The sequence below is a fragment of the Adiantum capillus-veneris genome, chromosome 11, assembly GCF_014529385.1.
Source record: "Adiantum capillus-veneris isolate H3 chromosome 11, ASM1452938v2, whole genome shotgun sequence".
NCBI lineage: Eukaryota > Viridiplantae > Streptophyta > Polypodiopsida > Polypodiales > Pteridaceae > Adiantum > Adiantum capillus-veneris.
Window position 1 is genome coordinate 40,397,390 of NC_140941.1, and position 68,819 is coordinate 40,466,208.

Genomic DNA, 68,819 nt, shown 5'->3' on the forward strand with positions numbered 1-68,819 from the left:
TAGGGTGGTCGAAAACTATTGGTTAAAGCCTTCACCTATAACAACTTGGAACAACTGGTTTCAAAGGGTGACGACATCATTCCAAAAGGTATGATCTACCCAAGGAAGGGGGGAGTGTTTGTTGACATCCATCATTCACTTGCTTCCCTCTCAACCTTCCTCCCCGACCTCTCAATATCCAATCTTAGGGAATGTATATATAAAGCCTTATATTCACAAAAACAAGATAAAAAAGTAAAAGAGCAAGAGCCATAACACAAAATTATAAAAACACATTATGCACAAGAACACGACCCTTGTAATATTTGCACTCTAACCATCATCTATTTGCGTGTACAGATATGGCTAGTATGCTAGAGTCATCCACTCCTGCCTTGGGTGAGAGGTACCCTCGTTACTTTTCACAAATGTTTTACATGGTCTTTCCGGTGCTTGCATGTAAATGGGATTTGGTAGGTACGCTAGCATGTGAGAGGAATTTCGAGGAGTTAGAATGGCTGATACGTCTCTTGACCAGGACTGATCCATACTTAGTAGAGAGCGTTTCTCCCATTGCACAAGCCTACCCTTTTGACCAAGATGACTATAGGCGTCTAGTGACCTTCTTAGTAAACATGGGTACCTATGATGAAGAAGAAGATTTACATGACTACATGGATGGCACATATGGTCTCATGGATGATGACTTTGTTTATCTCGACAATGAGGATAGAGGTTTAGCCTTAGGGTTTCCCCCCAATCTCTACAATATCCTATTCCCTTGACTCTCTAAGGGGAGTGCAAATAATTAGGTTAGGGTTCCTTATGTTTTTTAATTGTGTTCAATAAGTGTTGGTACCTTTTCCCACTGATGTGCCTCCTAGAGGTATTCTTTGTGTTTCCTAGTGTGTACAGGAATGTGTTGCTTTTGTTAGGATTTGGACCTTCATGGAATCTTTCTCTCGTTCACACTTCAAATCAAGCGCAACCATCAACACAAACAGGTGTTTCTTGTCCATTAGCATTGCCCCTTATCTTTTTGCATCCATGTTTGTCTGCTTTAATTGTGATTGGTAGCATAATATTCAACACATTTGCTTAGTATCAAACCTTAAATTCAATGTAATTTTTTTGTCATAATCACTTGTTTAGGTTTAAAAATCAAGCAGTCCGAGTAAGCTAGTTTGACCAAGCTAGGTGTTACAGATCTTCTCTTAATACCATGGGGAATGCCTTCCTAATAATCAATGGTTACTTAGGTTCTTAATCCGATTTAAGCCGCATTGTGTGAAATGTACTAGGGCTTTCTAGTGGGCTTAGTCCCTATTGACCTTTAGCTTAAGTATTATAAAGGGAGTTTACTAGTGTGACGAGCCTGAGGAGGTGTAACAGTGTTATATGACCCCCCAAAAGTTACAAAATTAAAATGTTGAAAATGAACAAACAAAAACAAATCAAAGTGCCATAATGTAAAATCTTAAACTGAGAGAAATCTCAGCTTAATTTGGTACTTCACTCACATGTATCACCTATGGTACTAGAGACCTAGAGGTTCCCAGTGTGGGCGCTTTTCCTTGAAAAGCAAAAAACCCAAGGCATACAAAATAAGCACACACATCAAAATTGAATCACTATGAAAAGACTTTGGGGGGTCAAAGAAAAGGTAATCAGTCAGGCGATGATTTCATGAGAAATTCTTTTTATCGTAGCTTAACTACAAGGTCTTCTAGGTATAGCCTCTAGTCAGCCCTCGAACATGAATACTTGGCTCTCGCGATTAAACAACTTAATTGACCAGAGAAAATTAAGAAGCTTACCCATGGTATTAATAGTCGATCTTTAGTGCCTTTCTACCGTTAAATTAGCGACCCGGGACTTGTTTAATTTTTTATCTTTACAATTGTTTATGCATTTGATTATATTGTAATTTAATGTTTATTGCTGACAAATGGTTTAAAATTTTGTTACCAATCAAATTGTCTGCCTACAACTGCATATGCTTTTTAATTGCTTATGAGAATGCAATTACTGTGCCAATGTTGTTTGATTTTGCAGTGACTGAAGAAGGCTAAGGACATTCATCTCAAATGCTCTTCCACCTCGACGAACGAGCTTCAACTCAATAGCTTCCGAGGACGGAATCTACATATGGAAGGGGGGCATGTTAACCCTCACGGCTCACGGACACCCTATCACCTATGACAGACGTTGTATTATTTACTTGGTAGAGTCAAGTACCGGGCTTGTCAGTCCAATAGGAAAAGGGTAAGAGTGATTGCCGATGAGAGGCGCACTCTAACTGGAACATTCAAGGGATTAGTTGGCTAAGCATGGGCGCCCAAGTGTGAATGGGGCGAGCTCATATAAAAGTCAACTAAACCTAAAATTCACTCATTCTCTCATTTGTGCAATTGAAGAGTTCTCTTGCTCCATCTCCATCTTCTTCTTCTTCATCTCCTTGTGTGTATGTGTGTGTGTATGCGTGAGAGAGAGAGAGAGTGTGCGATCGAGCATTGTGGCGGCACGACGGCGGTGAGGCGGTTGAGCACGGCGTAGCGGCGTCTCCCTCTTCTTCGCAGCGAGAAATCCTCCACGAAAGCAAGCGTAGAGCAGTGAGTGACACACCATCGCTATCTTTGAACTTACTAGTTTAGGCTTGTTGTGTGCTTGGAGCCATTTGTGGCGCCATCTTTGAGCTTACTAGTTTAGGCTTGTTGTGTGCTTGGAGCCATTTGTGGCTCGCACACAGTGTATCGGCAAGTTCCTTGCATTGACACGTGCGACATACGTGCACACTAACACTTCTAGCTATGTTAGAAGTGTGGAGGCATGGTGCCTATGCTTCAAAATGCTCATAACCTCTAACACTTGGAGCTTGTGATTTGGTGAGAGAGAGTTGTGTTTTGGTGATAGAGACCCCTCCTTATATAGGGAAAGAGGGTGGAACTTTCCTATATTCTTTATTGGGCGTGACTTACTGACCGTGGGTCGGCCATGTCTGCTGCATGATGCGAGGTCCATAGAGAGAAAATAGTAGGAGAGGGCGTAGGGTAGAGAGGTAGGGGGTTTTTTACAAGGTCTACTAGTCGTAGCTAGCTTATTTGAGAGAGGGAAGAGGGGCTTTTACAGGAATTTGTCGAGGGTGGTTTCTCATTGGAGAAGATAAAACCGCCACTTATAGCGGTAGTGGCTCTAATTTTAGCCAAGACCTCATTTAATATGCCCCAGATTTCAAATCTAGAGTAAAAATATATGCCATGACCCTAGTTTTAATACAAGACAAGAGATTATGAGTGGCATAGGTGGAGTAAAAAGATGATTACGAGGTTTGATGTTGTCGTTCAAAACTGATGAGAGATTGCCATGGCCCACCTAATTGGTGCTTTTGTAACTTGATGGTTCGCTCGGATAAGCATTTCTTGCGCTGTATCGTTTGCAATGGTCATAGTCAAGTCCTTTGCAGTCACCATGGTCGTCGTTATTTTATTGACGCTGTTGACGCGAGACGCGTACATATGAGAGCGTGTACATGTGTGTGAATGATGGTGGCTGTAATTTGACTATTTTCAGCTTATGGGCTGATTTGTGGGAGTGCTTAGTGGTGATGTGAGAGTGGATTGTGTGTTAATGAGTAAGTTTTGTGTGCATATGTGTATGTGAGAGTGTGTGTGTGTGTGGGTGGGGGGGGGGGGGGGGGGGGGGGGGGGGGGGGGGGGGGGGGGAGAGAAGAAGAGAAAAAACCATTGATTTTGGAGAGGGAAAAAGATAGAGAGAATTTTTAGCCTTGGAGAGCTCAGGGAAGAAATGAGAGCGAGAGAGAAGAGTGTGTGTGTGTGTGTACTCTATGTGTGAGTGTGTATGTGCTAAAAATTGTATGTTTTCAGCTTGTGTGTGTATAGAAGAGAGATAAAGCTTTTTGTTGGTCAAAGAGAGAGAAAAGGGACAAAAAAGTTGAGAATTGTTAGCCATGAGAGAGAGAGAGAGAGAGAGAGAGAGAGAGAGAGAGACAAGGAGGCCCCTCCGTGTGCTTTTGTAAGAGTGGTGGTGGCCATGGTTGTACAAACCATTGAGTGCCCTTCTATTTAACTAATATAGTTATCAATAATTTGAAAGTGGAGCTCTATGAAGGAGGGGGGAATAATTGCTTATGGCTCCACTGGTACTTGGGGACAAAGACTCCTTACCATGCAATATTTTTTGCTTTAGGTAAAAACTTTTACAGGATCGTCAAGTGGTCGTTCACACGTAGTGCACTTGAGATTTTTCGACAAAAGGAGGGGTTCCATAGAGAGAGGTCGGCCGAGTTCAAAAGACGGCCCTCATTAGCGCCCCCCCCCCCCCCCCCCCCCCCCCCCCATTATGGAGTTGAGTGTTGTTGTGAGATGCCCAGATTTTCCATTAGCTCTCCTACTAGGTTTCCTCTAAAACCTGGCCCCTTGTCAGAGATTACCTCAAGAGGAGTGCCAAAATGGCAACAAATACTTTAAAATACAAATCTTGCTACTTCCTTAACTATAATCCGGGTGGTAGCTATTGCTTCAATCCTCCTCATCATGTAGTCGACACCCATTATGATGTACAATTTACCTCCTTGGCAAAGGCACAATAGCATCAATTTCCCATTTCTTGAATGATCCATAAGAGATTATAGGAGTCTTTGGCACATAGGTGAGCCTCCTATCCTCTGCCTTTCTAGCATTCGTTGCATGTTTTACACCAATGATGCACATCTCTTTGTAAACTAGGCCGCACAAACCTCGCTTGTAGAATCTTCCTACTAGTGATTCAAGTGCAAAGTGTCCTCCACAAACACCATCATGGCAGCATGAGATAATTTTGGTGATTTCTCTAGAGAGAGATACATGTCTAAGAATTTGATCCTTACACTTTCAATAGAGGTCATCGTTGATAAGGCGATATTTTGTTGCCTTGTGCACAAGCCACTGCTTGTGGCCCTTGGTAAATCTTTAGGACACTCTTCAATGTCCAAGAAACTCATGATGTCAGGCATAGCATTGCTACCTTGGAAGAGAGGCAGCTTCAACTTGATCGCACCCATTGGAACATCTTGTAGTTTTTCTCGAGCTAGAGCATGTGCTTCCTGATTTTTTTCTCGAGGCACATGATGTAATTGTAAATCTTGAAACTTCCCTAAAAGTTCCTTAACTTGGTGCAACAAGCTATGCTTTTTACAAGCCCAAGTTCCTTGTATTTGTTTTATTAAAAGCATGGCATCACCAAATATTTTTTAAGTGTTGAATACCTTGCATCACACACTACTCTAACCCAAGAGTTAAGGCTGTATATTCTGCCTCACTGCTGGAGTGAGAATCCAAGAGATGCCCAATGGAGAAAACGTTCTCCCCTTGCTCATTGAAGATGACAATGCCAACTGCAGCTTTGTCTATTGTCCTTTCGTAGGCTCCATCAAAGAAAAGAGAGTGAGCCCCTTCCAACTTCGGAATCTCCAACACAAGTATTAGTTCTTTATCTCTTGACGTGATTTTTAGCTTCTTTTCATAGTGAAAATGAGTGAGAATTTCTCCTAGACTAGCTCTTGTGGAGTTCTCTACTTGCATTGTGTAATCAAACTCTTGCAACCTAGTGAGCCACTTGGAAATCCTAGAAGAAACATCCATGTGCTGCATCACATAAAGAAACACCTCTTCCATTGTTACAATTATGAGTGGTGTAGAGAGTAAATAAGATCAAAACTTGGTGGTAGAAAACATTAATGCAAGCACCATGTGCTCCATTGATGTGTATCCCTTCTCTGACGAAGTCATTATCCGACTAGAAAAGTAGATAGGACACATGAAAGAAGTTTGAGGGTTCTTTTGCATTAATACAGCCCCAAGTGTATCATTTCCCACGCTAGTGATGGTGTCGACTAGCGTGCAGCCACGGTGAGAAGGGCACACGTGCAAAAAAAGAGAGAGAGAGAGAGAGAGAGAGAGAGAGAGAGAGAGAGAGAGAGAGAGAGAGAGAGGGAAAAAGACACGCTATACTTGATTGCATTACTTTGTTAAAAAGCTTACAATACAAATCAAAAGAAGCCATGAAAACTGGCTCTAAACTAACTGTCCTCTGCATGCTATAAGATGAGTTTCCCATGGGCAACCACAGGGCTTGAACCCAAGAAACCCCCCCCCCCCCCTCTCGCCCAAACCACTGACAATGGACTCAAGACTCAAGTTCAATCACCTAAAACTATGAGTAGAAGTCCCCCCTTGACAACAACATAGGTGTGTGTGTGCACTTCCCTCAAACAACAATCAGTGTGAGACAAACCAGAACTCAGAACCAAACATAAAATGTTGAAACAATCCTTGGTTTGATGATTGCTACGGCCACATATCGCACAAGGTCTAGTGCTGGTAGTAGGTCTGCTTGAAGTTGCAGTCCTGGTTGAATTTGTAGTCAAAGTGCAACCACGAGCTACATATGCAACCGGTACGAAAGAACTAATACGTGGTACTCGTTTCTCTTCTTCCTCCTGCAATGAATTAACAATACCATCCAAAGAAGGTAGTGGATCCTTCTCCTTTAAAATATTTAAAATTTGACTAAATTCTGTAGGTAGGCTATTCAGAAAAACGGCTATAAGATCTTCATTTGGGATAGGAGCTTCAACATAAATTAGCTGAGTGCGGATGCTTTTTAGTATGTTAGGTAAAGCTGCAATATTTTCATCATCCCACATAGAAACAAAATACAACTCCATTTTAAGGCTCATTTTGGAGTATTTGGCTTTAGGACCAAACACTTTCTCTAGTTCCATCCAAGCCGCGTTTTCAAATTGCATGTCATCCAAATAATGAATAAAATCATTTTCAAGAGATGTCATAATAATACCTACTGCTTGCTCATCCTTGTGTTGTTGCTTGGTAGATAACGCTCTGGTAACTGCAGCGGATGTGTCTGCTTCGTCAGTTGATAACGGCTTGACGACGCTTCACAGATTCTTGCGCATCAGATATCCCTTCACTTTGACTTGCCATGTATTCCCACTTGCTTAGAGCCAAAAGGATAAAATAAGGTGGACATTTGGTAAAATCGATGTGAAAAGCCTCCGTAGCGGAATCGGGTAGAGAAGAACAAACAGCGCAATGCAATTTTGCTTATGAGGAGCCTGTAGAGGCTGAATTGGCAAGAGTTGCAGTGTTGAAATATCGTCAGTATCTCAAGGCAACCATATTGATGCCTAGTTTGCTCATTTTGATGTAGGTCGACAGCCGGCTTCCCCCTCTGCAGCAAGCACTCCACGAAGCTTTTTGAGTTGAGTCGAGGCCGGGCACCTCGCTCTGATACCAGTTGATGGTGTCGACTAGGGTGGATGGTGGCGTGTAGCCATGGCGAGAAGGGTGCAGGTGCAGAAACGAGAGAGAGAGAGAGAGAGAGAGAGAGAGAGACACTATACTCGATTGCATTACTTTGTTAAAAAGCTTACAATATACATCAAAAGTAGCCATGCAATCTAGATCTAAACTAACTGTCCTTTGCATGCTATAAGATGAGTTTCCCATGGGCAACCACAGGGCTTGAACCCAACAACTAGGACTAGCATAAAATGGCTCGTCCCACTTTGGAGGTGCAATGGTGGGGTAGTGAGGCTAAGATTTGTTTTACCTCAGTGAACTGCTGCTCATTCTCTTCACTCCAAGTGAAGATCTCTTGATGGGTAACTTGTTGCAAAGGAAGAACCACTTGGGAGAGCAATTGAATGAACCTGCTCGAATACCTTACCTTTTGAAGGAATGAAACCAATTGTTTGGCTGTTGTGGCCGATAGTAAAGACACCAAAGCTTGAACTTTGCTTGGGTCAACTTCAACATCCTTGGTTGAGATTACATGGCCAAGAAGAGTGACCTTGCTTTCACCAATATGGCACTTTTCTACAATGAGTTGGCCACCCAAAGCCTGTAGCCTACTAAACCTTCATGGACTTTCTATAAATGAAGAAAGCGAGAGCTATAGATACAAAATTCATCAATAAAAAGACGAATTGATTTGAAAAAATGGTTGAAAAAACAAATGTCACATAGAGTTGAAAAGTGGTCGGAGCATTGATGAGACCAAAAGGCATAACTCTATAAGCAAAACATTCCCATGGTGTGATGAAGGTTGTCTTTTTAAAAAATTTCTTCAGTGAAACTAATTTGGAAGTAGCCTGAGTAACCATCACATATCATGTAACACTCATGTCCTACTACCTCATCATGAATTTCATCTTGGAAAGAAAGAGGAAAACGGTCCCTCGTTGTGGCTGCATTAAAGGGCTTGTAATAAACACAAACCCTCCATTTACCATTCATCTTTGGTGTGACTACCATTGGAGAAACCCACTCAGAGTCTTCAACAAGATAGATGAAACCGGCTTCTAATAGTTTCCTTACCTCCTTGAGCAAGGCCTCTTGGTGAATTACTCCTAGCTGCCTGAGCTTTTGCACTACAAGTTTACTTCCCTCTTTGAGCTTAATGTGATGTTGAACTACTGTGATGCCAATGATTTTATCATATTCATTAATGAACAATGTGGTAAAATTACTTAGCATCAAAACATAATCTTCACGCTCCTTCCCACACAACTCGCTAGAGACCATTCGATGTAGCTTACTTGCTTCTACCATAGGTTGTATACATGGTGGCTCCCCTTGTTTTGATAATGATGCATCAAGCTGCTCCATCCCCTTAGGGTCCTTGAGAATGACCCCCATCACCTCAATGCTACTGTCTCTTTCTTCAGTCATTGTCGAATCCTCCTCCAAAGTGGTTGAAGAGTCACTAAAAACTCATGTTCATAGGTTTCTAGATCCATGTTACATTGTCAACGTATCTTCATGTCGTAAATTATTGGCTTTCCTTTTGCATCCTTCATCTGGATTATGCCAGTGTCTTAGTCGTGCTTAGCCTTCATAGCCATAAGCTAAGGCCTCCCCAAAATGATAGGATAGCCCTCCCCTTTATGTGGCATGACAAAGATGTCCACATCCACCTCGGTGTTGAACACCTTTACCCTAACTGCATTCACAATGCCAGCACATTGAACTTTTACATTATTTGCCATCTTGGCTTGGCATGGTGCTAGCCTACTCACTTCTAAGCCCAAACTGTGCATCAGTTTTTCACTCATGAAGCATATTTGTGGCCCACCATTGATGTAGATATTGGAGATGTGTTGCCCTTTGATGTGATCATCCATCACGGTACTATATCCTCTAGATTACTCCCAGAGATAGCCCCAACTATCTTTGGATTTGGTTGCGTCGTGCTAACCATCTTTGTCCATTGTCTCCTCACCCTAGGTGCAAGGTGAAGTAATTGAGGCCAGGTGATCTTTGGGCCATGCATAGAGACATCTTGAGCCAAATCATATGGTTAGAACATTCACCCAAAGAGAAATGTAAAATGTCAATTTTACATTGTGACTTGGACAGCTTTTTGCTAGATTCCCCTTTATTTTCATCTTTTCTTCCTTTTGGGAAGATTCACCATGCCTAGCAAGCTTTACCACCATGGCGTTGTCAGGAGTTTTTTGGAGCAAGGGATTGCGCATATGTACATACACATGCATGGTGCATCAAATAAAGGATTGTCCATTTTCCAGAGCCAGGTGGTTACGTGGGGCCCACATGTGTACAAGTAGGACAAGATGTACATAGTGCATCGATTTTCACTATCACCAGTACTAGTGTGTTTTTTTTACAATAAGGAGGAGTTGGTAGCACGTAAAACTTCTCGAGAAAGCTATCCGCGGGCCGACGAAATGAGGTAAGCAAGTGCGTCAGATGGCATCTAGTGGCGTCAGGACGTCGAATGGGGTCAATACTTGCACGCGGAGAAGTACGGACACAACGTGGGTGTTTTCTTGTGATACTTATGCAGAAAAGTCATCATGAGGACCATAATTTGGGGCCACTTCACGTGGTGCGGGATGCATTATTGGAAAAAGCTGAGTGCCAGGTGTGCGGATGATGCAAAAAGGTGACAACTATGCACTGCGAGGTCAGTTTTTGGCATGTTCCGGGTCCGTTTGAGGTCATCTAAAAGGCCAAGGGTGCCCAAGTAATAAAGCTAAGTGTGGGAACTGAAAAAACTGAGAGAAGACTAGAAAAAACGTGGAGAAGAGAGGAGGAACAGCCGCAAGTGTGTTTTTGGTGTTTTTTGGAGCATTTTTTGGCCCTAAACTGCTCATCCAAGGTCGGATTTGAGCACTTTGACATTGTAGACTGGGGTTTTGGGCCGTTCCGGACGCGATGGCGCTGTCCATTTTGCCAAATTCCTCACTGTTTTTCTGCTATTTTGGCTGTGTAAGTTTCTCCTATGAGCGAAGCTTCTTCTCCAATTTGTGATTGTATCTGGTATATTTTACCCATTTTGTGTGAGCTATTTGCCCCTTGGTGTTGGCCCAAGCTCATTTGTATCTAATTATTAGAAGTTCTCCTCTTTTGAGCTGATTTTTTGGGTGTGTGTGTGTGTGTGTGTGTGTCTCTGCGTGGAGTGGGCAAGTGGATAGTCTCTCTCCTCCCATTCCATAGGTGTGTTCCCTGTCTCGGCCAGGTGGATTGTGTAAGCCGAGTGGTGCCCCATAGTGTGTGTGTGTGTATCTTCCCAAGAGTGTGTGTCGGGTCGTTATAGAGGCGTTCTGTGTGTTTCCATCCCGCTCACAACGTCTACCCCTTCTACCTTGGTCTTACCCTTCACAACTCCTTTTATGTGTTCCTTCACTTTTGCCTCTCCCTTATCATCAAGGCTGATAACACTGAGTGTGTATGTGCTAAAAATTGGATGTTTTTAGCTTGTGTGTGTGTAGGAGAGAGATAGAGCTTTTTGTTGGTCAAAGAGAGAGAGAGAGAGAGAGAGAGAGAGAGAGAGAGAGAGAGAGAGAGAGAGAGAGAGGAGACAAGGAGGCCCCTCCCTATGCTTTTGTAAAAGTGATGGTAGCCATGGTTGTACAAACCATTGAGTGCCCTTTTATTTAACTAATATAGTTATCAATGATTTGAAAGTGGAGCCCTATGAGAAGAAAATGAAGGAGGGGGGGAATGATTGACAATGGCTTCGCTAGTACTTGGGGATGAAGACTCCTTACCATGCAAGATTGCCTGCTTTAGGTGAAAGCTTTTACTAGAGACTTTATTTATTTTGATCATCGAGTGGTAATTCACACATAGTGCACTTGATAATTTTCGACAAAAGGGGGGGTTCCATAGACAAAGGTGGTCCGAGTTTCACATGCAGTTGGAATTGGAAGGTTGGCCAAGATGGAAGATCATGCAGAATATGCCAAATGAAGTGTGACACACGTGTGTAATAATTGGAAAGTGCTAAATGGGGCTCCTAAAGAGCTGTATGAGCAGATATAAACCAAAGTTTTCCTTTTTTAAAGATTTTCTAATCCCCTATAAAAGGGAGTTCTTGCAAATTTGTAAAGGCTTTTTTGCCACTTTTGGAAGCCATGGATGTCTTGTGGATTGAAGATTGTTGAGCGGTTTTGTCTATGTAGAGCTGAGAGGGCTACCGGGTTTTGTCTTGAGCTAGCCAAGGAGTGTGCCGACTTGGAGCATATGGTTGTATATGGTCATTTTGTGCATATAGAAGCCATTATTGCCGTGATTTTGGTGTCGGTTCCACCTTCTATTTTGTGCTTGTGTGTGTGGGTTTCTAGGCGTGTGTTGACAGGTGTGCCCCCCGCCCACCCCCCCAGGTGAAGTGTGCAAAGAGAGACTGAGAGAAATTGTGTGTGGAGAAGGCAATGAATTGAATTGTGCGGATTGATTGGGCTTGTTTGGTGTGTTGCATCGAGTGTGTGTATGAACTCTAGTGGATTGGGGCATGTGTATATCCAAGGCTATAGAGAGGTGTTTGTTTGTGTTCCAGGTGTGTTCCTCTTTCCATCTTCTGATGCCCCCACTCGGGAGCGCACTTATTCTCCAATTTGAAGATCAATGGTGATGTTGGATGCTGACAAGCAGTTGGTGGATGGTTGAGAAGTGTTCGTTGGTCAAGTTAAACGGTGGAGCAAAGTTTTGGCCCCATATTTACAGGTGTTGAAGACATGGAGGACTGGGTAGCGGATTTTGAGTTATGGATGTTGTTGTTGCGGATGCAAACTGATGAAGAAAAGTTGCAGATTGTGCCACTGTTGATGCACAAACATGGAAAGATTTGGTTCGACGGTTTGAAGAGCGGTGATTGAAGTTCATAGCAGGAGTTGTAGAGTCAGTTTTTGAAGCGGTTTGGAAAGGTGATTACTCTGGCGGAGACTGGTGCAAATTTGAGGTGGTACACTAGGATCTAAATAAAGAGGTTTCAGTTTTCTTTGAGTAGTTTGAAGCCAGTTGGAGGCAACTAGGGATTGCTATGTGTGTCAAAGGCAATCAGTATTCAAAGTTGTCAAAGTTTCTTGAGTGCTTGCATTCAAAGATCAAGGAAAAGGTCGAGTGCGGTACATATAGCTATGAAGATATGGTGTATTTGGCCAAAGTGAAGAGCAGGAAGGTCAAGGAGAAGCTAGAATTGGGCTTGCTAAAGCTTGCAGATTATATGCATGTTGTGGCGATGGTGTGTTCTATGGTTCAACCAAAGGTGGTGCCGGTTGAAGGTAAGATCGATGGTCAATTATGTTCCTTGGTGGTTTCTAGATTGTGAAGTGCATATGCCGGTGGTGGACAAGCTTGTCAACGAGGATAAGCCCCTTGTTAAAGAGAACCTGTGTGTAGTGGAGGTAGCTGAGGTCGAGTTTCAAGAGCAACATGAAGAGGTAAATCCTGTTCTTTTGAGGCAAGTGCATGATGAGATATTAGAGCGTAGTTAGGTTGTAGATGCCAAGTACATGGAAGTAGGTGAAGAAAGTATGCAAAGCCAAGAGGATGGTCATGTTTTTGTGGAGCAGCAAGAGGATGAAGATGCTGATACAGAGTGGACATATGGTGCTCAAGATGAAGATACAAGCTTGTTTTCTATGAGACGAGTGAGGAGGACAAAGCAGATGAGTCCACATCCTATGACAAGGAAACAAATTCGGAGGATCATGTGCTGGTAAGGGTCAAGCTACCTTGTGGTTTGTTTGATAACATGGTGATAGCCAATGTGAAAGAAGAGCAAGTTAATGTGCCAAAGCTTGTCAAAGAGGACATGTTGTCAAAGAGACATGCAATACTATGGTGGTGACCATGCTGATGGGAGTTATAGTGGTAAGTGCTATAACAGTCGAGTTGGTTTGTACTTTTGTAGAAAAGGGCAAGCTCTTGTCTCAAGCGGCTCTACAAAGTTACCAAGAAGATAATGATCAAGCAAAAACCCACGGGGTTGGGCATTTTTCTTGTGCTCATGATGTGTTAGATGCTACCAAAGGCATGAGCATCTGGAGTTGTTTACGGATTGCCATGTTGATGTTCTTTGGACCAGGTATGCTTTGAAAGCGAGTCTGATGGGGATTTGATGATTACAAGGTTGATATGGATGAAGGGATACAAGTGTTTGTTGATGGATCCTTGACGAGGATACAATTGAAGGATGTCCAAGCTACAAGTTTTTTGCCTAGAGGTGTAGTGCTTGAGTTGTGGGGCATGTCGGTTGTTTCAGATCATCAATCAAAGACCAAATGTGAGAGTTATGTCTAGTTGAAGTTTTGCAAGGACGCGGTTCTAAGCCGGATAGACTGCTCTAGAAAATGTGCCATCATTTGTTTTTTTTAACTCAACAGGGTTCTGCGGTGTAATATGCATCATATCGAGTTAGCAAGAAGTGATGGCACGTCATTCGGAGATCGGAGGGCAAAGTTATAACAACCAGAAGTTGGCAATTGGTGAAAATCGTAAGGAATCTTACAATATTTTGTAGTTTTGGTGTGCGTTGTTCGAAGCCGTATTGATGTCAAAATGTGGAGTAAGCGGGTGGAATTGAAGTTGGGGAGGTGAGCTTTCAGTGGGACTTTACAAATAAAAAACTAGAGCCATGAGCATCAAATGACAAAAGTCCAAAGCAGGGGAAAAAAAGGTTTGTTGGAATGTTTCTTTTGAGGAGGCTTGGAGGGTGTTACATGGGGGGCCGCCACGTGTCACTAAATAGTCCCATAGACAGAGCCTGGAGTGCCGAACGCAAGGTATTTATACTGTAGGGGGGCGCCATTTCAAGCAACGAGTTGGGAGAGAGAGGCCCTTGAGGTCTTTGTCTATGGTGTTGGCCCATCTGGGCGCTACCGTTGGGCGGTGTGTGTGAGCGAGATGACGGCGCTGGTGGCCATGCCATGCGTGGTGTTGGTGCTATCGACGGTGCTGCATACCAGCATGTGAATACGGTGTTACGTGGTGTAGATTGTGACTGGGGTTCCATGTGACCCTTACAGACGCCCAATTCTTTTTATGAGGGTATGCTCCCGCCGTGGGGATGTCACGGCGCCGTGACAACACCCTGGGGCCCAAGAGGTGGTTCATGCATTGTGCAAGGAGAGGGAGAAAGAGCCCTAGTGGAGGCTCACATACAATTTGTTGGAAGGTTGGCCAAGATGACAAAGCATGCAAAATATGCCAAATGAAGTGTGACACGTGTGTAATAATTGGAAAGTGCTAAATGGGCTCCTAGAGGGCGTACAAGCAAATATAAACCAAAATTTTCCTTTTTGAAAGCTTTTGTAATCCCCTATAAAAGGGAGTTCTCGCAAATTTGTAAAGTCTTTTTTGGCATTGTTGCTTGTGGTCGTTGTTGTGCGGGGAAGCCATGGAGGTCTTGTGGATTGAAGGTTGTTGAGCCGTTGTTGTCTATCCGGAGCCGAGAGGGCTACTAAGTTTTGTCTTGAGCTCGCCGAAGAGTGTGCCATCTTGGAGCATATGGTTGTATATGATCGTTTTGTGCATATAGAATCCATCATTGCCGTGATTTTGGTGTCGGTTCTCCCTTTCCCCTTCTCTTCTCTGCTTGTGTATGTGTGCGCGTTTCTGGGTGTGTGTGTTGGCAAGTGTGCCCCCCCCCTCCCGGCGCCCCGAGGTCGGGCGTGCAAAGAGAAATTGAGAGAGGTTGTGTGTGGTGAAGGCAGTGAATCGAATTGTACGGATTGATTGAGCTTGCTTGTTGTGTCGCATTGAGTGTGTGCGTACGTTGGTTTGCCTGTGAGATTGTGCGAATTTGAAGGTGAACTCTTGTTGATTAGGGTGCTCTGTATATCCTGGGCTATAGAGAGGCGTTTGTTTGTGTTCTGGGTGTGTTCCCCTTTCCTCCTTTCCAACATGTCTCTCTATGTATATTACTTTCACATTGCACAACTAATTGCAATGTATGTAGGCATCAATGCTATTGCAATTATGCCCTACTTTGTGAGGTAAATAGAGACTGCCGTTTTAATAATGGTAAGACCGTCCTCAATGTCAATACACAAATGTATGCGACACCTACCAAGGTATCTCTCATCACTTGTGATGCACCACATATAGCTAGTCAAGCACAAGCAACCAAAGAATCGTGATCAAACAAGAACAACGACAAAAATCAACAAAAACATGGTGATAGCCTCGACAAATAACAAGAAAAACTTGACGACATGTGTTTTGAGGGGAAATCCTACAAATTACCAACACAACCCTTGTGTAGGAGAGGCTTGGGTTTGCCTACCTACTTTTGTGTGTGGGGAAGATTTGTGTGCCTACACCCTATGTGTCAAGGTGAGGCAAATTTATACTCCTTCATCCTTGTTTGTGTTTGAGAGGAGGTAATTTGTGTGAGTGCTATACCCTTTTGTGTTATGTGCAACAATACCCACAAGGGGGGTGGTTGTTGGGGTGTGGGCATTGTAGCATGGCACACTCATGGGAAAACCCCCTTTTTCAAAAGGCATTTGAACATGCATGTGTGTGCCATTGATAAAGGCAAGAAGTGTGTCTCAACAAGACGTGTGTAATTGAACACTAAGTTTATAAATCAACAGGGTTTTGTACTTCACCATTTTCTTGCTCATTGTATTGTCTTCGAGCAATAGATTTTGGTAGTACAATTTCAAAGTAATCAAATACAAGTCTTCTTTACTTCAAATTTCGTGCTTGGCTTGGTTTGTTGTTTTTGTGTTTTGAGGTTCTATTGGTGTCGAGAAATTGCGTCTTGAATATATGGTTGATGCTGGTTATGCCACCCAATTTTTTTAATGCAACAACTGTTAATATATGTGTTGATACTTATGGTATCTGCCTAGTCGATATAAGTCTCAGTATCATAGCCGATATATGCATTGGTGTCACAGTCAATGCATATAGCCACTATCATATTTAATTTATGCATACACTGACTTTGATAGTGACACACATAAAGATGGTTGGATGCCGTTTCTTTTATCGATGCTCTTACCGATGCCGCATGATTAAAAATATCCGTTCCATGGCATCGATATAACCATCAATGCCTTGAAGGCTCCCTTGCAGTAAAAAAACTACTATTTGGGATCATCGATTTGGAGCCACCTACATTCAAGTGCTCAACCTCTAATTGCTTACATAGATATGCAAACATGCTATATAGATGTTCTTCAATGTGGAAAGTTTTTACGATGCATCTTGCATAGCCTTACATGAGAAAATGTTAAATGATAGAACATCTCATAGATAATGCAATTATTGCATGGTTTGCACATCTCTACCACCCATTCTATTGTCAAATTGTGCTTTATCCTTTGTCTCTCTTCGGTACCTCTCTCATTATATCATAAACGTGGGGTTATCATGGTGAGGATTGTAGTATTGTACAAGGCTATCCTCTACTTCCTATGGAGGGTCTAGCGTTATACTTGCCTTCTTGATGGTTTGGCACGAATTAGGGTTTGGAGGCTTTGTTCTAGGAATCGATATATGTGCTAGATTGCGCTTGGATTTTCTTGAACTTGCCCTTCATACGATTCATGCACTTTTTGTTGCCCTTCCAATATTTTGAATAGTAATGAATGAAAAATAAGCAATTAGGTCTCACCAATCGGAATAAAACCTTTCAAAAAATCTTTAAGTGCAAAAGTGAGGGGTGAGTTTAAGAAATGAAAAGACCTATGAAGGTCAAAAGTTAAAAGACTTTTTGTGTTCATGTAGAGCTGTGGGCCGGGCTTCACAATGGTGCATTTTCGTTTTTTTTCTCCTTTATTTTTTCTTTAACGTTTTTTTCTCTTTAAGGTGTCCTTGCACTATGTAGGTAATGTTTTTTTTTTGAAGCCACTAGGAATACCTTATAACTAGCTTGCGCGATTCACCTATCGACAGGTCTCGTTCGTTTTTATCATCGACACACGTGTGTGTGTGTGTATTTTTATACATCTCTTCATTACACACACACAATGGACACTTGTTTACCTATGCTCAAATGCTTGTTTGTCTCACTCTATCTTTGATGTGTGTGTGTGTGTGTGTGTGAGAGAGAGAGAGAGAGAGAGAGAGAGAGAGAGAGAGAGAGAGAAGGAGGGGAGGGGGGTATAGAGAAGATAACATTTATGTCCAATACATATAAGTAAATTGTAGTTTTTCACTTATGCTTGCAAACATTTGATACAAATTGTCCTTTCCTCTTTAGATAGATCTTGAGGTCCCTTGGGATTTAAGACAGGGAGAGTATTCACACTGGAAGAGGTTAAACCATGCTTCGCTAAGAAAACAATATTGACATGGATGTAATTTTTCAGTTTCTGGCAAACTTACAAAGTGCTCTATCTACCCCTACCACTTTCTTTGATGGATGAAGCTAGAAAAATGCATAAATCAACATGCAAAAAAAAATCATTGTCATTAGCATGGTGCTATCAACACGAGACCTTCATAAACTACTACTGATACACGACTGAAAATGTGTCCCGTGTAAAATTGAAACATCTACGTGTCATACTCAATTATTATTCTTCGCACAAAACCCATTGTGTGTCAGCACAATGCTAATGATAAGTGGGGGGTCAAGGTGGTTCAAGTCTCATTGTGGCAAACATGGCAATGCTTGATAAAAAACCTAGGTTTAATGTGGGTCAAGGTGGTTCAAGTCTCGTTGTGGCAAACATGGCAGTGCTTGATAAAAAAACCTAGTTTTAATGTAATCCCACCTAGAAAATTTGAATTTTTTCTCTAAATTTTAATTTTATGGGTGATAAAACCTACAAAAATTTAAAGTGACTTAGTATAAAAACCAATAACATCAACCAAACAACTTCATGTGCTCGTGACCCATTATGTAGTAGACTATTACACATCCTAGTCCAATGAAATAACTCGATGTCATGTGCTCTCTCTCTCTCTCTCTCTCTCTCTCTCTCTCTCTCTCTCTCTCTCTCGCCTTGCACATGCACCTATTCGGCAAGGTGTCCGACAATAAAGAGGGCAACTAGCCCACCTTATTTTGTCTCCACAACTCTTGACCATATCATTCATGGGTGTAGGAGGCATCCTCAATGGATAATGGGTCGGGTGCTGCCATGGCACCATTTTGTACCTGCAATTACGTCACTGAGATGAAATGGAATAGATCCAACCTCCTTGCATGTGCACGATTACTTAATCTACATTGATCATTCCCTTCCATCGTCGAATGCTAGCCCTACATGTGCCTGCCCTATCTCTCGTCGTCTCTCTCTCACTTTACATGACCAACAAAGTAGTCAACCATCACATACCCCTTAAAGGAACACAATGCATCACCTCTCTCTCTCTCTCTCTCTCACACACACACACACACACACACATTGTGCAAGTGTGTGTAACCATTAAATAGATTGGTGAGGTCTCTAGGGAATGTTCCTACAACATTCAAACTTCTCCTTTCTTCTCTTCTTTTCTCTCATGTCTCTTGGGGTTATATCATTTCCTACAAACGAATGAGGTAATGGACTTCAGACTTATATATTGTTCACTGATTGCGAGATTTCAATCAATAGTGAGGCCATTTTAGTTGCATACTTTTCTTTAACACAACAAACTTGAATCAGTGCACCCCCAAGTCTCTCTTTGTTCAACCCTTTTCTACGAACTCAGGCTATTGAAGCTGAACTAACTTGGAAAACTTGATCCTATTGTACAATTTGGTTAATACATAGTTGGGAGCTGGCTAGTACATAGTGGCTTCTCGACAGCTTGTGCAACTTGTGGACATCCTTTGGAGAGTCAGCGTCACTACCTGTGGGACTGCCTCATGTCACAACATGTTTAATTTTGAGTTCTATGGCTAATGCCAGCTCTTTCCACAACTCGACAATACACTTGGGGTGTTGCAGCCTGGTCCACTCTCACGGGCTCTACGCTCTAGTTTGAGTTGGTTTCCACTAGCAAGATGATAGTGATCCAAGGGAATAGACCTACACTCCAGCTTGCGAGACAGAGCTTACCCCCCATGAGTGGTGCAATGAGACAGAGGCATGTTGGGAGCTCGCCCGTAGCCTGACACTCTGGTTCATCTGGTGGGCCCACTGCATTTGCATCTTCGAGGCTCGCCCTATCCCACTGACAGGGATTGTTCGTGACTTTTGGTTTGAGCCAATTCACACTCTCAAGGGTCAATTTGAGAGACTGTAGGGCAACTCCGACCACATGAGAGAGCACAGAGAGGCGTTTTTGTGATTTTGCTCCCGGGGTCCTTCTTCACCATGGTCCAGGGTGCACCAGTCACCAATGTGGCTTTTTTCTCCTCCAATCTTGTGATTTAGCCCTCATTGTACATACTTTGTTTACTCATTGGGAGAGTCTCCCCATGTTTTTGATGTAGCCCTCTTTAATAGAGGTGGTTTGTAGCCCTATGGGAAGCTTTATTAACTACTCGAATGATTTTTTTTTTGAGAAAAAGGAAAAAATTGGTTAATGTAACCTTATTAAAAATTGGTTATACAATGCATATGCAAGTGTAAACGATCCCTCCCCTGCCCCTCAAACTCCCCCTCTCTATTGTGTCCGGACACAATGTTCTCTCTCTCTCTCTCTCTCTCTCACACAGGTCTCTTCCTAATACCTTTGGCCTTCAAATATTTTTCAGCACAAGTGCATTTTCTCATGATTGAAGGCCCTCTTCAGTCACATGTCGCTGCTGGCGTGGCATTTGCAGGCTTGTACTTCGCTTCCTTCCTTCAGGGGAGCGCGATGATCAGCTCTAGTAACAATGAGAACTGCACGGACTCGCCTGTTTGAGAGATAGGCTTCTCTGTAGGATGGATCGGAATGGGAGGCCTTCTGAGGTCGTCAAGCCCTTTTTGCACCAGATTAAGCTGCGCACCTTAACAGTAGCTGCCGCACTCACCATCTTCACCAGCTCGCAGGTTCGTGAAAAACACACACACACACACACACACACACACACACACACACACACACACAGAGAGAGAGAGAGAGAGAGAGAGAGAGAGAGAGAGAGAGAGAGAGAGAGAGAGAGAGAGAGAGCAGCTCGCAGGTTCGTGAAACACACACACACACACACACACACACACACACACACACACACAGAGAGAGAGAGAGAGAGAGAGAGAGAGAGAGAGAGAGAGAGCCCATGGTGTCAACTATGTATCCACGTCTTTGTTAAACACCAACAAGGAAAAGAAATGTGTATCGCGTGCAGCATCTCTAACTAGCTTGCTATAAACGTATGCATATGATCAGCATGGGAGATCACTATGCCTGTCCTTGAGAGAAGCTTCTATAAACGTACACATAGGGTGGCCAAAAAATGAAAAGAGAACCAAAGATAGGTGTGTAGCGTGCAGCACCTCTCTGTTCCTCACCCATTCGCCCCTACCACTAGCTCACTATTGCCGTACACATATGATCGGCATTGGTGAGATGTCCTTTCTCAACTAGTAAGATGTGGTGGTTCACCTCCTTTCTCTGTTCTTGGTATCTAAATTGAATGTCCTCACCCTGTCTTTGAATGCGGTGGCGATGCCTGAGTCTTGGTTTGTGTTGCAAGCATGGTCGGGCTGTCACAGCCTCTACATTGTAAATTCCGTGGAGTCTGCTTGTTTGTGTGGCAGTAAGGAAGAGGAGTCAGAGTAGTGTGATTATGCCCCAGTGGCATGACTGCTCAAGAAGAGGGAGGGACGAAGTTGACAGCTCTATGACACTTGCTTAGAACTTTGCAGGAATGGAACTTTTTCAAGCAGCAGGATTAATATTTTCTAAGATCTCCTAGATATTAATTGTTTTGGAATCTGGGAGCTAATCATTGCTTTCTGTTTAAGTTCATGGACAAAGTAAGGTTTTAAATGCTATTGCATTGAAAGTCAATTAATGTAGAATGCCACTTACATTTTTGGAATCCAAACATGAGAAGAAATTAAAGTTCATACAAAATTTGAATTGTTATGGAGTCTTGAGCTGAAACCGTAGACAAGATCCTCAAATATAGGATACCACCTGACCACAAGGCCAGAAATTGACAACACATAGAAAGAGCATACTGTTTTTGAAATTTTTTAAAAGTTTGATTCATGGACTCAACAACTACTTTTGGTTTGGATATGTTTTGTGAAAATTGTAAGCCCTTGCTCCTTTGTTTGCCAAGTTGCCAATAACTATGGTTGGCTTGTGGAAACAATTTCTCATAGAGCATTCTAACTTAGGGTCTTTGCGTGAAATTCAAGGAAGTTATCTAGTTTTTCTGGCCTTGTATGCCATGAGTTTTGGAAGCATTGTGCAAATCTGATATGATTGCCAGACTGTTATGTCCATCCAACAATGAATTTATAGAAGCTGTCATGGTGTCTCTCCAGGGAATTTTAACCACATTGTCACAAACTGATGGAAAGTATTTGTATGATTATGGAACAGTTCCTCTACTGGCAGAACTATTGAAAGTAAGAAGAACTTTCAATACACCTCATTACATTGTATATGACACCTCATTACATTGTATGTGATGTCGTTTTTGGCAGCTCACTGTTAGCATATTCATGATTTGGAGGGAAGAGACAGCTACGGGTGTCCGGAGCTCTTTGGACTGGAGAACTGCCAGACTTTATCCAATTCCTTCTCTTATCTATCTCATTCACAACAATGTGCAATTTGCCACATTGACTTACGTTGATACGTCAACCTATCAGATAATGGGAAACCTAAAGATTGTTACCACTGGTATACTCTTCAGGTGCTTGATTTTGTGCAATCGCTTAAGTTTGAATGTTTCACAAATATACAACCTTTTATAACCATGGGTTTGATCGTACCACAGGATAAATTCCACCTTTCAGACATCTTCAAGGAATGAATTTGTAGACACCTTCTTCAATGATGAAGTTTTAGCATTCTGTTATTGATTCTTTTTGCAGGCTAATCTACTTGAGGTAGAGCTAACTGTATTCTATGGGTAGGTAGCTCCAAGTGTCCTGAGATTTATCTTTTATGCAACAATTTGGGAATCATATGGTTTGTAGGTACTACTTCACACATGAAGTGAGCTGTTTGTTAATGTGAGACACCAGGTCGTTCCTTTCTTATGCAGCTTCCCATATTTTTTTTTGTTACATAAGCACACGTCCACAGAGATCAATCAATTTCTTTACCAAAACTTGGACTTGGTTTAACAGACAAATGCAACAAACAATAAGATGCATAATGACAGTGGCTTCTAATTGTCCATACATAGATAACTAGGCTTGTATTCTGTCTTGCAAACAGTGAACAGAAACTATTGACAGCTGACAGCATAGCCAGTCAATTGCTCCATCGGTTGTTATAACTTGTAGCCAGATGTTAGCTGCTATACATGGTAGGTGATATTAGCCTTATGCCCTCTTTTTCATCCTGAGGCCAGCCTGCATTCAGGTTTCTGACAATTAGGCTATGGCACTCAAGGACATGGCAAAATATTTGATAGAGCTGATTCATGCTCTGCAAGACCAATTCGTTAAGCTCTAAGGAATTCAGATAACATGATACATTCAGGAACAACCTTTGGTCTTCCTACAGGATGAAGTGGGGTCCCTTTTGTGGAAGACAGTGGTAGATCAGTCTGACTTCCAGCAGCCTGGTTGCCCCTTTGGGTTTTCTATTGTATGGTGCATTGAGAGGTGCGCCAATCGTTGTTGTAATACTATACTCTCCCTGATGGGACTTTTTTACTTTCGTATTGGCTGCATTTTTTCAGTTAGACTAGGTATACTTTTTTGTGGAAGACAGTGGTAGATCAGTCTGACTTCCAGCAGCCTGGTTGGCCCTTTGGTTTTTCTATTGTATGGTGTAATGAGAGGTGTGCCAATCGTTGTTGTAATACTATACTCTCTCTGATGGGACTTTTTTACTTTCGTATTGGCTGCAGTTTTTCAGTTAGATTAGGTATGCTTTTTTATTGGTGAGATATATTGGGGACAGAGGTAAAAGAAACACAAATGCATGCATGACTCATTGCTGTTGTAATTCATGCTCTAGATTGGATTCTCATACATTCTTGGAAGAATGTAATTACCTGTGGTGGAAAGATGAGCATAGTCTATAGATCTTGTCTTCTTACGACAACTCCCAGAGTCCCATCATTTATTTCAAAGTAGAACCTGTTGTTTGTCCTACGGAATAGATGGCAATATTGATTTCTGAATTTATTGTGATGCCTAGAAGTTCAAACTCTGTGAATGATACAAGACAAAGGACAGAGAGCCAGGGTAAGGTTGGGCAAATATTTCTCTCAAATATCACGACCAAAAATAAAACCCTCACTGAAAAAAATGAAAGTGGCCAAAACAGGCTTGAAATATGCAAAGTGTAGGTGCAAACCCTAAGTGTGCCTGAGATCCCTGGCCTACAGGTGTATGGGTGGCCAACCCACGACCTAGGGCTAGTGCACGTGAGACAAGAAGCTTGTAAACAGGAGGAAAAGCATCCTTAAGGTGAACATAATGATTTAACAAATCTCTCTTGACACTCAGAGGAGGTTCCGTCATCAGTCTTGGTGGCTGTTTACTTTCTGATTACCGATTGCAGATTCATGCATTAGCTTGCCGTTGCCACTTGGACATGACACAATGTGCTCAAGAATTCGATTATTGATTGGAACAAGTTCTAGGTGCTGATTTACGTGAAAGATATGTACAGCTGGTTGTTGCTGTTTTTCATGTGCTTGTGACTGATTTGGAGAACGCTCTTCATCTCGCCCCGTCCTAGTGTCACGTGTGCATTGCACTAGAGCCACGTGGACAAGCTTCTGCTACAGTCTAGCGCCAGTCCTAGTTTAGCTTAGGACCTAGCTTGACACTTTGTGAGCCTCTAGCAGGACGTGCATGTCTAGGCAGGTCATAGTTGCATACTCACTCTTGCACAATACAATCATTCCAGCATACAGGCGTGTGATCAATCGCTTAAGTCATTAATAATAATAAGTGACTTTTTTTAAAGCATTAATCGGTCAAGGTTGTGGGGCTCAGTTTGTGACTGCTCGACTCAGCATGATGGAGGTATATAAGTGAACTTGGGGTCTCTTCCCTCAGCAAATCAGGACGTGCAGTACCAAGCACCAAAGTACCCACAGTACTCAGCAATCAGCCCATCTCCATGTAGTAGACCCAATACCCGTACCCACAGCACCTCAACCAACACTCCAGCGTTTTCAGCCATCTTCTAGCAGTACCCAACATCATCGATTTCCATCATCAGCCCAGTTCAGCGTTTTGAGCCACTCATTAGACCAGTGTGGGAAGAACCACTAAAGAATCCAAGAGAACCAAGAACCCAAAGAACCTCAGTTTTTTTTTTGTTCTCAAAGAAGCATTGCGCCCTGAGCTCGAACTTATTAGCCACTCCCACCTGTAGTCCATCGCGCATTGGGTGTGCTCCCGTCTTCATTGCTATGCCTTTGATTGAAGATCGACATCAGATACATGAAAATCCAGATCTTGAATACCAAGATCTACTTGCCTCGTATGCGGATATTGAAGGAATTGGAGATTGGATCCCTAACCCTCTTGTGCGTTTGCATTTGCATGTAGCGTGTGTCCACTTTTGTCGATATGGAACCATTGGAAATACCTTCTAGCACCCGTACCTTTCATCTTCACCCGCAATGTTTTCATGACTGGACTATTCGAGTGGTAGTTCTTGCTCGCAAGGCGGAGTCAACATCGAGGCTGGTATTCTCTGTCAGTAGTAAGGTTACCTAGGAACTCGTATGGTCGGTGTTTACATCACAACAATACCTACATCCATAGTATCCACAAGTTTGGAGGAATTTTCATTGGCTTATGCATCCACAAGCATGAGCTTCCATTCAACATCAGAAGTACAAATGCATCGAAAAGGAAGTTCGGCAGTTGTGTCTCACCTTTAACAGAGGGGGATGTAAGGTGTGCATTGCACTAGATCCACATGGACAAGCTTCTGCTACAGTCTAGTGGCAGTCCTAGTTTAGCTTAGGACCTAGTCTGACACTTTATGAGCCTCTAGCAGGATGTGCATGTTCAGGTAGGTCATAGTTGCATACCCTATCTTGCACAATACAGTCATTTTAGCATATAGGCGTGTGAACAGTCTCTTAAGTCATTAATAATAAGAAGTGACGTTTTTAAAAGCATTAATTGGTCAAGGTCGTGGGGCTCAGTTTGTGGCTACTCGACCCAGCATGATGGAGGTATATAAGTGAACTTGGGGTCTCTTCCCTCAGCAAGTCAGGACCCGTAGTACCAAGCACCAAAGTGCCCACAGTACTCAGCAATCAGCCCATCTCCATGTAGCAGAACTGGCACTCCAGCGTTTTCAGCCATCTTCCAACAGTACCCAACATCAGCGATTTCCATCATCAGCCCAGCAGATCAAGACCAGTTCAGCGTTTTCAGCGACGCATTAGACCAGCGTTTATGTATCCAAGCCGCAACGTCAACGTTTTCAACAATACTCTCAGCCAGCGTTTCCCTTGTACAGCCTAGGGCTTGCGTCTTGGGGGCCAAGTACCATAGTATCAAGTACCCATCGCCATCAGCATCCAGCATAAGCATTCAGCCTCAACAACAGCCAGTACCTCGTCGTCTTCATCAGTTTGCAGATTCAAGTCATAGAACCATTAGCGTTTTCAGCATTCAGCACCTAGCCTGCAGTACCAAGTATGTCTAGAAGGTACCCATCATCCTCTCAGCAGTACCGAGCATCTTTAGCAGGTACTTATTGGCATCTTAGTATCATCAGCATCTAGTATCATTGTAACAACATTGTGCGAGTAATAAAAGCAAGTACTTGCTTTGGTCACAAAGCAAGGGGGCCCTTGAGGGTGGTTGGGACTTGACATGCAGTGTCGTCTCTCTTTCTCTTGGGATAGTTTTCTACGACATTAAAATTCTCTTCTTCTTCTTGTTCTTCTGTCTCTCTCTTCCATTGTGTTCAGTTCAGTTCCTCTTTTCAAGTGAAGTAACCTTGTGTTTGTGTGGAGTACTAGATCCGAGCTAAATCCTTAAAACTCTTCCGCTGCATCTGACACCTAGCCTATTTGCATGCCCAAGTTCTCTTTGGAGACCATGGAGATAGGCGAAGGTTCAAACAGGGATACAACTTATGAGGAAGTACTTCACGAGTAAGGACAATATGGTGCGGAAATTGATGAGGATTTGGGAGATAGGTTGCAGTTCTACTCTGGTTTAGTAGACAAATCAATCATGATCTCTACTCTATCCACATTCTTGAGAGATCGACAATTGAATGGCGGCAACTATGCTATGCGGTGGTCTTTGACTCCCATGAACTTGGTGGCTTTGTCATAGATGAGTTAAAGAAACAAACAAATTTGACTAGTGCAAAATTGTGGAGGCGTGTCAATGGCCGGATTTGGTCATTAATCATTCTCAATAGTACTCCATTGGTAATGGACCACATCGATTGATGAAGAAAGTGAATGACTTTGGATTGACTTGCCTCTATATATGATCGAGTGCCTGCTATTATGGAGATGCAGTTGCGGACCCACTCCCTTTCATGCTTGGCATGGAAAGTCCATTGGTCACTTGCGTGTGTCCAGTTGCTTTGGCTTATGTTTTTGTGCCTCAGAAACAAGGCTTAAAGCTGGATGATAAGGCTTTGAATTGTATTTTTGTTGGTTACAGTGTAGAAAGCAAAGGTTATATGTTGTATAATCCGCAGACGAACGTATTTTGATTAGTCGAAGCGTTTTCAATTTTCAGCGCTCCCTCGCCAGATTGGCCTAGATTCGCTAACGCTAGGCCCTTCCCATTGCGGTCCAGTACTTCGGCAGCCCATCGAGCCTCCCTTTGGCCATTCCCTAGCTGGCATTGAGTGTTCCATTGCTGTCCATCATTGGCCTTGTCGAGATCTGCGTTTTCAGCCTTTCATCCCTCTCAAAATCAGCCCCTTGGTGGCCATGTGCAATCCCACATCGAGAAGGATCAAAAGGTGCATCAAATCAGCCCCGGAGGTGCCTCATCGTGAGGAGTTACCACGGCAAAAGTCATCATTCGAGTCAGTTTAGTCCGCACTTGAGGTATTGCATTGCGTGTACATTCCATTTACGCAATCTAAAGCAAATACCACATCAGCAATGGTGTGGGGGGTCCTTGAGAGGGTTGGTTGGGACCCCATCGGGTGTCTTTCTCCTCTTCTCTCTCTTTCTCTCTCTCTACACATCTCTACTGCACTCTCATTCCCTCTCTTCAGGGAAAAGTAAAAGGAATTATCTATCAAGCTGAAAGGAATCACTAACGCAAGGAAAATGAGTAAAGGATTGTGGAAGCGTAAAACCTAGTTCAATTCCGCCGCACCTGACATGCATTGATTTTGATGAGACTTTTTTGCGACTTATCGTATGATTGCCATTTGTAGCATCAGCTCATAATGGTTGGAATGTACATGAGTTGGACATAGAGATTGCGTTTTTGAATGGTGATTTATATGAGGAAGTTTGTGTATCATAGTCTTGTGGTTTTGTTCAAAAAGAATAGGAAAACAAGGTGTGCAGGCATAAGAAGGCATTGTATGTTTAAAGCAAGCTTCATGTGCGTGGTATGAGAAGATTCATGCTTATTTGGTTGCACATGGTTTTCAAAATAGTCCAATTGAGAGCACGTTGTATGTCAAAATATGCGGATGATCTATTTTTGATCGTTGTGCTCTATGTGGATGACATGTTGCGCACCGGAGCGATGAGGGACATATATTGATTTTAAGGCTGATTGTAATGCCTCATTTGAGATGTTAGATTTGGGGCTTTTGCATTTTCTTTTGCATACAGTTAAAGTTGGTTGATGGAGGTATTGCATTGTGTCAGACCAAGTATATTGAGATATTGTTGCGTAGATTTAGCCTTGAGGATTGCAAGTCTATGGCTACTCCTATGGAGACAGGTTTTAAGCTTAGTCTTCATGATGCTGAAGATTACTTTGATGTCACACTCTATCAGCAGGTTGTTGGTTGCCTTATTTATGTATGGATTGCGAGGCAAAATGTTCAATATGTAGTCTCTCAGGTGAGTAGATTTATGCATAGCCCAAGCTCTACGCATTGGAAGGCAGTTAAGCGGATCTTTTACTGCTTGAGTGACACCATACATCTTTAGTTGTTTTATCCCAACGGGGGATCATTTCTACTAGATTTACATGCTTTTTTAGCCTCGGGTTAGGCTGGTTGCTATTACACGCGAGTGTCCACTAGAATATAATGTTTTTGTTTGATATTCGGTAGCTCATGCATAACTTGGTTGAGCAAGAAGCAGCCTACAGTGACTACTTCAAGTTGTGAGGCTGAGTACAGGACAACTTTTACAGCTATGGTTGAATGTTTTTGGTTCAAGGCTCAAGCGCCTTTGACTGACGGGTGTTGGACAGCAATCTGCCACCACCATTCTTATTGATAGTCAGAGTTCTTTGGCAATTGCAAGGAACGCAATGTTCCATGCTTGCATAAAGCACATCGAGGTGCATTATCACCATGGATCATTTTGTTTGGGAGAGGTGGTTTGTAGGAGAGATCGGCTTGGCTTATGTGCCTACGCAGCCGATCTTTTCACAAAGGCTTTGCCTGGTTGAGGTGACGAGCATATCAAACAACCATGTTTTTGTTCGAGGCTTTGGAAATTGTACCTATGAATACATTTCCTCTGGTCCACCTAATGTAGTATATTCTCGAGTGAGCCTGAGAGAGAGAGAGAGAGAGAGAGAGAGAGAGAGAGAGAGAGAGATTTTGTTTTTCTCTTCAAGGGTGTTTTTGAGAAGAAAGCTATCAAATCTCCAATGGATGGCCATCGTATTGCTAACAGTTGGCACAACCACAAGTCAAGTACGTAAATCTTATCAAGACTTTGTGGTATGAGCCATGTGTGTGTTTTATTTTGCTATAAATGTGTGTGTGCATGCGTGCTAGATTTAAAGCCAACACTTCTTATGTATAACTCGATCGTGATCATAACTAAGTTATAGTTATTGACATACAACTAGACCTAGATTTCTGTTAGGTATCTATTGTTTACATTTACCTTTTATATGCATGTGTGTAGAGTTTTATTCTTTCTGTGATCGACTGATTAGAATTTCTTCTTTTAAGAAAAGTAGTTATCATTTCCTTGCAGATAAAAGGCTGCGGTGAAGGTAATTGTGCAAGTATGTTCTCTTCTCCTTATAAGGGGTACGTTCTTGGGATTGTCTCGGCGTGTCTGTCAGCATTAGCTGGTGTCTACACCGAATTCTTAATGAAGAAAACAAATGAGTCTTTATATTGGCAGAATGCACAGCTTTATGTGTAAGTATCTAAAATTGCACCTTCTTGTTCTTTTGATTAAAGATGATTGAAAAATGCTTGCAGTTTTTACCATTTGCAATTCATGTCTCCTTGAGGTGCATGCTGTTTCATGTGATGAAGGTGGAAATTTTTCTATATTCAGTTATATTTGAAAGTACACACACACGCACAAAAAGAAAGATCGTGTTAATGTTCTACAAAGGCCAAGCAACCTTTAAAACAAATCATATATAATGCAGAAATACATTCCACACTTTGGGGTGCCAAGATTGGCAAGAGAAAATATGTGAAATTTATGCAAAATCTCAACATCTTAATGAGTATTCTTTTCAAAGAAGCTCAACATTCTTCCAAAAGAAATTATATGTGATGATTCTACATGAAAAGAATTTTACAATGTGGAGATTTTTTACTCAGTGGATTGTCTGGCTGTTTGGTGTGTGTTTTGCATGTATGCATGTGTTGTGGTGTGGGTGAGTCACCGTGAGTCTGCTATGCTTGCATGCATTTACCATCTTGTTTTGTTATTTTCTTCTCTTGTTTTTGGAGTTCTCCATGGTCGATAGGTGTGGTGGGTTGTTGAGGGGTCTCTTCTCTAGGGGTCTTGTCTTACTTACTTGATGATTTGTATGCAAGCTTTTGCGTCATCAATTTGTCCTTGGACTCTGAAGATTTCTATGCAAGTTGTGGCGGTTTTTCTCTTTTTGTCTTCGTTGTCGACTTGTCTTGCTGCTGTGAAGATCTCTATGTAAGTGGCTGAAGACTTCCTCGTTGAATTGGATGTAGCGTGCTCTTTGGTGGAGCTATATGCAACTTCTGGATTACGCGTTTTAATAGAGAGCATAGAGTCTGAAATTGGAGATTCTTTGACAGAGTTTTTGATCTCTCATCATTTCAATTCAACTTTTTGTTTGTATCTCCCTATTTTGCAATTCTACATCCTTGGTAGTTTTTTTCCCTATGGCTTGTGTTATATCCCCATGGGTTTTTTGTGATGCCTTCGCACCTTGATGTATGTTGATTATGTAATATAAAGGGTACGAGCCCTCCTTTTTTGGGCAAGCGTTCTTGGGATGGGGATTGAAATTCTTAGGATGGGGGTTGAAGCTCTTGGGATGGGGGTTGAAGCTCTTGCACCACTAGACTTGGCAAGTGTCGTTGCTCTACTTGCCCCACTAGACTAGCTGAAATTACGCGTGGGTTTTGGCACATATTGGCCTTCTGTAGTTCTTGGACTCAACATTGAAGGTCTTGCACCATTGGATTTGGCAAAGTGTGGTTGCTCTGTTTTTGTTGCAACTTTTGTAAGTTGGACACAATACCTTCCGAAAAAGACTGTTGCATGGCTAGGCAAGATTAAGAGGCGGAGTCTTACCAAACTGTTGTGAGCTCGAGCTGGAAGAGAGCGAGAGAGGCACTCACAATATACAAGAGCTTTGAACTTGATCGCAACACTTAATCTTGATTACAAGACTTAATACTTTATTTGATTTTTTTTTTTACACAAGACTCGATACTTGATTAAGGAAACTTGCCACTCCCATGGAAACAGGTTTGAAGTTGAGTCTTATCGATGTTGGTGATCCTACCGACTGTTGTTGGTTGTCTTATTTATGTATGCAATACGAGGCCGGATATTCAGTTTGCAGTCTCACAAGTCAGCAGATCTAAGCATTGGCAGGTTGTCAAGCGAATCTTTCGCTACTTTAATGGCACTTTACATCTTGGTTGTTTTATCCCAAGGGGGATCGTTGCCGCCAAATTTACATGTCTTTTCGGACTCAAATTGGGTTGGTTGTTATGACACGCGAGTGTCCACCAGTGGTTTTTGTTTCATGCTTGACAGTTCATGCATATCATGGTTGAGAAAGAAGCAACCTACTGTGGCCACTTACAATTGTGAGGCTGAGTACATGGTAGTATTTACAACTACGATTGAGCTTAGACGCCTTATGGACGATTTGGATGTTGGACAAGACATTGCCATCATAATTTACACTGACAGTTAGAGCGCATTGGCAATTGTGAGAAACCAAGTTTTTCATGCTCGCACAAAGCACATTGAGGTGCATTGTCGCTATGTCAGGGAGAGACTCTCAGCAGGAGAGATGAGCTTGGCTTATGTACCGACACAGGACAACCTTGCAGATCTTTTCACAAAGGCATTGTCTCGTGAGAAGTTCAAAGCTTTCCGCTAAGCTTTGGGCTTACTCCCCTTTGTGGACTAATCATGTGCTCAGGGCATGGCACTTGCCTATCTATATGTGCCAGCTCTTGGTCACCGTATCACTTCGATGGGGGATTTGTTACCATATATATGTGGTAGTGACGTGTGTGAACACACTTAGGACCGCCGATGCATTTTTTCCCTCACTAGGAGGTTTTTTCCCCGTGCATTGTATATATGCCCATCACTCTAGGGCTAACTTATCTTTCATTGTGCACCAAGCAAGACTACTCTGTGTTGTGTGGCTTGAGCTTCTTCGTCTTGTCCAAGCTGTGTGTGTTTCCCTGCGACCCTATTTTCAACATTGATCACAGTGCGGCATTGGGTAGCAACATTAAAAAATGTACTGGTAGATGGCGGTTTTGGAGTCAATATTGCTACATGGGAAACAAGTAACAAGTATGGATGACTTGAATTGGAACCAGTTTCGTTCTTTGTTCGTATGGCGGATCAGAGAAGGGTCCGACCGCGAGGCATACTAAGAGGAGTGACTTTTGATATTGGGGGAATACCTTTTGCGGTGTCTTTTGTGGTGCTGGATCTCTAGGGGATGCAAACAGAATATCAGATGTTGTTGGGCCAACCGTGGCTGCGACAAGCCAAGGTGAAACAGAATCGGGGCACGCATACGTCGGAGAGGATCAAGGAACGTACAGGTTGTGTACCCACACACCAATTATGTTTGTGACGAGAGTCCACCCATTGTAGCCGAACCAGTAAATATGTTGGAAGGATTGACGGATGAGGAAGAAGCCGAATTCTCGCAAGCTAATCAAGATTCGATGGCTATTTGTACGGTGGATATTGAAGCCATTCAAAATCATTATGCAGAGAATGTCTCGACAAGACCATGGTGGGCAGAAGCCGAGTTGAGTTCTAACAGTAATGTTGGGTCGAAGCATGTAAAGGTGTTACCACTTTTTGCACCTTTTGGTGGTACCACCAATAGCCCCTAAAAGGAGGGAACTTTATTCTTTTTCAAATGTGGGAAAGAGAGATAGAGGGAACTTTCATGTTGCATGCAAAGGTATTTTTTGAGAAGTATGCAAAATCTAGGTATCTGTATGCGGGTTATATGGCGTGGCGTGGGGTCCTCGTTTTTCAATAACCTCATTAAGAACTGATGTGGCTGATGTGGCCCCGCTTGACGCCTACGCGCGAAGCTAAACTGCCTTGCGACATGACACTTGAGGCTGTGGGCTTGGGAGAGCTGTCCACTAGCAGGAGTGCAATGGGATCCTGGAGAGTGGTTTTGGAGGGACCCTTTCTCCTAAGCCGACCAATCAAGGGTCCCTTTCTTTCAGTACACTGTTCGACTGGGACGTCACTTACTGGCAGCACGGAGAGGCGCGTCCTGCTGCAACACGTCACTGGCAGGAGGAGGGTATCACAACTGAGTTCTTGTCAGTTTTTTGGGCGAGGTTGTGAGACGCCAAACAGCTGTGGCGAGTCACGTTGTTCCAGTGGCTGGTTGCACATAGAGCTACAACGGTGACATAGTGGCCTCTCCGCAGCATGTACAGCTTGTGACCATCCTAGGTAGCAGAAGTGTTTTTGTGGACCTCTCGCACTCAGCAGAAGTTGGAACATGCTATTAACAAGTGCCTGACTCAGGCCAAGTGTTGCTTGTGCAGCTGGCTCTGCTAGAACAGCTGCCATGTTAGCAGTTGGTTTTTTAAGAACCCTCCGGAGCCAATGTTCTTCAAAAAGCTAGAAAATTTTTGCTATCTTTTTCCTAAGTTCACTAAGTGAAACACATTAGTGTTAGATGACTCCTTGTATAAGATGTACTTCAATGATCCTTCTTGCTATGTGATTCTTCCGGGGTTGGAGCAACAAAATGAGAGGTAGTGGGAACATTTTTTGAAACAGGATGTCGCCGAATTTGTGTTACAATGGGCTGGGAGTGCTGGCAGAGCAAAAACCGTTAGTGAGTGTCCATTTGATGCCAAGCAGGAGGCTCTTGCACAATGGAACTCTTGCACAATGGAACTGGGATATTGTGGATTATAATGTACGGTCCCAACACAAAATTACCTCTCCGTCCCTCCCAAAAGTGCCCCGGACCATACTCCAAAAGCCCCATATAAGTGCCCAACAATGAGAAAATTTCCAAAGTCTTTATATGTTCACGTCGGTTTGTACCAAATATAATGAATCCAGACTTATATAGGAATGCTTTTGTGTTTGTGTCTACTTTATTCTTATCTTGAGTGTGCTATAAAGTGCTAGTCAAGTAGTGTGAACGTACTTTCAAGTAGTACAAAGTGCATAGTTAATGCTTTCAAGTGGTTATCAAACAGAACGTGCTGATAAGTGCTAGAGTATGTCTGTTATTAGTGCTGATAACTGCTTTCAAGTGGTGCTAAGTGGTGGCAAAGTGTTGGAAATGTACTGTCAAGTAGTGCTTATTGGTGGTGAAGTGCTGGAAAATGCTATCAAGGAGTGCTGTGTTTTGGTGAAGTAGTGGAAAGTAGTGCTCTGTGGGTGGTGAGGTCTTGTAAAGTGCTGTCAAGTGGTGCTTTTGTGGTGGTAAAGTGTTGGAAATGTGCTGTCAAGTAGTGCTTATTGGTGGTGAAGTGCTGGAAAAGTAGTACTCAGTGGTGGTGAGGTCTTGTAAAATGTTAAGTGGTGCTTTTGTGGTGAAGTGCTGGAAAAATGCTGTTACTTTGTTAAACTACTTCTATTGATTGAGCACAAACTACGGGCAAACTGTGAATGATCACATAGATAGAACTTACAAGTTCTCCTCTGGGGGCTTGCTATTATAGATTTGTTCAAATACATCATTTGACATATCATATACATGAGGCTCACCTTTCCTCGGGCACATTTGAAACCTGATGCATCGCACTAGGTGGGAGTAGATAAGAGCAGTGGGCTTGTTGTCCAAAAGGACATAGGTATCATCTCGCCCATTTACCTTGTCGTAGAATAGTCTCTCAACGACAAATGAATTTTTCTTAATACGGTTGTGCCATCCATCCCTTTTAGAGTTTATGGTCAAGTGCTTTGTCTTAGTGCATTTGAGGATGTAGAAGTCTGCGCTTGGCTCCTCTGCAGTCACTGCAAAGTTTTGGCCAACCATCAAGGCATTGTTCAGGTCGTCATGGTGGCTAGCGTGTATGGGGGCATATTCATCCTCCTCCTCGCTTGACGCTTGTCCGTCCCTTTCATCCCTAACTATCAGTTGTATTTGCAAGTACTCCCACCCCTCCACGTGCTCTTTGTTTGCGCATCTCCTCCATTGAGCTTTGATGCATGCATGGTAAAAGCAAGGAAATAGTCTGCGCCTTAGCCCGTGCATATGTGTTTGACTGTAGCCATTAACACAGTGAAAGGATCGAGACCCTTTGATACATAGCAATCTCACGCTGTCTTTGTCGACGTCATGGGGCTTGATCTCCCAGAATAAACGATCGACTTTCTTGCCTGTCTGTGAACATTCTTTTCTGAGGGTTGCATTGAGGAATGCAACAACGCTTGAAGAGTTATGAAGCACCCATCCGTTAGATTTCAATTGCTCATGTGTCAAAGCTCTTTTGAGCACTGCACCAGCCCCATCGTGTTCATCCTTCCCATGGCTAGAAGCAAAGAAATTGTGCATCATCTCGATATCGGTCATATTGAACAATCAGGCTACAAAATAGAATGGATGCTTTGCTTTGAATTGTGAAGCAACACCATCAGACCACACCCAGTGTCGCACTCATTGTGCAAAAGAAAACAGCGCTGCACAAACAAAGTGTCATGTGTTTTGTCATGAGAGATGTAGAAGTGACTTGTCTTTTGAATGGCACCAAGCGCATCACGTAAGTATGAAACGTGAACCAAAATTGTGACTTGAGTTGAATACCTATGCATTGAATGAATCTCATTCTACAGCTTGAAGGAGTAGTTCTTTGCAAAATCCACTACAGAGTCCAGACCCCACTACATCGTGAGGAAAGTTATCCAAACATTCTTTGAATTGTTGAGCTTGCCATCTGTACAGGTAGTTGTGTTTGATGAAATTCATTAATTTGCTTTGAAGCAAGGAAACGAAACACATCGAATTGACCTCTCGAACCACAAGGTCTTTTCGGGATTTTGTGTTATCTTTCTCATCCACTTCGTGCGTAGGGACCTCATCAAAAATTTTTATAGTCATCCTAGAGATGCGTCACTCTGTTCGCCTGGACACAGCGACAGCCTATCAATGCCATAATGTTTGCATGTTCCCAAAAGACATTTTCTGTGGTGATAAGCATTGTCAATGGGCTTTGGACACAATACAGACTCCCATAGGTATGTTAAGCATGGAAATGTGGCATTCGATATTGTGCACTTCCCTGTTTCATCACGGGAATCGTAAACAACACACTTGCAAAAGCATGACGTTCCATGTAGCGCCGTATCTTCCTTGGCGCATCTGATTGAAGGCTTCCTTGAAGTATACAAGCTGAACATGGTATTCATAGAAGCAAGTGTTGCGATCCTTCAGCTTACGTACGAAGTATGGCTTCAGACCCTCAAAGCATCTGAGGGACATCCTAATGTTAGGATGAGCCTCCTGGAACCGCATGTAGAAGTCTCTCTGTGAAAATAGAAGACACATTATTACTTGAAACTACTTGCAAGCACAGTAAAACACATATAGCTAGATCTGAGATGCACTTAGAAGCACTGGGAATCAGTCATGAGCACTTGGAAGCACTGAGACGCACTTAGAAGTACTTGGAATCAGTCACGAGCACTTGGAAGCACTCAAATGCATTTAAAAGCTTTTGGGAGCACCTGAAAGCACTTGAAAGCTTTTTAAAGCGCTTTAAAGCATTGAGAAGAACTTGCAAGCACTAGAAATCCTTCAAAAGCATCGGTAAGCATTGAAAAGCATTCGGCCAGCAATACATGGAAGCATTTGGAAGCAAACGAGAGCACTCAAAGGACTATCTTTAGAAGCACCTTGAATCACTCGAAGTCTTTCATTTGCTCCCCAAAGCACTCTGAGGTATTAGGAAGCTTTGGAAGCACTGAGAAGCATTAATATGAGCTTGGAAGCATTTGAAAGCTTTCAAAAGCATTCAAAAGCACTGGGAAGAACTCGGAAGCACTTGGAAGCATTCAGAATATTTAGGAAGCATTTGAAAGCACTCAGAAGCATTGGGAAGCACTTGGAAGCACTGGGAAGAACTTGGAAGCATTCATAATATTTTGGTAGCATTTGAAAGCATTTAGAAGCATTCAGAAGCACTTGGAAGCATTGGGAAGACCTTGGAAGCATTTGAAAGCACTGAGAAGCATTCAAAAAGCACTGGGGAGCACTTGGAAGCACTGGGATGAACTTTGAAGCATTGGTAGCACTCAAAGGACTTTCTTCAGAAGCACTTTGAAGCACTCTAAAGTGCGTGAGCGGGAGCATGTGTGAGTGTGTGGAGCAATGGAGAAGAGAGGAGAAGAGGAGACTTGTGTTTGCAGGGGCTAAAACTCACTCTCAACATGTGAGCCCCCTTATTCTATGATGTACATAATGAATAAGTATAGTGGGTGGGTGCTTGGCCTACCGGCCACATGGGGCTTTACCCCAACAACCTCCCACGTAAAGGCCAATGTGGCCATGAGGGAGAAAACAAAAGAAAACCTTACAAAACTTGTACAAGGCCATCACAAGGTCAAGTCATCCATATCCGTTATCATATCAACCAATGACATGCCCTCCTGCACAATTGTCTGCACAACTGGCTCAACATGCTCACAAACTGGAGCATCATGCAACCTATTCGCAAAGGAGACATTCCTCGTCTCTTTGCATTGCTGCATACTCACAAAGACTTTGGTGTCTTGCACGTGACGTACTCGCATTGTGCCAACACTAGCACCTCTCGCTATGACTAGTTGTCCACGATGCAATCTAAAACCGTGCTCGTCCAGCACTACCTGGCACTAACTCTCGTAACTGACTCACAGAGATCAAGCTCTGCGTCGAACCTGGCACATGGCGTAGTATGATGCACCACTCGGCAACTCGGCAACAATAGCTTGACGCTCCTGCACCAACTATGTCATGCACTGAACCATTAGCTAAACACACTTGTCTAAGCATACCACTAGAGCATATGTGCTAAACCACTAACGACTCGGCGTGACGTGAAACCTAGCACTAGCATCTAGTATCCAATGCGAAGGTAATGTGTCGTCAAAAACCGACATAAGAAATGCAGGAGTAAACATGGAAGCAAAGTCGACATCTCTGTCATGCGTAGCCACATATGCTACATATGCTCCCACATCATCCAAAAAGATAGCATCCCTCCTGTGCTGTTCCTGCATTGTCTCGTCCGTTGAAAACAACGCCTACGTACATGCCCTGTATGACCACAATGCCAACACACCACATCTCTTTGTTTGCAAGATCGCCCTTTGACTATAGGCATCTCTCTAAACTCATTTGTGCCAAAAGCATTGCACAATCTTTGCCATAAATCTCTAGCTGTACATGCATCCAAACCAATGCGATCGACAGACTCACCAAGGTGTAACATGATCGTCAAACGTGCAAGCTCATCCAAGTTCTCCCACTCATCGTCAGTCATAGACTCTGGCCTAGCATCCATGCCCTGTAGTGGCAACACTTGGCCCCAACTGAGTCAATGCATCATGCATACCTGCTTTCCAATGCTCAAAGTTTGAACCATCAAACTTCGTATTGAAAAGCATAAACTCTGACAATGATGTACATGCCAAATCCATGGCGATAACCTGTGACAACATCAAGCACAAATCGATCAACTGACAATAGCCAAAGCTTGGCTAACTCATACACCAAGCACTATCAGAATACAATAAAAGCTAGCATAAGTTGTCCAAGAGAATTGTCAAAAATATGGCTGTCAATATAACGAAACAAGTGAGCAAGACCACTCAAATGATGCCTAAAAGCCTGCCCTAATTCAAGAGAACTATGTGGCAATCGATGAATCTATCATCAACAATCTCCCTCCTGAAGAGATTACCGCATACATGTCAAATGACATAATCCAGTGAGAAAACACTCTCACAATGAGATGCCAAAACACTATGGCAACGCAACCACTGAGTGCCAAATGCAATCAAAACACGACTGCAAACCATGCACATAAATAAATAAACTTGCAAGAAAAATCCGGCAGAGTTTCGACAGTATTGGCTATTTAACCATAATAACCATACATGCCATAAAAATGCTTCATGAGCAAATCATGCGCAAAATCCGCACTAAAGCATACATGAGCTGTCCCAAAGTCTCAACTCCCTAAATGTGGAACACAATCTTGTAATCCAAAACAGAGAGAGAGAGAGAGAGAGAGAGAGAGAGAGAGAGAGAGAGAGAGAGAGAGAGAGGACACTAAGATGCTATGTTACAGAGACGAGCACAACCAAGGAGCTTGGAAGCACAGGCAATGGAGGAGAGAGAGAGAGAGAGAGAGAGAGAGAGAGAGAGAGAGAGAGAGAGAGAGAGAGAGAGAGGACACTAAGATGCTATGTTACAGAGACGAGCACAACCAAGGAGCTTGGAAGCACAGGCAATGGAGGAGAGAGAGAGAGAGAGAGAGAGAGAGAGAGAGAGAGAGAGAGAGAGAGAGAGAGATGGCACAGGAACAATTCTAGGGAGGAAGGGACTCATTGCGCGAGCGTTGCAGAGTCTAGAGAATGTTCAATAGCATTTGATGGTTCAAGTCAGTTTTCTATACGCTTAAAAATTCCAAGCCCGCCCGCCTTATTCCCTCCCTCTCTGCCAAAAGGACTTTATACTTTTACTTGTAACATTTGAAACTAAACAACCCACACCCCCCTCCCTCTCTCTCTCTCTCTCTCTCTCTCTCTCCTTCCAAAGGGGTGTCCAAGACACGCCTTTTTGGTACCACTTAAACATGCTTTCCCTTTGTTCTTGAATTAGTGGATGGGAGTAAATCAAAACCCAAGATGATGGACTTGAAGGAGTTATTGTAGCAGGAACGTGAATTTGAGAAGCAAATGAAAAAGGTTTCGCGAGTGGAGGAGGATAAAATCCAAGAAGTAAATCTTGGGACACAGGACAAACTCAACTATGCGGTTATGAAGGGTCTTGATTGTGGGTTTTATCAGCATCGTATCAACTTGAAGAAAGATGTGGTTCCGACCAAGCAAGCCAAGTATCGCATGAATCCGAATTATGCGAAGCAAGTTAAAGAGGAATTGAATAGGCTGTTAAAGGTTGGATTCATTGTCCCAATTGAAAATTCGGAATGGATCTCATCAATTGTGGTGGTGCCGAAGAAAAACAAGAAGTTACGGTTTTGTATTGACTACTGGAAGTTGAACGCAACTACGGTCCCAAATCCTTTTCCACTCTCATTTTTGGATTCTACTTTGGATGACGTGATGGTCAAAAGATGTACTCTTTTGCGGATGGTTATAGTGGGTACAATCAAGTCTGAATGGTAGTCGCAAATTAACCAAAGATTACATTCATCACGGCATGGGGAGTCTTTGCCTATACGGTGATGTGGTTTGGATTGAGAAATGCACCCAGTACTTTTCAAAGGGATATGCTGCAGATATTTGGCTCTTATCTCATTGATTTCATGCGCATTTTTCTTGACGATTTCTCCATTTTTGGGGATAAATCGAAGCATTTGCATCATTTGCGGCTTTGTTTTTGAAAAATGTCAGGAAACCAGATTGAACCTTAATGAATTGTGTTTTTGTGGTGGCTAGTAGAGTGTTGTTGGGCCATATCATTAAGAGAGAATGTATAGGAATGGTATACTCGATGAAGAAGTTCAGTCATTATTTGCTTGGAAAATTGTTTTACTTTCATGTGGACCACTCCGGATTGCTGTTTTTGGTACCACAACAGAATTTGGTCCGCCAATTGGTTAGATGGATGATTCCGCTATAGGAATTTGAATTTGAAGTGGTGCATCAACCCGATCCGTAACATGTGGTGGCAAACTATTTGTTCCGTTTGGATTCAGGAGAAGCATCCACCGATGCTGAGGACGAGTTGCCAGACACACATTCGTTTGGAGCGGAAGCAGAGGAGGAAGCTATTTTACATTCGGAATCTCTTCCATCTCTTCCATAGACATGGTATGAGAAGATGATGATTTTTCTCCAAGGAGTTATGTCGGCCCATTTGATGGTTGACTGGGGAAGCGAGTAGCACTGAATTGTAACAGGTTCGAAATTTTATTGGGTCAGCTTTATTACAGGGATCTTTGGGGTGTATTGCTCCGATGTGTTCTCAAACCCGAACAACGAGCGAATCTGGAAGAGGCCCATGAAGGTATTGCTGGGGGGTGTTTGTCTGGACTGTTAATTGCAAAGAAGGTGTTTCAAGCAAGACTTTGGTGGCCTACAATTCATGTGGATGCAATGAGGTTTGCAGTTGAATGCAATGCTTGCCAATGGGTTGGGTAGCCCATTAATAAGGATAGATTACCATTGAATCCGATTTTGCCACTTGAATCATTTCAGAAATGGGATCTGGACTTTATAGGGTGATCAAATCGGTCTCAATGCAGATATAATTTGACGTGTATCGATTACTGTACGAAGTGAGTTGAAGCTTGAGCGTTGAAGGAAGATAATGTGGTTTTAGTCGCCGAATGTCTGTGCTGGGATGTGTTTCCATGGTTTGGTTTATCGGTGGAATTGGTTAGTGATTGGGGTATGCATTTCCTAAATAAGGTGATCCAAGAGTTGTCACGGACTTTCCAGATCATGCATAAGAAGAGTACTGCTTATTATCCGCAAGCTCATGGTTTGACAGAAAGCAGTAATACGGTTATTATGCGGATGTTGACCAAGTTGGTATTTGCGGAGCGTGATGATTGGGATTTGAAGCTTCCAGTGGCATTGTGGGCACTGACGACGTTAGTGGGGATGTCGTGGTATTTAGTCAATACTATGCATGATGGAGCTGATGGTTATATTGTCTTGTGGATGACTACCATGGGTCTATACGTTGCACTTTCCTTTAAGGGTGAATCTGGGCTTATCCTGGATTCATCTAGGTATACCGTACCTCATTTAAAGTGGCTATGGGGTTAACTCGGATCAAGCTGGCATTTGGCATTGCTCTCCGTTAGAATTTGTGGTACCTAGTATGCAGATTGCGGTGTCGGAGTGGTTGCCGAGGATTCGGTAGTTTATCGGATAGATCAATTACTGAAATTGGAAGAGGACCGCTATACTAGCTTTATGATGATGAGAGAGTTCCAGAGTCGGAAAAAGAAACAAATGGACCGGGTAATGTGGATTAAGATTTTCAAACGAGGTGATTTGGTGATGATGTTGAATTCGTTGCAAGGGAAGCATAAAGGAAAGCTTAAGTTGCGGTGGCTAGGCCCGTATTGTGTTCATGAAAGTGCCGGTGCCAATGCGTTCTTCTTGTAAAATTTGGATGGAACTCTGGTTCCGAGCCCGGTGAATGGATTCAAATTACATTGGGACAGTGCCGAGTAATCATGAGGAGAAGACTATGGCGTCTGATCCGATTGTTGCTGTAATCATGTTGTTGAGAAACTTTGAATGTGGCATGTATTCTCGAGGGGATATTCGAGGTAGTATGAGATGGATAATGGAATGAATAGGCTAATTGTGACACGAGATGGTGCTTCATTCACTGTCACATGTGTGAGCCCAAGAACCAATGCATGCTGTGCGGTGCTTTACATGCAAAAGGAAGACTATTTAAGTGCGACGAATTTGTCGGGTTAACTTTTACTTGCCGTTTCGCTCTCCGTTTTCCCTGTGTGCCTGCTATTTGTCTCTGTTCCATTTTGCGTCGAGCAGGCCTCCCTCTCTGCTCTTTCTGCAATCCTCTGCCTACAACAGCTTAATGGCTCCTTCTGTAGTGTTGGCAAGTATGAAGGCCTTGACCCCAATCAACAACCAGATGACCGATGCGATGAAGATTTGGCCGGAGCGCAAGGGGCTGCTCGAGTACACCTTAATCGACTGGGCACATGTACAACCTCACCCACATACTCCTTATTCTACAGGAATTGTCAGCAAAGGAGAGTCAGGGTGTAGTGCACTTGCATGGGGATCCTCACCAGTTATCGGTTTAGTTGGTACACGAGAAGTGTGGACTCCCTGCTTCAGGCGTTCTATCGCAGCTGAGAAGACAACTATGCAGGAGATGATCACAGCCTATGGCAATCCGATGAGCAATGAATTTCGGTTACATGGTTGCTAGAATTTAGAGGTAAGAGAATATCTCAGATGGGTGTTGGAAGGAGTTTGGTTGATGGCTAAAGTATATAATATCTCGAGAGCCGCCCATGGCATGATTTCTGCAGCAAAACTGTACAGACAAAGTAAATTGAGCAGAATTGTTCATAGAAGTTGGGCGGATAGTTGGCACAAAGCACAGAGCACAAGCAGTAAACACCAAAGTGGGCCAGGTATTGCGGCTCCTTTCCCTAGAGAAGGGATATGAAGGCCCTACCCTTAGCGTGTCTACACCTGTTGCCACGTATGTTGCTCTGCCTGCAGTGGATGTCCTGGTGGCATCGATGCTAATTACATCGGGAATGGGAGAGTCCAATCGGGGACGGGCACATGAGGTTCCGGGGCTTCCGGATCTGCTTCTGTTGCGCCCACCACAACTGTTGTTACCGTCCTTGCAATGTCCAAGACAACCACAACTTCTCATGTGAAAGGACTACAACAACCACCTGCCAAAACTGGAAGTAAGAGATGATGGAGAGGTGGCTTCAAGCACTGTTGGCATCCCAATCTAAAGTAACTGCAACAGGACAAACCATGGATGCCAGTCGAACTGTGTCCGTCCCATTATCGGCTCCGATTTCAACTTCTGCGGCCCTTGTGTTTGTGCCAGCTCTTCATTCGGTGTCGACAATGGCCATGGTACCACCCAAGTTGCGTCAACCAGTGTTGTGGCCACCCAACAAGCAACAGAGATGGGGCCACCATAGTTTCTTGCGGCTCCAACAGCTCCAATTTGAATCTGCTCCGAATGTGGTCTACCCTTGGGCCCAGCCTGGTTACCAACTGCAGACTCACATGTTACAGACTGTCGCCAAGTTATCTATCAAGTGAGTAGCCACTGGCATGAGCAACAACAACAACTGAAGGAGTTACCCGCACAAAGACACCAGATTGCGGAGCTGACTACCCAGAACCAGTCCCCTACTCAACGGTTGGCGGAAATGGAAAAGAGGCTACACAAAGTTGAGTCTCGTGCCTTTGGATCTGAACAGTGTAAAGAGCAAGCGCGCTGTCAAGCACAAGAAGCTGTTTAGGCAGCGACAGCAACAGAAGAACGCCAGGCGGAGCTCGCAAAGTTTGTTTCGGAAGAACTAGCACGCTACCGTGCTGATTGCTCTTTGAAGATAGCATATCAAGAAAGCTAGCACAGATCTGCTCCCTCTAACCGAAGATGATTTGGATGTTGTGGTCTCTCTGTTGAAAGAAGACATTCAAGTGCACTGGGAGGGACATCACCAAGTGGCAGTCGGCACTTAAGTCGTTTTCCGGTGTTCTGGCACTTCCCGCACCAGAGGGCCAACCAGAGGGTGTTGGAAGGAGTTTGGTTGATGGCTAAAGTATATAATATCTCGAGAGCCGCCCATGGCATGATTTCTGCAGCAAAACTGTACAGACAAAGTAAATTGAGCAGAATTGTTCATAGAAGTTGGGCGGATAGTTGGCACAAAGCACAGAGCACAAGCAGTAAACACCAAAGTGGGCCAGGTATTGCGGCTCCTTTCCCTAGAGAAGGGATATGAAGGCCCTACCCTTAGCGTGTCCACACCTGTTGCCACGTATGTTGCTCTGCCTGCAGTGGATGTCCTGGTGGCATCGATGCTAATTACATCGGGAATGGGAGAGTCCAATCGGGGACGGGCACATGAGGTTCCGGGGCTTCCGGATCTGCTTCTGTTGCGCCCACCACAACTGTTGTTACCGTCCTTGCAATGTCCAAGACAACCACAACTTCTCATGTGAAAGGACTACAACAACCACCTGCCAAAACTGGAAGTAAGAGATGATGGAGAGGTGGCTTCAAGCACTGTTGGCATCCCAATCTAAAGTAACTGCAACAGGACAAACCATGGATGCCAGTCGAACTGTGTCCGTCCCATTATCGGCTCCGATTTCAACTTCTGCGGCCCTTGTGTTTGTGCCAGCTCTTCATTCGGTGTCGACAATGGCCATGGTACCACCCAAGTTGCGTCAACCAGTGTTGTGGCCACCCAACAAGCAACAGAGATGGGGCCACCATAGTTTCTTGCGGCTCCAACAGCTCCAATTTGAATCTGCTCCGAATGTGGTCTACCCTTGGGCCCAGCCTGGTTACCAACTGCAGACTCACATGTTACAGACTGTCGCCAAGTTATCTATCAAGTGAGTAGCCACTGGCATGAGCAACAACAACAACTGAAGGAGTTACCCGCACAAAGACACCAGATTGCGGAGCTGACTACCCAGAACCAGTCCCCTACTCAACGGTTGGCGGAAATGGAAAAGAGGCTACACAAAGTTGAGTCTCGTGCCTTTGGATCTGAACAGTGTAAAGAGCAAGCGCGCTGTCAAGCACAAGAAGCTGTTTAGGCAGCGACAGCAACAGAAGAACGCCAGGCGGAGCTCGCAAAGTTTGTTTCGGAAGAACTAGCACGCTACCGTGCTGATTGCTCTTTGAAGATAGCATATCAAGAAAGCTAGCACAGATCTGCTCCCTCTAACCGAAGATGATTTGGATGTTGTGGTCTCTCTGTTGAAAGAAGACATTCAAGTGCACTGGGAGGGACATCACCAAGTGGCAGTCGGCACTTAAGTCGTTTTCCGGTGTTCTGGCACTTCCCGCACCAGAGGGCCAACCAGGTGGGACTACAATCGGCTTGGCTGATCGGGGTAAGAGGAAAGCTGATGATGTAATCCTAAACACCAGAGCACTAATTTTTCAAGTCCTGTATTTGATGCTGACCCTCTTAACTGGTTGCAGAATCTGGAGGTGGCTTTGCGTGCGTGGAGATGGAGCTGGACACCCTCAAAACGTAAGTGATGCTGAGCAAGGAGGAGGAGGAAGATCTGAAGGAGGAAGTAGCGACGCAGAAGCATAATGTTCGGAAGTACAAAACCTCGTTCCGACGTATGGCCTTCTTTTTGAATCATTGTGCCAATTCTCTGAGTTTGTTCAATCCATTGGCTCCACCTTGGTGGACTGAAGCTTCTACACTGTTGCGGCGCCACTATCCAAATTACTAGCCCTTTGCACAATTGCGGACGTATGTAAACCCAAACCCACCTCCCCCTATTATTCCGCCTTCGGATCACTCCCCCTCCCCCCCCCGTTCCACAACACAAGTGGTAGGCTGAAACGGCATGTGCGCGGATTGGAAAAGGTGCAACTATCCGTACCGATACGTTGTAAGCCGTCTATAAGTCCAGGGCGATTACAATTCTTTCAAGAGGGGGCAATGTCACAAAGTGATAACGTGGCATGGCCAACTGAAAGAGAAATGACGGAGTGGACGAGAAATTGAGCCAACCAACTTAAAGAACTTTTGAGCACCGGCCAAAGGGCCTAGCCCTAAAATCCTCGAAGCTTGAACTTTGAGGATGACTTTCGTAAAACGTGTTGACATGTTGGGGTGGCAAGCAGTATGGATGATGACGTGGTAGTACCGTACGGATTTTCCTCGTTTTGCGTTGAGGATGCCACATGGCAGGCTGTACGGATTTTCACAAATGTACTAGCTGATTTTGGCGCTAGCTTTTCGGAGCAGATGCTTTTGGGGGCTCTTGTCAGGTGCAACAAATTGAATATGGGAAGATCTAGTTTTACACTTCCACAATCCTTCTACCTATTTCCTTGCGTTAGTGAATGTTTTGTGCTTCAATGAATGTTCCTTTTATATTCCGGCTGAGAGAATGCAATAGAGATGTGTAGAGGGAGAAAGAGAGAGAAGAAGAGAGCGACACCCGATGGGGTTCCAACCAACCCTCTCAAGGGCCCCCCACACCGTTACCGATGTGATATATTTGCTTTTGATTGCATAAATGGAAAGTACACACATGCAATACCTCAATGCAGACTCTACCGACTCGATTAGGGAATGTTGCCGCGGTAACTCCTCAAGATGAGGCACCTCCGGGGCTGATTTGATGCACCTTTGAAACTGTCTCAATGTGGGATTGCCGATGGCCACCAAGGGGAAGATTTGGGGCTGAGATGTGCACCCGATATGAGAGGAATGAAGGGCTGAAAACGCAGATCTCGACGGGTCAGATGATGGACAGCGATGGAGCACTCAATTTCGGCGAGGGAATGGCCGAGGGGAGGGCTGCTGAAGTACCGGACCGCATCCGTCAGTGGGAATCGTTGTGGATCTCTTGCACACCCGGCGAGGGATGGGCTGAAAACTGAAAAACGCAGGGCTGATCTGCTGCTGCCACAGCTCTGGGGCTGAAAACCAAAAACGCTGGCTGGTATGGCTGAGAATTGCCGGCGATGGGGCTGAATTGTGGAAACGCTGGCTGCTGGCTGAACTCTGCAAAAACACTGGATGCTCTTGCTGAGAAGACGCTGGCTGCCCTTTGCTAAAACGCTGGCTGAACTGGGCGCTTCTTCCTTCTTGCTTCAAGTGCTGGCAGATGGTTCCCTTTATAGGTAAAGTTTGCCGGTTATAAAGTTATTAGGCTTCAGGTAGGGCAAGTGTCCACCAAGTTTTCCAACAAATAAATCATAAAAAGGATTTATTAAAAATAGGTCCAGGGGTCCAGATCTGGGTGCAAGTGTCGCACATCCGCCCACCCGGGAATCCGATCGACGCGGGGAATGGCTCGTTGGATTCCTCTAACCTAGAACTACATGCACGCCATGCCAGGTGCCCACCGAAGTGTAATGACATCTGTCAAAAGGTGTGTACAAACCATGTATGCAAGAGGTTTCCAAAACTGGTAAACCTAATCTAATGGACTTGTCCGGACATGCAGGTCCTGCAAACAGGCTCACAAAATTGCTGGTACTAATCCTCGTAGGATTCTAGACATCCCTATCTAGGAAGAAGGGGAAAACTGGCTCTGGAGGTCGATGAAGTATGTCCATGTGGCACACAGAGCCATGTGAGTAGTATGTGCAGTGTGCTTGTGGGATTGTGTGTTCTTGCGTGGCAGTATGCGACGTGTTATGTGCATGGTTTTGTTTGCCTGTTTTGCTTGTTTTGGCTGCTTGTGCTCACATAGTTTTAGAAATGGCTCACTTCATCATCGTCCATTGTTTATAGAGCTCTTTTGAAACCTCGTTTATGGTATCTGGCTTGCTTGCTTTATCGATTCTTGGCGCCTTGATTGAGCAAGTACCTTCAAATTAGGTGTTTCTTAAGATTTTTCTGGCCTCACTGTGTCTCGAACTTGATTGGCAGGTTTGGTGTTCTTTTCAACTTGTTGAGACTAGTGCTTGAGGGCGGCTGGCAGAAGGTTTGGGGGTTGTGCAATGGCTATGACTTCGTGACATGGCTTGTGGTTTTAAACTTGGGATGCACGGGCTTGCTTGTGTCGTGGATCATGAAGTATGCTGACAACATAGTAAAGGTCTATTTATGCCTTAGCTTAATCTCTTTTTTGATTGGATACTGATGATTTTTGTGGTGAGGTTTTTGGCTGACATCGGTCTTTTTGTGTCTAGGTTTATGCTACCTCTATGGCCATGCTTCTCACAATGATTCTGTCAATCTTCTTGTTCAATTTCAAGCCCTCTTTGCAGGTGAAGAGTTATCATCACTTTGCAGCTTTTTAGAGGACTCTGATAGGCTAATTCTGACTAGCCACTTTTTGTTCTTGTGGCCAGCTCTTTCTAGGTATTATCATATGCACCATGTCTTTGCAGATGTACTTCACCCCACCACATTTGCTGTTAGATTCACCATCGCCGCAGAAAGATGCCACCACGAATCTAACAGCAATTAATGTAGAGAAGTCCAGTGGCAACACATAGTAGCTGGATATAGGAACCCTTTAAATGCTGATTTTATGTTAAAATTCTTGCCCTCCTTTGGCCTGCTCTGTGTGTGTGTGTGTGTGTGTGTGTGTGTGAGAGAGAGAGAGAGAGAGAGAGAGAGAGAGAGAGAGAGAGAGAGAGAGAGAGAAAGAAAGAAAGAAAGATTTTTAACGTCTATGTCAGGCCGAAATCGGCCTATGAGACAAATCAAATGTACATGGTGTGTATGTCATCCGTCCATCGGAAAGACAAATGAAACAAAACTGATACAAAACTGAACTGAATGTAGGTAGTGGGGTATCTGAGGAGGGATGGAGCTCTATCTCTAGGGGTTATCGTCCTCGAATGTCAAATATGAGCTATGGGACCAAAAGAAATTTATCATGTGGGGTGTGTGGAGCTGGTAAATGACTCTGCATGGGTTTGTAGTGGCTAATATAAATTGCATCTGCCACCAAGTATGTGTGCCCGATTCGCTTGTGGTTTTTCCTATTGGATTGATTTGCACAAGTTTGTAAGCATTCGAGTTTCCGAAAAGAATTGCTTTTAGGAATAAAAGAAAAATAAGTTTTGCTTAGTTAGGGTATCTTGTTGAGGAAGGCTCTTCTATTAGTCCAAGAACTAGGCAGAAATCCCATTTTGTCAAAAGAGATAGTCCCTTCAGAGCTTACGGTTGTCACTTTGATTGCAATCGTCCACTTAGACAATGTTACCAATAGACTGGACACAAGTTTAGAGAAACAAATCTAGAGAGCTAAAATATGGGGAGAAAATGTTAAAATGTGTATTCCATGTGGGTGGCCAATGGAATGTAGAATATTTTGTAGCTTTTTGAAGGTTGGCTATTCAAAGGAGCTTCCCCAAAGAGCTACCCTTAGTCCTCTTCCATAAGTTTTAACATAGTTCGGGTACATATAAGAGGTACTCTAAATGTGAGATTTGTCTTTTTGATGAGAGGCCATTAGACAAGACCCTTTGGGTTTCGTTGGTTCCTCGTCGAAGGGAGTTGGATGGATCTCTCCATCAATAGACCCACATCTTGATGCAATGAAGTCCATTTGAATTTCTACCTTTTGGTTAGTTTAGGATAATAACAAAGAAAATGTTGTGCAAGTAGGGCCGTTGAATTGTCTGATCGTTGCGGAGCCATTGAGTGCCTACACAATAAGCAAGAGCAGATTAAGGGAACCACACAAATGTGCACACTTCAAGAACTATCAGCGAATGAAAAACATAGATCTCTTGCCATGTGGCATGCCTTTTGTTGAGAAGCGTTTCTTCGATGGTGTTGCCTTCCTTCACTAGATGACCTTTTCAATGGTATCGATAAGGGTATCACTCTCATAGGGTTCCACACCAAACACCAGCAGGTTGTTGTAGAGTGTCCCTTTGATGGTACCACCATCACCTATAAGATCGCCTTTTTGATAATGTTGATGATGGCACCACCCTTATTGGGTCCCACACCTAGCACTACTAGGCCAAGGATCATCAGCATGGAGACAATCATTCTCAGCATCATTTTAAGGTCATTGATCCTTGCATGATAGTGACCCTTTCTCCTCCTGTGGTAGTGGATTTTGTCGAGATGCTTGCTTTGAAAAGACGGTGGGGAGGGGGGTTAGGATATCCTCTTCCACATGAGGGTGCTCATCCACTACAAATTGTCCTTTGAAGACCAAGGACCAAGATCCTAGGCATGCTTGCAATGCTGACCAATCATTGCGTGCTTGCTTTCCCAACTCAAGAAATGAACACTTCACAAATCAATGGTTTAATTGGCCACCCTATTTGAGTTAAGATGGGCGTGATTAATTTACATGTGATGTTTGCAAGTTTCAAAATAACATATCCATTTGGATGGTCCTCTTGGAGGGCCATCCAATTCTGTGCCATTATTTTTAAAACACTTAAGCATAGGTGAGGTGCCGTTATAAATTGCTTGCATATACATGGCTATATGCATGGGTGTTCATCCGTTCTTGGAGGTGATAGACCATCTCAACAAAGGAGGCCACAAGTTTCTCTTTCTAAAAGTCTGTCCTACTCCACAACTACCCGCACTATATTGTGTGCTTTTATACTCTGACAAGCATGAGTTAAAATAAACAATAAAAACCCTACTTTTATGAAATTTGAAATGAGAAAGAAAATTCAAAGACATAATACATAACACTAAAGGTCAAAGTGGTTGAGTCATATGCGTTTTTGGCTTTCTAAAACAAGTCCCAGTGAAAAATAGAGTTATGCATGCAATTGGCTTTTGCATGTGAAACATTGTTGTTTTAACTGATAAAAGGGGTCTTTTCATTTAAGACCCTTGTATCCTTTCATTTCTTTGGGCTTTCCCATAGCATTGATTAGGGTGTTGGGGCTACATTGAAAAGAGTTTAGAACAAGAAATCAAACTCTTTATTAAACTTGTACGCTTCAATTTTGTATTTTCCAAAAGACGATCAATCTAGCTCTTTGCAAATAACAAAAGAATACAAATTTCAAAGGCAAATTAGAGGCCTTGAAAGCTTCTAATTAAAGAAGGTATAGGCAAATGTACAATAATAAAGTATAAAAGCTTCTCATCTAAAGGAGGTTCTTATGTTAGATCACATTCGCATATGGTGAAGAACATAAAATAATCGTCAAAATTGATCATCTTTATTGGTCGTCTTTTGTCCAGGCCTAGTGATTTAGTCACTTGTTTGTTTTAGAATGCCAGTGTGGACCTTCACCTTGTTTGTATGGTTATTGTATGGAAATATACGGTTGCCAAAATAAGCACAATCTTTAGAACTTGACAACATGGAACCTTAACTTCAACTATGCACATGTATATATGTGAGTGACTTTTAGATCTATGTGTACATGTGTGTGTGCGCATGCGTGCGTGTTTTGTGAATAGTTGTGAAGTGGATTCTTGGTGGGTGCGAGGGTGGAGGTCACATACAACTCTTTTTCTCCCTTGCACCTAATGTGTAACCAATGAATGTGGGGTTGGATGTTGAGCAGAGAGGAACCCTCTCTCTCTCTCTCTCTCTCTCTCTCTCTCTCTCTCTCTCTCTCTCTCGTTGACTGGAGTTAAATCCATATGCTATTTTTTAAAGTATTTTTTGCAGTTTACATTGTCGGAACCGCTAATGCAACATCTATTTTTCCATTGTAAGTGATGCCCTTCATTTGGAAACTTGAGGGCAGGGACTTATATTTCATGTAGTGCATGTGCTCCATAAGTAGAAAGCAATCTCTCTTCAAAACGAGTTTAACTTTCTCTAAGGAAATATTGTATCTCCCAAAATATTTACTTTTTTAACATTATTTCTAAAAAGAATGAGTATCCAACAACACAATAATCACATCTGAATGTTTGAGGATGTGCGCACGTGCGCGCGAGCGCACACACACACAGAGAGAGAGAGAGAGAGAGAGAGAGAGAGAGAGAGAGAGAGAGAATACACATGTTCTTAGTCATGGTGATAAGAGAGGAGGTGGACTACTAACTCAAACATGGAAAATCTTTTGTTTTTTTTTCAAGGTGTCTTACAGTTTTTTTTCAAGGTGCCTCATCATTTTTGAAGAAACCAAAGACTCGATAATCTTGGTCAATATTTGTATGCCTTTCTTGTTTGAGAGGTTTTAGGTGGGTTGTTTTTCCCTTAAGGATTAATGAAAAATTGCTTTAGTTAGTGAGTTTAATTACCCACTCTTGAATAGGTTATTTTAAACTAGATATCGATAACTGATAGATGACTTTTTCCAAAGTTTATTTGATAAAAATTGGCTACCGTATGGTTTTTTAGGCATGATTTATTTTTAGGAATATCTTTGAAGAGAAGAGTGAAGAAATTGAATGCAATTATCATGGATTTTGATGATGAGCTAGCAAATTTAACTCTACAAGCTTTTGAGATCGAAGTTAAATCGATCCTACTAGTAAGAAGCCAGTTATCTCTATTTGTAGAGATGAAGGTAGCTCTCACAAGTCAAATACGGAGCTACATAGCACAAGCGTTAGGTACACTCAATATAGATCGGAAGAAGTATTATGAAGTCTCGCAGGAGATTTCTCAAATATGGAGCTACTTCATGTGACTTGATTTATTTGCTTTCTAGCACAAGCGTTGGGCACGCTCAATGTAGAGTGGAAGAAGTATTATGAACTCTAGCAGGAGATTTCTCATCGCTTTGCGCCAAAAAATCTCCAAAAAACACTGTAAAAAATAAGCTTACTTCCACATATAGCCATAAGTTTTGAACTTTCAGTGGGCCTTGACCCTTAACCAATTTGCATGTAAAAATCCACCCTCATGTCATAGTTATGGTGTCATTTGTGTGCCCCACCCGTGTGGGAGAGCCCCCTGAAGGGGAAGGCCAAGGGGCCGGCATATTTATGAAACTGGTTGGCTATAGAGTCCACAAACAACCAACCAATAAAACACCGTCAACGACATAGGGTAGGACCAACCAACAATGTGCATCCCCAACCACACAGGCCCAACATTCCATAGCCACAAGCTCCAGGAGCTCTCAAAGAGGGAGTCCTTTTTTGTGATGCCCATATAGTGCCCCCAACTTTTATATGTACCCTTGCTTCCCATGCGCCCATATGGTATATGGCATAAGCCTATTTTCACATGGCATCTTCCCAAGATCCCCCTTCTTCTCCCCGTAAAAAGACCTCCCTACTTCACAAAATTGACCCCTTTTGGCATCAAAGTTGACTACTTAAGGGCCCAAATCCCTAGTATATTGGCACAATTCACAAATCTGTTCATCAAGCGCTTCATAAGAGTTTTCAAAACATCCAAAATAAGCACCACATGTGGCATTAATATAGATAAAAATGCTGCTAACTCTAGAACAATTCCACAAGTTGTTTGACCCCCAAACTTACTCATCGTGGATACAAAGCATCACGACATCCACCCCCTATGAAGATGCGCATTCTCCGGCATGTGCGATAGCTTAGAAGTAATTCTAATCTAGTGATTCATATGATGCATCATCTACTTGTTTAATATCTTTAGTCTCATGTTGATCTAAGGTTTGCTCATCAAAATTGTTCTCCCAATCATGCCTTTTGAATTATTTGACCCTCTTTCGTGCTATAGGCACCTTCATCAAACTTGCATAAGAAGTAAGTCACATGTCATAACCATGTTCGACCACGTAAGGTCCAAACCATTGCTTTACCATTTTCCACAATGTAGTATATTGATTGTCAAGACTACAGTCGTAAAGTAGTACCCAATCCCCTTTCTTTAATTACACTTGTTTCTTGTCAAATGCCCTTTTATTTTCAATCGAGCTTCTTTTAGCTTGACCTTTGTATCTTCAATACCTTCAAGTATGCTCTATAATTGACAAATCCTTAAGCTAAGCAAATATTCCTATTTAATCCGATCTCTCGAGGTAAAATATTCCAAGTGATCACTGCTTCCTCTGGAGGAATAATTCGGCTTTTTCATATACATTTTCGTTGGTATACATGTCACAATACTATGAGTAGTAGGATCTACCTGTAAAGCGTAATGTAATGGCCTTGGCAATTCTCCAATTTGTCCTTAACTTGCCTTTGCAAAGGCTTTGATGATAGGGGGATGACCCTATTCACTTTTGCCATTTATTTTAGGGCTATACACTATAGTGAGATCCAACTTCATACCCATCTGAGTAAAGAACTCAGATGGGTAATAACTATAGTAAGAGCCAACTTCATACCCGGAACTCTCTAACTTCACAACATCCAATTCTCCCATGTTTGTAATAATTTTTTGAGTGCATCCATACCTACATATCACATCCTCAAGGAAAAATCTGCATACAATGCTTGTGGTCTTACTTCTTAAGGCTCTTCCTTCAACCAAGTTAGTCAAATCTTCCCTTTCAAGTACAATCTTTCCTTGCAAGTATAGTATAACTTATTCTGTCAAAGACCAAAGGCATGGTGATCAAATCCACAACCCGTTTTTTAATGCACACTCAAGGAGCATGTAGGTAGTAAACCATTTTGATGATGTATATTCGAGTAGATCTGACACGTGGCACAAGTTTCCACGAGTTGTGCAACATTTGTATACACATCTTTTCACCAATGGCGGTCTTTAACTCGAGCCTTAACTTTGTTTATAACCAACACATGAAACTATTTAATTACCTATTGTTGAGTTGCTTTATCACAAACAAATCTCTGAGATGATCCCCTTCGTTGCTTTGGGTAGAAAATATATGTATGCTTTCTTTTCTATCCTCTTGTACTCGAAATCACTCCTTCCTTTCTACTTGAAGAAGGTGCTCAAATAGCGCTTTTTAGGAGGCTAACCCCATCATACATATCTCATAAAAATACTATAGTGGCGTAAACTGTTTTCTCATAATCCATATGCATATGTGAAGAAGTAAAGAACTTCAAACCGACATCATCACCGTCAATCATATCTTCTCATCTTCACACTTGGCTTCCCATGCGGTTGTTTTCCTTATACTTGACATAGTTTCGGATGAGGCAACCTTTTCGTTTTGAGAACTGTACATGCGGTAAGCCAAAAGCTTTCTTTAGATTTTACTTCACCATCATGCTCTACTTGCAAATCACTACTACCCTGCTTATACCTACTACTTGCTCCCGTCGCTTTTTATTCATTCATTAGCCCACCCCCAACAATATCGTCGCTCCAAACCTTAGTTGTTAGTTGAAATAGTTAAAGGCTTCACCTTTTAAAAGAGCCTAGCCTAAGAGTCGAACACAGCCCCATAGAGAGGTTTGACTGTAGCACGTTTGTCATAATCCACTCCGATGCCCCCGACTCAATGTTGGCAGTCTCCCTCTAACATTAAAAATGAAAGGCACGGCAAGGGTTGAAACCAAGCCCCTGAGTGTGCCGAGATTGCACGTCTCCAGCCTAACCATATGGTGCAACATGTCCGGTTGCATTCTCAGGCAATGTGAATTAAAAAAAGCAAAGTCTGTTTTTCAGCCTCCTGCTACTTCATCCCCACCTCACCTTGCTGCTTTGTACCCGCCTCTTGTTTCCTCGCCCATTCGCTCTCTCTTCAGTTTTATTCCTTTCAGTGATGATGTGGTATCGTTGTTGATTCGCCCTTTCTTTCTTTTTTTGAAATGGGTACAACCTACTTGCAAATCATAAGCAGATGCTTGAACGACATTATTTTTAACCATCGTATCTTCCATACCTTTTTTTTTTTATTTTATGCCTTCCTTTATGAGACTTATCGTGAGAGGTAAGCATGTTGCCCTAAAGTGGATCTCTATCTTTCCTAAAAAAAAATCAGATTTTGTCTTAAAGATTCATTAAAGTCATCACATTCTTTCCAGAATTCTTTGGTGTAGGCTTTGTTATTACATTATTAGCTAAAAGCCTATAATGTAGTAAGAGTCACAAACCAATATTTGCATTGTTCAATCGCAATGATATTGTGGTGTGCACAAGAAGAGAGAGATGTACTCCAAACCAGCTTGCCTCACAATGAGTCGGCAACCTCTTTTATAAGGAAAAGAGAGTTGGTTACATATGCCAAGAACCTACTAGTGTCCTCCCACACTAGGTAGTCGGACACACAACCTAAAGGATCCACACACCACACCTCCCCCCTTAGGGCAAAAAAGATGGACATCTTTTTACAAGTTTGGATTGGGAAGGGACGCGACATGACTAGAGGACTGCATCAACTCCAACGCCTCATGTGGGGGGAGTGATCTTACGACGACTCGAGCTGGACAAGAAGCTCTGACGACTCAAAAGAAGGAGCCTCAACATAATTGACATCTTGCTTGTGCATCAACATCAAGTTGCTATCCTAATGTGATGGACAAGACAAGGAACAACTAGGGGCTACATCATAAGGACAAGGATGCGATCTTTTTGTGACATACATCTCTCCCGCAATGGGTTTGGCGTGGTAGTGCTTCTTCAACCAAGATACATGCTAGAAAAGAGAATGCTAAATAACGATGGGAAAGTAAATGAACTAACTAAATGTGAAAAACTGAGACAAAAAATTGGTATGATCTGTAGCTTCTAAATTTTTTCGTTGTCAAAAGGCTCCTCTGCAACACCGCTGCGGCAACTCCTGCTGACAAGAACAAAGCTCCATGCAATTGCAAATTTATTTTGAGAAAGGGCTAGAGGTAATCAGAGCCTCGCCACGAAGTTGGGCATGCAATTGAGGCTTGGACAACACCCTGAATTGCACCCTTCAGCAGTATCTTCGTTGGCATCCTCAGCTTGCTAGGAAAACTTGATTTAGGAAGATAACTGCTATGATTGCAGCAAACCAGGAGTTCGAGGAGTTCGAACTAAGGTCTCTGACCTACAAAACTCCATCGGGCTAGCCTGCGAGAGAGCGGAGGCCACAAAAGTGCTTGAGCTCAAGAGAGTTTCCACCAAGACACTGGTGATCAGCTAGCAAATGTGACTGACGTCGCCTACTAATTTGATCCAGATTCGAGCTTGTTGGTGACGCTCCTCTTGCAGCCCTCCACTAATCAGTAATAGAAAGACGTCATGAGGGAGGGCAATCGACTATGTAGAGCATGGTGCGTGCAACTTTGAATGTGAGGTGAGGTCAAAGATAGCAACTACGGGCCTGCAAGAAGATGAAGGTCTGCAAACCAAATGGTCTGTGTGAAGCTGGGCTGCTCTTGCAACCTTGGGCAGGGTCTTCTTTTGAGAAAGAGTGGGAAAAAGAACTAGCAAGAAGCTTTAGCCTGTGTCGAGCAAGAACCCCATGGCTGCTAGTGGAAGGAGCAAGAACTCAAGTGAATAAGTGAGTGAGAGAGTGCCCGCCGTCTCCACCAATGTGGTGTGCACAAGAAGAGAGAGATGTACTCCAAACCAGCTTGCCTCACAATGAGTCGGCAGCCTCTTTTATAAGGAAAAGAGAGTTGGTTACATATGCCAAGAACCTACTAGTGTCCTCCCACACTAGGTAGTCGGACACACAACCTAAAGGATCCACACACCACAATATATGCACAAGCACATCGATCACAATCATTCCGCACATGAAAAGGGTGAAAAAAAAAGGATATTTCTCTTATCATCAATATGAAAAAAACTATAAACTTCCTTTAATTGTGACACAAAACACAGACATAGTTCCTAAAATAAAATGGCTCTACTTCACTTTCATTTGTTGGAATCTACATAGATCCTCGCTAGCGTCCCGACTCCCCTCATTTGCCAAAGTAAACAGCACGCTAGCCCAAACCAAACCCGCACGATGTTCGCAAAGAAGTCCCTGCTTGGAGGAGTGCTCCTTGCCTGAAATTCGCTGCACGACATAACGTTCCGCCCGTGCTCCTGCAGCGTGTATGTGAGCCACTGAATCTTCTCCCACATCTCTCTCTCTCTCTCTCTCTCTCTCTCTCTCTCTCTCTCTCTCTCTCTGCCCTTGTGCCGCCTGACCTCCCTTTCTATGTGCCTTCGCCCACAGCTCGGAACGACATGAAGCTCCTGCCCTTCCCTTTTTGTTCTCTTGCTGTCCCAATTGAGCTACCCCGCGGAGATGCACTGGCCTTGCTCGTGTCCTCCGCTCCACACACACATACACACACACGCAGGCACACTGCCAAGAGAGATGTCCGTCGCCCACAACAAAAAAATATTGCATTGTCTCCACCCGGGCTTGAGACACCAGGAGGTGTTTACCTTTGTGAGGTCTTTGCTCCCTGTGAACCTGACAAGATTCTCTCTCTCTCATCCATGCGTCACCTCCCTGGCTTTTTACTTGAAAGACAAGAAAAAACCACTCCAAAAATCAAGAGCACATACTCTATCATACACGATGCTAAAACTAAAATTTGAGTTGGTTATGTAGGCTTTGGTGACGAATTGGTTCAATATTTTTATACATAATTGCCTTTTGTGCGAGGTAATTTGTGATAAATGCTAAGCACTAGAAAACGGATCTCAATTGTCAAACCGAATCTATCTCCCAAGATTCTCCGAAGATTCGATCCATAGATTTGCAACCACGAATGGGTAACTCAAAAAAATAAAATTGATGTTGCATCTTAGCCTACGCAACAACTATCTCTCCTCACCCCAACTCACACACCCTCCCGTTGGCTTGCCTTGCGATCGCTTGCATAACATGCCCGCCCCCCGCCGCCCCCCCCCCCCCCCCCCCCCCCCCAAAAAAAAAAAAAAAAAAACTCGACAGATCAAACCAATAAAGAAAAAGTTTTCCCTTTGCCTTCCGATTAAAACTAAAACACTCAACTTTATTTTACATCCCTTTGGTTTAAAAGTATCTCCTAAGATCCTACCTAAACAATTGCTTTCATTATTCTTAAAGTAGTAGCGGTAGCGTGCGTCTACTGGGTCTACGTTGAAGCCATTAATTAAGTTGCAAGATTCCATTATCCCTTAACTATCTCAAAAGCAAAAATGCCTCTCTCTCCCCCGAAACAAACTCCGCCTTTCTCCCCCAATGGCTTGCTTGAACTCCTAACTCTTGGTCTCAGATACACCCCACCATCGCTTGCCCTCCTCTCTCTCTGGTATGCTCATGTACATCACAAGAAGGCTGAGATGGAATCTCTCTCTCTCTCTCTCTCTCTCTCTCTCTCTCTCTCTCTCTCTCTCTCTCTCTTATTGTCTATGATTCGTGGATGAGCGAACCAGGTGGTAGTTGGAGTGTAAGTCCAAACAATCGTACGCAGGGCATGCATGTTGTGGTGCTGCAGTGCGTGTTTTTTTAAAGGAGAGAGCGTCGCACATAGGGTGAGGAAACTGTGGCGCTGCAATGACCTAGGACAGCTGACTTCGACCGAACGCAGAGAGAGAGAGAGAGAGAGAGAGAGAGAGAGAGAGAGAGAGAGAGGCGGGCCGTGTCTGCGCCTCCCTCCAAGTGCCCTCTACCTCCGCCTTCACCCTCTCCTCTGTCCTCCCTGCAGCTTCCATGGCCTTCACCATCATCCCCACCATCGTCAACCTCCGCCCTGCATGCTCAGACACACACTAGCGTTTCCACCCTGCAGTTCGTGCACATCCATCAGCCCTCTACTGATGCTCGCCCCTCACCATCGGTGTTGTGCTTGCGAGTTGCCCTTGTGCTTTGACACGATCTCTCTCGCTGACAGGATTGACGCCACCCCTTCCTTCTCATGCACTAGCCTATTCTCCCTCTCTTGTGATCCTCATCACCACAACTCAACAAAGTTGAGCCAACCTACTCGGCCAACATGGTGGGCATTTTGTAAGAGCGACAGGTAGAGAGAAAGAGATGGTGTGCCCACAAAACCCCTCCCCCCAAAATCTCCCTCTCTCTCTCTCTCTCTCTCTCTCTCTCTCTCTCTCTCTCTCTCTCTCTCTCTCTCTCTCTCTCTCTCTCCGTTCGTCCTGCGACCTCACTCATAGACCATGTCCTCTCCCTCTGTCCCTCTCCCTCTCTCTCTCTCTCTCTCTCTCTCTCTCTCTCTCTCTCTCTCTCTCTCTCTCTCTCTCTCTCTCTCTCTCTCTCTCTCTCTCTGCTCAACCTGCAACCTCACTCCCATGGTCTCAAAGCAACGTCCACCGCTAGCCACCAAAGTCAAGAAAAAAAATGGAAACCTCGGCCATCTCTGCCTATTGTCGTTGCAGACAACTACCATGGCAGCTCTTGTCGGTGGTCTTGTGTAAAACCAGATAGAAAAAGATATCTCTCTCTCTCTCTCTCTCTCTCTCTCTCTCTCTCCAACTGGCAGCCCACACATGGCATCTCCCTCTTTCTGTTTCTTCCATGTGTTGGATCATCACTTTTTGCCCTTAAACCATCAAAGAATCTGTGCCATCCCCCTCCCTTTTGCCCTCAAAGCCACACTAGCATCTCTTTCAAATCAACCCGAAAGCAAAATTGGCAGGGCCTACGCAAATGAATTAGTTACGGAAAAACTACATCCAATTTTAGGTGGGGAAAGAGCTTAGAACTACCCTAAACCCTTATCCGAATTCATAGAGCAAAGAGTGGCTTTTACCTTTGCAAGGAGATGAAACCTCTTGTGTACTAACCAAAAGTTTCAAGTGTATAAGATTTTGTCAAGCCAAAAACTCTTTATTACCATGTAGAGACATGTTTGTGTGATTTTTGGCACACCAAAGTGCTTAAGCTCTTTGTGATATTTTGTCAAGCCGTTAACTCTTTACTATCTTAGTAGCAAGTGAAGGCTATGATTTGACCACGAAGACCAACTAAGAAATCACAATTTTTGGCTTGCTCAAAACCCGCTCAAAAAGGCCTTAGAGAACAACGGATAAAGGAGTGCATCCATAGGAATTTGATCCCGTAATGTGAAATTTAATATTTCCTTAATATTTTACTTTGTAAAAGAGTCCTTATATTTACAACCTCATAGAAGTCCATTTTATTAAATTGTTTTATTATTTCTTATGCTAACAAGACCTACCTTTTCTTATGACCGTCATTAACCACCAGTCCGCGTAACTATGCAGTGCCCGCAAAGAGCCGCCATAGCTCACAGGAGAGGAGAGCTCACCTCTCTCTCTCCCTTTGTGCTTTATGAATGGGGACCAACTCTCTCTCTCTCTCTCTCTCTCTCTCTATATATATATATATATATATTTATTTATTTATTTATTTATTGCGGCCTCTAAGGCCCGTGCTCCATATATGGGACCACATGTAGGCCACATGGCAGCCTACGATTCACTACCCTCAAGTAACTTCATAAAATCCCTTGCAAGCTCCCTAGTTAGACCTCCTTACTGAGCCCACTTTGTCCTACCTCTGTTTACTTCTCTGGGCTCGGATCCCTCTCCTAGAAAGCCACACGAGAACTTCCCTTGGCCGAATCCAAACCCCATAATCCTTGCCGCATCTTGACCTTACCATGGCCTCTAACAACACATCTAAAAATTGGAAAAAAACATTTGTACCCATCTGCTCGGCACTGGCTCGCAACTTCATCTTGCCGTATCTTACTAGCCGGGAAGTGCTTGCCGTGTCAATTCCTGTTAACTCCACACGGTGACACTAACTTTTGAAACCTCTTCAAGCCCAAAAAAACACCAGATGGCATGCCTACCAATGCAATCAATTTGGCCCATGACTGGCCGTCGACAAATCTTCAACTGACCTTAACTTGCCCGTTCGAGCTCTGATTGCCGATCCAAAAAAGAACGACACGCATCATAAGATAGGCACTTAGGCCTATGTATTTATTTTATCTCTGACCCATCATCTGCAATTGTCCAATCCGGTATGGATCTGCAAATCACTTTGAACTTCAAGCTGCCATAACTTTCACCCCGTAGCTATGTTTGAGAGGCAGTATGGACCAAGCTATAGACCATACTGAGGGTCACCGTTGGCACTCTCATTTTTTCACTTTGCACACTTCAACCATCCACTTGTGACAAGAATCATAGCATAGCATTCTGGCCCTGAAAACCACATAAAGCATACATATTCGCTGCTCTTTGCCTACTTTTGATCTTCCCAGCCGCCCAATCACATTGACATGCCCTTGAGAGCCCACCATATCCTTGCATTGTACTTTTTGTAGCACCGACCAAGTTTAACTGCAAACAATGTGCCAAAGGCATCCGACTACCCCTCACTTGTACATACTTTATTATTTACTAGATATAAGAATAACGGCCTCTCTCACATAGTGTGGTGAGTTGCTCCACCCACACTTGCGCTCGCTCTCTCTCTCTCTCTCTCTCTCTCTCTCTCTCTCTCTCTACGCGTGTGCACTACATTTGCGCACTCTTCAACTAGGTCAACAATATATTAAAAATGCACTTTTTTGTACTTAATGCTATGTTCAAATTTTTCAAAGGTATATAGCAACCATGGACTTTGGTCAAAAACTTGGAGAATTTTGTACCTTGTGTAAAATGGGTTTGACCTTCCAAATATGTTGTTTTTGGTCAAATTGAGCACTCCTTTGGCTTTGAGAGCTCCTCACGACCAACAATCAAGTGTTTCTTATTTTTTGCACTTACAGTGTGGTGAACTTTGAGCTAAAGTATCCAATTTTTTTCCAAAACCTTGAAAGGACACTTGTATGTCCTTATAGGTTACCGAACTACTGTTAAAGGTAGAGAAGGCCAGCAAGATTTTGGCTTTCACGCTCATGGTGAAGAAGGCTAGTTAAGGGAGTAGAAAAGAGGATAATATGGGTATTAGGGTTGGGTTTCCTCTTTCTTGATTTCTCTTTGGATCTTTGAATTGGGTTTTGGCTTATTGTAGCCAGGAAGAAAGTGGATTTTGCGGTCTTCAATTATGGTTTTAAACCTCTAGTGTCCATTGCAAGTGAGTGCACATAAGAATCAATTTCATCAAAAATTTGTATTAACTTCATCATTTAAGGATACAAAATTCAATTTGATTTTCAAAGCGTGTTTCTTGTGTCATGCATCTTCTACTCTCCCTTACAACCCTCATAGGTTAGCAACCCGATGTTGTCCTAGCTCACCTCCTTGACACCAGTGAGGTGTCTCACATATTCAGACTATCCACCATTGTGCAAAGATGACAATACCTTTGTGATGACACTACCTTCATGATACACAATGCGACGGGATATGATCATGGATCTTGATGCCTAAATGATGAGGGCTTGGCACCCAATGTGTTTAAAGAGGCTATTGTCTTCTTTAGCTGCTCAACCTAAGACGGCATAGCCTGAAGTTACTTGTGCAAATTTTTGTACACAAGGATTCTATGTCTGCTTTACTCTCCAATGATCCCTGCTTTACTCCAATAGTTTGGTTTGCCTTCTTTACTGGGATCCTCTGTTAATTTGTTGGTTTTCCCTCTTGGTTATGGCCATTAAGTAATTAAAGGCCTCATTGGTCATGTCCTCTTTTTCCTACCTTATCTAGAATTAGAGAAATCATCTAACAAGGTCTATATCCTTTGGAATATGGCAAAACAAATACCACCTTCTATGGAAGTTTCTACAAGGTTTGGTTATGTATTGGTTTCCTTAGTGTTTGGAACTTTTTTTCTCTAAATCTTTTTTTTTTTTTAATAGCAAAACTCACAATTGTGAGTGAATTCTATCGAGCAGCCGAAACAATTACAAGGTTTTGTCATGCTCATGTTAAGCCATGACAACATCCAGGAATCATAATTACACCGGCTATTAGGGCAGCCACTCCTACCGATGGCCAAGGTTTGCCCCCGTCCCAGGTATTCCGTCTGCTGACAACAAGGCACAAGTAGTCCTAGACCAATCCTCCGAGTGATGCTTGCGCTCGAGTGCCCATATTAGCACTTTGCTTTCCTGTATACTTTTTGCGAAGCTTGCCACCTCAAATCCTCCATCAAAAACTTGTTTGCCATACATTATGAAAGAAGAAGTATCTGACAATCTGGGTGCTGACGAGGAGTGCAGGACTACCTGAGTTTTTACCTCCAAAGCATAGGCCAGTCTTGAAAAACCTAATTTTCCATGTTCTCTGGACCCACTTTCATACTTTCCCTACGAGGCCTTTTATAGCTGGGCAGTCCATGAAAAGGTGGGCCAGATCCTCACTAGTCAACATGCACCCCAAGCATCGATCTAACCCAATCCCTCTCTCTTGAATCTTCACACCCATCGGTAGAGCACCCCAAATAACCTTCCATAAGAAAACCTTCATGTACTGTGGAACCTTTGGCTTCCATATGTTCTCCATTACATGCTCCCACCTTTCCTCCAGCCATTGCTTTTTCCATAGCTTATTAAGGGGGCTAGACCAGTTCTTCTTTTGCATCATTGTCTAATAAATGATTTTGGTATGGGGTTTCCCCAAGAGACTGCTTCCGGGCCATTTCCAGGCTTTCTAGTCCAACTCCGAGTCACAGATTGGCATCACTAGATTGTCAAGTTCTTTCATCACTTTGTGGACAAGCAAGACCTCCAAGCTATTGAGTTGGTACTAGGCAATCATAAGGTCAATGGTTTTCCAACTCTTGTTGACACTGTCCCAAAAGTGCTCAAGTCGGATCAGACCCTTATTATTCAGCTTCCTTGCTGTCTCAATCCAATAGGGAGTTTGTGGCAGATCTACAACTTTGGAGATCCAGGGGGACCAATGTAGGATGGAGTTCTTGAAGTATCTGGCTTCTTCCCCCCACTTTAAGACTCGTGCTACTATATTGCATTTTCTTACCAATTCTCCCGAGCTGCCCTCCAGTCTTAATGTAGACCACGCCAGGGAAAGTAGCTTGTCATGAACCTCCACCCCTCTCCACTTTCCTCCCTTCGAGCCAAGTTTAGCTGCTTCTATCATCACTCTGATCATAACTGCCCAAACTTGATCCTGTTTAGCCAAGGAAACAACAAATTTGGTGCAACAAGCTTCTGCATGGGTCACAGGGTTAAGAATCCTGAGGCCTCCTTGATTCCCCAGCCGAGCAACCGATTCCCAACTGGCCCATTGCCATGGCCCGGAAGATTTCGTGTTATTTTTCCATAAAAATGTTTTTACTGGTTTTAAGAACTCTTTCCAGTGACACTTAGCCATCTTGAGAAGCGGGCTAGTGAAGGCAATATAAGGAATCGTGAAGGCATTCATCACTTTTATCCGACTTGGGAATGGGAGAAGAGCATACTCCCACCTTCTCATTTTTGTTTTGATTTTTTCAAGTACCCACTCGAATCTTTGCTTGTGAGTTGCTTCCACCCCCAAGGGGGCTCCTAGATGTCTAAAGATCTTTCCTTTTGTAACAATCTCCCTTGACTAGACAGAAGGATCAAATGAGTCATTTTCTGATAGAGAAATCATCCTTGACTTCTCTATATTACACTGGGACCCCGAAGCTACCGAGAAAATTTGTACAATCTCTAGAGCTTTTCTGATGACCTGGGGGCACGCCTTCAAGAAGAGGAGAGAATCATCTGCAAAAAGTTTTGCCAGGAGTTGTCTATTTCTTGGTAAAACAATGCCTTGCACCTCCCCGCGTTCCGCACTAGCTTCGAGCGTCGTGATTAAAGGATGTGATCCTATGGCAAAAAGTAGGGGGGCAAGAGGGCATCCCTGTTTAATAGACCTTTAACCTCAAAAGAGCCCACAATTCTACCGTTAAATAGGAGCTCTAACTGGCTTCCAGCCCCCATTACATGAACCATCCGACAAAGGCGCGGCCCAAAGCCTAGAGCTTCCATGGTGGCTTCTATATATGTCCATGTTATTCTGTCATAGGCCTTGTCCAGGTCCAACTGCAGCAGAATGCACTCCTGCTTTGTGACATTTGCGTATTCTATGCCCACCGTTGCTGCCAAGATGTTATCGTATATGGACCGTCCTTTAATGAAACCATGTTGATGGGGGGAGATGATCTTGGTTAGTAAGGGGGCTAGTCTTAGGGCCACTGCTTTAGCTATAATTTTGTAGGCTACTGACATCATCATTATAGGGTGCCAATGTTGAAGTTTAGAGCAGCAGATTTGTTTTGGGATGGGCTTGATAAGCCCTCTCTTCACACTCTTCTCCAACGACCCTTCGACCATGGCTTTATTGGCCAAACTTGTGATTGGGGCCTTGAGATCATCCCAAAATTTTGCGTAGAATTCCACCGTCATCCCATCCCAACCATGGGACTTTTCCTTGCCAAGGGCTTGCAATGCTAGTGAACATTCGTCTTCGAAAAATGCCCGTTCCAAGCTATTAGCTTTTGAGTGGGGAATTTCCTTTTTAACACTATGTAGTAAGGTCCCTCTGGCTTCCTCCACTTCTTAGGACTGGGTCTCCGGCCGTCCAATGATTTGATTGAGATAGCTCAGCATCATACTAGCCATTTCATCCTGGTTCTGAACTGCTGTCCCTTTCTCATCATCGAGCGAGCGGACGTGGCCCCGGCTCTTCTTGATTTTTAGAGCTCTAAAAAAATGAGCTTGATTGGAGGCTTCCGGTTGCAAATAAATCTCCCTAGAGAGAAGTCTAGCCTTTTTGATATCTTCTACCTGCTCATTAGCGAGGTTTGATTTGGCTTCAAGCCATCGTTTGTCTTCGCCCTCAGTAGCATGCCCATTGGCTTTTATAACGGTAAGCAATTGTACCTTTGCTGAAAGATGCAACAGGTGATTCTCCCTAGCTTTCTTGATTTGGGGGCCCGAGGTTTTTATTGCTTTCTGGATGCTCCGAGCAAAGAGGTCCCACGCATTGTGCTTGTTGAGGTCGACATCTTTTTTTAGCTTACCCAGTGCTTTCTTGGAAATATTCCTGAATAGAGGGTCTTTGAAAAGGTGTGCCCCTGTGACCAACAATTTTTTTTAACCTCTTGGGGCCTGCTCCTCCTCGTTATTATTCTTAAATTGAATGTGCAGAGGAATGTGGTCCGAGAGGATTGTTGTTGGGACTACCTTCATTTCCATCAGCGTCGGTATCCAGTCAGCTTGGTGTGAGCAATAGCATCTGTCCAGTTTGTAGGCAGTGCAGGCGTACTGAAGGCTTGTGTAGGTGAACCCAAGCGTGCTGTTCCATGGGCCAACATCCCATAAGAAAATCATTGCCCACTTTTCGCACAAACTTTTCCATTTAGACCTTTCTGAGCCAGCCAGCACACTGGAGGATCCTGTTCTCTCCCTGCTCTTTTCTACCATGTTAAAGTCACCAACCAACAACCACTCCCCTTCAATAGGGGTATCTCTGAGATGCATCCATAGTTTGGCTCTATCTTTTGCATTGCAAGTGTCGTACACATTCACAATGGTGAGGGGACGCCCTTCCCATCTGATTCTAATCCCCAGGATCCTGCCGGATGGGTGGTTAAGAACCAACTTTGGCTCCAATTCTCTGTCCACAATACTGAGGACGCCACTGAAAGCGTTATTTCCTTCTCCATAGAATACCAATTTCTTTCCTAGCATCTGATTTCTCTTGCTATGGGCGTCTAGATGGTGTTCCTGAATGGCCCAAAAGTTGATTGTCTTCTCCTTTTTTACTTCCTCCCAGAAAAGGGTACTCTTCTTCCGGGTTTTCAACCCCTTTACGTTCCAAGATTGGATAGTGAGTGACTCCATCATTAATACGGGGTTCATTGCAATAGAGGAATGAATTCTTCAGCATCCAAATCATCCCCCCCCCCCCCCCGTTCTCCTTGGTCTTAGGAGAATCCGGGGTTTCCAAGTCATAGGATTTCTTTTCTCGCAGTGTTGCGAATGGATGTGCAGAGGGATAATGAACCCCCCTCCTTTCGAAGGGGTAGAGGATGAATTAGATCCTTTCACCTCCAGTGTTCTGACGACTTGCAGCACTTTGGAGTCTCTTGCCACCGCCTTCACTCTTTTGGCTCTTTTCAGACCGAGGACTTGGACAGCCATCGCCATTGTTACTATCATAAATTTGGGGGTAGCAGCGGGAGTAATGATCCTATTAATATTGCATGTACCTTCAGAAGCTCGTTGTATGGGAATCGATTCTTCCACCATCTTTTCTTGCATCTCCGTATCCATTTTCTCACACACCATCCCTCCTTCATCCTTCCCTGTATTTGTCCCTTCATTATTGTCTCCCTGCTTCTCCGGTCCTCCCATCGGGGATTCCATTTTATTGGGGCCCTGTACAGCCGGAGCTATAGTATCATTAGAATTCAATGGGAAATCCTTGGCGAAGTGACCAAAGTTGTTGCATTTAAAACATGCCCCAAAGTAAGTTCCAAAGTTTAGCGGAATGGTAACAAGCCCAGCTCCGACATTGATAACCATGCTTTTAGGTGGCGTTTTAGACGAATCCCATCCTATACAAACCCTGTTTGAAGTTCTGCCAAACCCTCTCTTACTAGGTATAAATAAGGGAGTGCCCAGTTGGCTAGCAAGCATCATGAGATTATCCCACAGCCAACTAGGCAGGCCCACAAACTCTACCCAGACCGAATGAACCGCTTGCAAAGATTCAGCTGAGTCGAACACTGGCTCCCAAGGCACCACACACACCGTAGTCCTATTAAATACTAGGGGCCCTTTGTCGAGGATCTTCTCCACATCGGAGGCCTCTTTGAATCTCACTGAGCAAAAACCTTTAGCTAGGTAGGAAGTACTTTCAAC

General features: G+C 43.4%; 1 protein-coding gene across 1 annotated transcript; it reads left to right on the forward strand.

Annotated features, from left to right (window-relative positions):
- Positions 1–19,964: 19,964 nt before the first annotated feature.
- On the forward strand, positions 19,965–48,880 carry LOC147447139 (Nucleotide-sugar transporter family protein). The gene is made up of 8 exons (XM_086523027.1): positions 19,965–20,230; positions 21,677–21,760; positions 21,839–22,050; positions 29,084–29,162; positions 29,452–29,621; positions 48,246–48,414; positions 48,509–48,586; positions 48,671–48,880. The coding sequence occupies exons 1-8, from the start codon at positions 20,123–20,125 to the stop codon at positions 48,815–48,817; spliced, it is 1,047 nt and encodes a 348-aa protein (XP_086379153.1). The 5' UTR covers positions 19,965–20,122; the 3' UTR covers positions 48,818–48,880.
- The last annotated feature ends 19,939 nt before the right edge of the window (positions 48,881–68,819 follow it).

Excerpts from the sequence above, each read along its gene's own strand:
- LOC147447139 (XM_086523027.1), top strand. The coding sequence starts at position 20,123 with ATGGATCGGAATGGGAGGCCTTCTGAGGTCGTCAAGCCCTTTTTGCAC. Across the intron at positions 29,622-48,245 it reads CAGAATGCACAGCTTTATGT|GTTTGGTGTTCTTTTCAACT; the intron begins GTAAGTATCTAA and ends CTTGATTGGCAG. Across the intron at positions 48,587-48,670 it reads ATTTCAAGCCCTCTTTGCAG|CTCTTTCTAGGTATTATCAT; the intron begins GTGAAGAGTTAT and ends TCTTGTGGCCAG.